Source organism: Wolffia australiana, chromosome 9 (assembly GCF_029677425.1).
Source record: "Wolffia australiana isolate 7733 chromosome 9, ASM2967742v1".
NCBI classification, from domain to species: Eukaryota; Viridiplantae; Streptophyta; class Magnoliopsida; order Alismatales; family Araceae; genus Wolffia; species Wolffia australiana.
Genome location: NC_135843.1, coordinates 9,699,742 through 9,771,830, shown reverse-complemented (window position 1 = coordinate 9,771,830; position 72,089 = coordinate 9,699,742). Strand labels below are relative to the sequence as shown.

General features: G+C 39.5%; 2 protein-coding genes across 6 annotated transcripts; both read left to right on the top strand.

Moving 5' to 3' along the window:
- Positions 1–40,582: 40,582 nt before the first annotated feature.
- LOC144707932 (lysine-specific demethylase JMJ18-like) lies at positions 40,583–51,168 on the top strand. Of its 3 annotated transcripts, none has more exons than XM_078581210.1 (13): positions 40,583–40,712; positions 41,588–41,749; positions 42,039–42,110; positions 42,180–42,257; positions 42,628–43,158; positions 43,230–43,448; positions 44,017–44,178; positions 44,571–44,939; positions 45,075–45,635; positions 45,721–45,814; positions 45,894–45,997; positions 49,960–50,157; positions 50,764–51,168. In XM_078581210.1, the coding sequence occupies exons 2-13, from the start codon at positions 41,591–41,593 to the stop codon at positions 50,911–50,913; spliced, it is 2,697 nt and encodes an 898-aa protein (XP_078437336.1). In that variant the 5' UTR covers positions 40,583–40,712; positions 41,588–41,590; the 3' UTR covers positions 50,914–51,168. The 3 variants fall into 3 exon arrangements, with proteins under 3 accessions (XP_078437336.1, XP_078437337.1, XP_078437338.1); XM_078581211.1 differs by lacking the exon at positions 40,583–40,712 and adding an exon at positions 40,750–40,946; XM_078581212.1 differs by lacking the exon at positions 40,583–40,712 and adding an exon at positions 40,750–40,984.
- A 943-nt stretch (positions 51,169–52,111) lies between these two features.
- Positions 52,112–55,724, top strand: LOC144707933 (uncharacterized). 3 transcript variants are annotated; one of them, XM_078581214.1, is made up of 4 exons: positions 52,112–53,072; positions 53,192–53,269; positions 53,595–53,642; positions 54,430–55,724. In XM_078581214.1, exon 1 carries the CDS (start codon positions 52,190–52,192, stop codon positions 53,069–53,071), a length of 882 nt encoding a protein of 293 aa, XP_078437340.1. In that variant the 5' UTR covers positions 52,112–52,189; the 3' UTR covers position 53,072; positions 53,192–53,269; positions 53,595–53,642; positions 54,430–55,724. The 3 variants fall into 3 exon arrangements, with proteins under 3 accessions (XP_078437340.1, XP_078437342.1, XP_078437339.1); XM_078581216.1 differs by lacking the exon at positions 54,430–55,724 and adding an exon at positions 53,962–54,344; XM_078581213.1 differs by lacking the exon at positions 54,430–55,724 and having other exon boundaries at positions 53,595–53,958.
- The last annotated feature ends 16,365 nt before the right edge of the window (positions 55,725–72,089 follow it).

Below are 72,089 nucleotides of genomic sequence, written 5' to 3'. Positions count from 1 at the left end.
CTCAGTGCACGCGGCCGCTGCAGTAGCGACCGCGGCCACCACAATAGCCGCCCACGGCCGCTGCGGTAGCCTACGACTGCCACAGCAACCGCCCACAGCCACGACGGTAGCCTGCGACTGCCACAGCAGCCGCCCACAGCCGCGAGAGCAGCCGCCCACGACCGCCTCAGCAGCGTGCAGCCACCTCAGCAGCCCACGGCCGCCTCAGCCGCCCGCGACCGCCTCAACAGCTCGTGGCTGCCATAGCAGCCGCCCGCGACTACCATATCAGCTCCCAACCACCACAGAAACTGTCTGCAGCCACTGCAACATCCCGCGGTCGCCGTAGCTCTGGCAAATGCCACAGCCTGTCGCACCCTAGTGGGCGCCGCAGCCACCACCGACACCATTAGAGTTACGCCGCCGTCGCTGCCAGGCCTTCCCATTAGCAACCACCACTTCCTTTTGCCGCTCGTGCTGTCACCGCGGTCACATTCGCAATCAGGGCTGCCAGCCACCGCCATGGCCACACCCGAGGTTGCAACCGCCATCGTCAACCACGGCTACGTGCCTCGCTGCCTTGTTGCTGCCATGTCTCGCCGCCGGTGCGGCATCGTGCCTTGCTGCCGCCATGCCTCGCTGCCATTGCTCCACTGTGCCTTGCTGCCACCGTGCCTCGCCGCTACCACACTGCCATGAGATTGCGCCATCGTGTCGTCGCACCCTTCTGTCATCGCGCCTTGCCATTGCCACGTTGCCGTGCCGCCGCACCTTATTGACACCCAGCCACACCTTGTTGTTGCACCTTGCCGCTACCGTTTCGCTGCATTGCCCCACTCTGTCGGCGCCGCACTACCGCACCCTGTTGTTGCTGCGTCGTCACTGCGCCACCCACGCACTGTGTTGCTATCATTCTGTCATGTCACCTGTGCTCTATCGTCGCCGCGTCCTGTTGTTACTGCACCCTTTGTCGCACCCATCACTGTAGCCGTCGTCACACCCATCGCCGCCCTTTATTGTGCAACCACACCTACCCGCACCGTCATCGAGCGTACGTACTGCTCGCCTTCTACTACTACCAAATCAGGCATTGCCCACACCCACCGCTACTAGTACGCTCCTAAACTCCCACTCATCTTTATATTATTTCTTTCTGTGCCTCCGAAATGTTTTCTCCACTGCGGGGGTTAGATTAGTAATAGATGGGATTCACATTCTGAGGATTAGGATTTCAGCCTGTACGCCCTTGGTTGAGACCGTTGAGGACATGCGCAAAAGCAGTGGTAGCCAAGTTCGCATCCTCGGCCTTCAACCCGACATCTGGATCATCGGGTGCCTAGTGTCATTTCCAGGTCACGCTTACCGTAGCTAAATGGTCGTTGGTGTACGTCGATGCAAGTTTTATACCTCTTAGTGATTTCATCATTACATCATCACTTGCATGACGTCCACATTAGTCATCTTCCCTACATGACATGACTGCCCTCTCCCTCCCTGTGTGTAACACGAGCCGATCGATCCCAGCGTCTGTCGTGTTACATCGCTCGGTCAATGGGTGTGACAGACCCATGACCTGAAGAGAGAATGGTGAGAGAGTGGTAGAAGAGAAGATAAATTATGAAGATCAATGAAAACTTTCCTAGAAGGAGTCTTAGTCGGGATCGGGGTCACAAGCTGCCGGTGACTTGGAAGGACGGTGAGAAACCTTGGTAAGTCAATCTTTATCTATTCTTGATAAAATTCCTAAGCAAATCTAGATAGTATTTAATGTAATACGAAGATCGAGAACAAACGAACATGCCACACCACAGGGGACAGACTCAGATCACGATGTGATGCGATGTAAATGATGTGTTGGTTTTAAAGTAATAATGAGAAATATGAGGGAAGTCAGATGACATGAGACGTAATCAATTGATGACATGACGGTTTTTGACGCGGTCAAGCTCTTAATGATCCACGTGATCGAATCAAAGGGACGACGTTGTGGGGGATGTTCTTTGTCCAAGAGTGTCCACTTTATCAAGTGAAAAACCAGGTCTAATACCGACAAAGAGAATTTCCTACCACACAGGGAGGGCTATTCTGATAGTAGAAATATGCTCACGTAGTCTCTCGGAGCAGTCTTGGAAGGCACTAGAAGACGTAATTAAAAGGAAGGGATAAGAGGAGATGACCTGTAAGTCCAGCCAAATTTGCAAGGAGTTTGCATGTTCCAAAGATAATTGTGAATTCCGTGGCCGAGAAGAGAGTTTCCGGAGAGATGTACGGCAACTATCCAGGATCCGAGATAGCACATAGCTTGGTTGATGACTATTAAGGCATTGTTGATATCAATATTGGACTGAGAGGTCGAGCAGGAAATAGCAGAGTTGCTGGTGAAGTCCTACGCAATGGAACGTTCCTAGAAGTAGAATGATTGAGTGGGACAGTTCGGAGAGATAGTTACGCCCCTCGTGATTCACTTTGAAAGCCTGGGTCGTGTTCACTGTAGATGAACAGTAGAGATTGCCAAATGGAAGGGACCACAATTAGTCCATGAAGTAGTCAAAATGCTGATGGTGAATTAAGCGCCCACAGTTGTAGAGGTCATTCGAGGATAGACTGGAAACTGGAGGGCGGAGTGCATCTCATTATTGTGTCATCTTACGATTCTTCTCCGTGTTGCTCGATTGATTCTCGGGCCACCGTGTATGCAAAATTATGCACCCAAAAAGACCTCATCGAGGGTCTCGACCGGAGGAAGTGGCGCAGTTGGCGATTCTTCACTTGGCGTTCTGGAATGGAATCGCTGATGGATGAAGAAGCATGTAAACGGCGTCCGAAGAAGTGTAGATGACATCCGGTTTCTTCTATGATGTCCACTGGCGACTTTGCTACTAAGACGATCCATTCAATGAGAAGAAAATGTCCGCAATTGGAGAATAAACTCCGACGATTCAGCGGTGAATCAAGAAGATAACAAGGTGTAGGGAACTCTAGAGCAACACTATCAGAAAAAAATGTAACTGCTTTCTACAAGACAGATCTGGATGTTCAAATTCAGCAAGCCTCCTTCCCACGTCCACCCCTCCCCTTCTTTATAGAGGAAGAGTGGCAGTTGTGGGATGCCAATTGGGCCCCATTTTAAGGAGAAAGCCTATTGGGCTTCCCCTTAAAAGGGCTCTTTAGGGGGGAGAAGAAACCCAACATGAATTTCCTCCCCCTAAAGATAGCAACTAACATAATTAAGATAAAAACACACACATGAGGCCAGTACTCACGTAGGAGGGGCCTCCTGACAATCCAAAGATGACAAAAAGGAAAATTACATAAAGACACACGACATGAAGCAAGACGACGATGCCGCTTCTCAAACCTGATAGTGGAAGTGTGTGTTCTTCACGTCGGTTCGGACTCCGTGAGGTGGCTGGTGACGGGTCAGAGCTCGATCCGTCATCATCGACTGGATGGTCCGCCATCATTATCTTCCGATAGTTAGGACGTGAATATATCACTTCATTGAAGTTTTATTTTGTGCATTTCTTCAAAAACGTGATGTGATTGGCTTGAACCCGAATTTTTAACGCCTTTTTAAAATAGTCTTAAACCATTTAAAAATATAGAAAAATAAACAATATAATTTAGGAAGTTATACTTCCTATTCTACATACCTCCTTGATAAAAATACATTAAAATTTGATTTTTTTCTTATAAAAATGCAAAATAAATCCATTTTCTTCTCTTAGGCCTTCTTTCAAACACCTTTCCTTCACGAATAGACTCTCAAAATTCTCCTATCAATTCACTTCTAAAATTCTGCAGAAATTTCCTAAAAAAACACTTATCTATCTCCACTATATATATAATAATAATAGCTTCAAAATAAAATCTATAGGGGGAATTCTCTTTATAAAAACATAAATATTCATCATTCATAAAATTCCCTATTAGTATTATCCTTTTAAAATCCTTCCTGTCTACTCCCCTGGCACATTAGTTAATCTTACTTCTAAGAGCCAATCCCTGTGGATAAGACCTTACTCTACCCTATACATTTCTGAGTAAGATTACTATTTCATAAATTTTATTTGATTAAAGTGAAAATAATGACAATGACAAATTTAAACACCACATTTTTGCTTTATCAAATTGGCATCGTTGCCGGGGAGTGGCATCCCTTGGAGTAGATTTTTACTTTTGATTTGGATTTCTTTTCGTATATTTTTGTTTTCTTTTTATAAAAAAATATCTTTGCTTACTTACCCAAATGAAAAAAGAAAATACATATTAACTGGAATTCAGTTACTTGCTTGAAGTCAACTACTTAATTGATAATTATCTTGAGCAAGTGATTGTGATATTTCACTTGTGCTGGAAAGGAGTTTGCAAACATCAAAGTAAAATTTTTATTTGACTTTGATATATTAGCCTATTTCTTTTAATTATTGATGATCAATATATGTGGCTATAGAATTCATGTTAATTTATATTGAGTTACTTCAGTGGTGATATTGGATGATTATTCGATTAAATTACATTTTTTACATTGAGCATATAGATTTTTTAGGTCTAATACTTGACTAGAGAGGTGGATTAGGCACAACTTGATGGTGATTGGCTCATTGTAGATAATCATCTTTGTCCTACTTCACTCACTACGTTGAGTAAAGTGACATACATCATTGCTATGGAAGTGTCTTCAGAATTGCAATCACCTATGGAGTTTTTATAGAAACTTACACTATGACCTGAAATTATCAAATCCCCGGGAGAGTATGCCCTGAAGAATATCCTAGGTCACTGCCTTATAGGCGTGACACTAGCACTCATGGATCCTGTAATGAAGGCAAACTCTTTAGGGTAGAGCCTTTCATGATTGCTCTCTTACCAGTTTTCCATGGATATCCTATGGAAAGGCCTTATGAGAATCTTTTGGATTTCCTCTATGCATGTGACATCATTTTTTTCCCATCCCACGTGAGATGGTTAGGATGAGACTATTACTCTTCTCCATCAAGGGTCCAGCTCGCGAGTGGTCTAGGGGGAAAGCTAGGGATTTGTATACGTGGGATGATATAGAGTATGAATTTAAAATGAAATATGAAGGTAATGAAAGAACAGGCTTTCATTGCTCATACATGGGGATGATTATGAGAATTTATACCATGATGGACATAGTTCAGCAATCAGAGATCAAAGGCAGCTTGAACACCTCCATCTACTTAATGAAAATCAACAATATACTTGTATGTACCATAATTCACCTTATGGAGACGGTTTTCCTTCCCCCCAGCAGGAAAAGAGCTCAGAACAATATCATACTTATTAGACGTGGCTGTTCTGTTCTGTTCGTTTCAAACAAAATTAAAAATTTGCACAAAGAACTACACATGGCCTTCTTCTTTGTTATGTTCTTTTTTGTGGGAAAATTAGAACAGATTTTTGCACAATTTGAACAAAATTCGCACACACATCGTAAAATTTGCACAAATTGCAACAAATTTGCACAATTCAAACAATTCAAGAAAAATTTGCACAATTTGTAAAATTGGCACAAATTGCAACAAAATTTGCACAAATTTTAAAATTTGCACAAATTGCTACAAATTCGCTCAGAATTTGCACAATTCACACAAATTCTCTAGAAAAATAATGTTTAGATTATTTTTTATTTCTAAGAGTGGATGTATGACTAAAGAAATCATCTTAGTGATTCAAATGGTCCGAATAACAACACTTTAATGGACATGTATAGTCTATGTGGTAATGTTATGGTTGGCATATGTTCATGTTTATGAATCCCTGCTATCAATTGTTGGGTATCCTTATGAGATTGACTTAAAATTTATAATTGACTTTTAGAGGAAGCATAGAATCAAAGCCTTGATCATTGCACTTTGGTTAAAGGCTAGTGGAATAAAAATGAAAATGTTTCACAAGTCCTCTTCCAAATATTTAGTGATATCTATTCTCAAAGACTTCCACGATCAGATCTACTGTTGTTGGATTTGAATAATTTTCATTTATGTGTTATTTAGGCATACTATCTTGTAACATACAAAAATACATGCAGGCACGTTTGAGATGGCATTATTAGACCACATGTAATGCATTGACATATTTTAAATTATCACCAATATATGTCATACAAAAAATTATTCACAACGAAGAAACAAAGGATATTAAGAAACAGAATAATTCGACTACATAGTAAAATTCCTGGAATGTGAGCCCTTATTAAAAAAAGCATAATGCATCAGGTCTTGATTATATTGATGTACAATTTTAATTTAATAAGTGAGGAATCATGAAGAATCAAGGGAAAGAAAAAAGCTGTGGAGATGCCCAAGTTGGAAAAAGGTTATTCTGGTTTTTGCAATAAAACTTTAATCTGTTAATTTAATAGATGCCAAAAATTTGTAAACTTATTTTATACATAAAATTAGAGAATGACCCAATGATTTATTCCATGAATTTCTAAACTATAAACATAATCCTGTTCTACATAATTCTATTCTATTCGGCGATGGTGTTGTAAAATAACCCAAGATTCATTAGGAGATATACGCCATATATTCACAAATGGCATGGCAAAAATTTTCATTTCCGGTTTGTTAAGGCTAGAGCCAGTTCACATTAAGCGCAAGAACCAAATAGATAAAAACAAATATTCAGGTCCTTCCCCGCTAAGTTTTTTCGATTCTGTGAATTTAATTAATTACAAAGCATTTCTAACGATCTTGCTGTTACAGAAAAATGTTGGACCCATCGACACACATTTTTTAGAGTACAAAAGAATAATCAACAGCCTTCAGGTACACAAAATTTCAAGAAAAAATAAATAAAAATTAATGATTTATTTGAGGCGAGAATGAACCTCGCAGGTGGAAGTGTGCTGGTTAAAGAAATAACTAGTGAAGAAGGATTCTTAGCTATGCAATAAACCAGCTGAAAAGTCAGCTGACGACAAGCTGTCCTGGCTGAACTTTCTGAGACGCGAGACCAGCCAAAACATCCAGAAACAGGTCAACCTTCAAAAGGCGTTGCTGGAGCTCGAAGAAACAAACCTCAAAAACTGAACAAAGCTTCAACATCTTGACGAAACGATTGCTAAGCAGCAATCCGTCGAAAGAGACGGAGCAGTCATTCAAGCGCTGAGGCTCAATGATTTATTCCATGATTCTCGCTAATGATAAGGGAAATCTTCCTTGTACCCAATGATTTATTCCATGAATTTCTAAACCATACACATAATCCTATTCTATATAATTCAAAATTCGCACAAACCGAACAATCCAAAGCGCACATGGGTCTGTGCGAATTTGTTATTGCTCTATTCGGAAAACCGAACAGAATGAACAATTCGCACAAATTTGCACAAATTCGCACAAAAAGAACCAAACAACCATGTCTAATTCTTATCTTAGTGATGAAGCCGCACATCCCATGGACGAACACCACTTACCCCCCGTCGAGCAATCCATGAGGGATTTGATGATGAACATGATGGAGCAACAAGAACTAATCAACAATAGAAATAAAAACATGATAAAAATATTAGATATATTATAATCTCATCGTCATAGTGAAACCATCTTATCCTTTGATGAAGGGTTGATAGAGGATATATAACATCTATCAAGTCAAAATTTTACTGAGGATCTTGAGCCCTCCATGTGCATGGAGGAGCATGAGGAGAACTTAAATGATCACTACCTGGTCTCTAAGAACCATGATGATCAGATTAAGGTTTGGGTTGATGAGTCTATGACCCATCTACATTCCTTATTGTTGCAGATCATGAGAGTGAAAATTTAATTGTTGATATAGGTTACTAGAGATGACCTAAGAGGCGGGGTGAATTAGGTCCTAACCATTTTTCGTCTAATCTTTTCTACTCGGTAGTGATACGAGACATGTGTGTGTGTGTGTGTGTCAGATACTACTTAGACTTTAGATGAGGTGGAGGACAACACTTGTTATTTTTTATACAGGTTAGGCTATTCTCTTACTCCTGTCCAGGGATATCCAGCTGGAATATATAATCAATCCCTAACCAAGTTCTTTAACCCCCCCAGCTAAAACAGTTTGGTAATAGGGATACACGGATATCACCAATCTAAGAATTGAAATGGGGCCCCCTTAGCCTTTGCAGATTCACTCGTCCCTTCAACTCCTTCTAGGTCAGACCACCTAGGGCTTTATGACTTGTTGATGTTTCTGCACCTTAAGATCTTCTTATATATGTTTGACTTACACAGAATATAACCTGAAAAAAAAATGATTGCGCAAAGTCTATTGATTTGTTCATCACGAAATTATGATTCAAAAATGTAAAACTTTGTGCAAAGTCTTCACACTTCTTCATTTGGTATTTAGATGTTTCGAATATCTTCTTACCTGCACCGTGAGTCTTTCTCCACTACACAACTAGGAATATCTCACAATTTATTAAGTAGCAACCCTTTATCAAGATGATCTTACGGTAGCCCTTACTGAGTAGCTTTAAACACAGATTAATTTCAGCAATGAAACTCACCTACTATGATTGCAAATGATAAAAAGATGATATTGATCAAATGACTGACACCTCAAACGAAACACCAATCAGTCGATTTTGAGATGCTATAAGTCTTGCCAGCCTCAATTCAATGCAGATAAACTAGTGCGGATATCTTAGATCAAAAAATTAAGTTCAAAGCAAGTTTTTTTATAAGAAAAATAAGTTCAGAGTTATGAAATTTGTTTGTGAATCTAAGCCATAGTTACTAAATCTGAACTTACTTTTCTTATCGAAAAACTTGCTTTGAACTTTAGATTCAATTCTTCCTGCTCAGATGTTAGATGTACTTACTAAATCCTTGAAATGCAATTGATTCTTGACGCCAAAAGATTGTTCTTCCTTCTAGTCCAGTCCCCATAGGTCCTTCCTGCAATCAAAAACTCACAAAAAAAAAGTTAACAAAGATGATTCACAGAGAGCTTACTGGTGAGCTGTATTCATGAGTTGATGACTCAGAACATCTCTTCCTAGATTCAAAAACATGGAATGTTGTTTTTATCTTTCGTTTGCAGGATCAACTGTTATCTTCACAATCTCAAAAATGCAGACTCAAAAAAACGCAGAAGCTTTTTAAGTGCAGAAAAGATGATATTCACTGTTATTCTGAGAGCACAGCACCAGCAATTTCTTCACCAATCCACTTCTTTTTCATGACGTCCGTTCTTTTTCTTCTCTCCCTTCCCCCTTTTTTTTCAAATTTCTGATCTTGTACCGAAACTGTCCCTGCATTCTCAATATAATGGCTATTTTCTTTGAGGGTAATAAGGAGAAGATATTTTATAATAATAATATTAGCATAATTTATGGATAACACTTCTAAAAAAATGCTAATAATTCACATTCATTAATTGTTACATTTATCCTAGTTATAAGTTTCTCCAAAGGATCTAGTAATAAGGTTGGTCACAAAAACATTAGTAACTTATTACTGAAATTCATCAAAACATCAACCCAAAATTGGATGATTGAATTTAATGGCTGATCATCAATCTTCACTAATTTCTACAGTTGATTCCTAAGAAAGTGAGGAACAAGATCATCAAGAGAAGATAAAAGAAGATGGTGATGAAAGGGAAGATAAGGAAGCAATCATTACGCATCTGCATCCACTTAACTATGAGGAGCATAATGCACTTGGATACCCTTTACTAGAGAAAATTGAACCGATACATGTGAATCAAATTTCATATTATTTTAGGAAGTTGACTTGGAGTCTATTAGCTGATATTTCTAGTGGTCAAATACCGCTTGACTCCTTATACTATGTCAAGGTACTTTTCAACTTTAAAATACGAATATATTCACGTGGGGATAGAATTTCTTTTATGAAGTTCTATGAAGTCTGGCTGAAGACTATAAATTCAGAGCTTACTGGGAGACAAATCAGTATTCTCATTGAATTTTATTTTCCTAGTTAGGTTTTATCTCTTTCCTAGATAGAGCTTACTCTATTCTAATAAGTGAATAAGAGTTTCAGGAAGATATGGACACAATTGAGATGCAATGAAGGGCTTCAAATATTGGTTTGCCATGACCCTCTAGATACTTATGTACTCATATATAGGAGCATCCACTAAATAGGGGGAAACACGGAGCCAAACATAACTAAACATGCATTTCATTGTAGCACTTCATGTCTTAGGCAAATTATATAATGCATGATCATGGAGCATATAGGAACATATTTCCGAAGATCGTAAATGTTTTAATAAATTGTGAAGAGAGTAGCCTAAGTGATGAAGGTTCAAGGTGGAATAGTGGTCAAATCCAAGGAGTTTAGGGTTTAGATATTTCCCTAAGGTGAGTTAAGAACACCTAGTGTTCTATTCAGACATCTTATGATCCTGGACTATTGTTTCTCCTTTCTCTACTTCTCACCTAACTCGTTCACGGCATCTTAAGCTATCGTCACTGAAACCTTCCACGAAAATATTTATAACAAGGTGTAGAATTGATGACAATCCTCAAGCGCTACTACTATTGAAAGAGTGAAGCTCCTTGAGTTATTGGGGGATACAAAACCTCATCAGGGGAATAAGCTGCCTGTCTACTAATGCCACACATGGGTTGGATAAAAGGATTCAGTCATTGCAAATAAGGCAGAGCCATAAATCCAAAATAAGGCAACAGCCAATTGAATAAGTCAAAAGCCATTGCGTACATAAAGTGAACAGATTTCCAAAAAAAAAAATCCTGCCACCCATGTGTTATAGCTGCTGTATCTATAGCTATAATGTAGAGGATCGACATCTTTTCTATACCATGAACCATCCGTAGTAGTGGAAGGGGGATAGTGAATTGATTTTGAGTTGAAGTGAACTTACTCTTTTTACCTATACGGTATGTTTACTTACAAGTAAATGGAGTACTGAGATGTCTGTTTAGGACCACGAAGTGAACGGAAGTATATACTTAGGGGAATGTTTAAGCATTTGAGACACCAGACTACATTTCACACAAATTTTAGACTCACTGTTGGTGAATTTATTTCCTAAGTTCTCTCCCACATTTACTTAAACATTTATATCATCTTGTGTCATCCCTATGTATACCATTTCTAAGGGCCTAGAAATGTTTAAGTAGGGGGTATTTTGGGATTATTAGGGCAATCACACAAACTTGGTTAGGGCTCATCGTAAACTAGCCTCAGCTGTATTTATGAATTTAACAGAGTCTTCCCTATCTTCTACCTGATTCTATAGATTGGTAGAACATATTTTATGTAGTTAATTAGATAATAGTGAATAAAATTTTGAGGACCTAATATACTCTCCCCTTCTTAGGTCATCGCTTAGCCACTTAAACTAACACTTATAGAACTAGAAAGGCACCTAATGTGCTTTTATGTTATCTCAGAATTATATGTGGAATACCTTGGTTTTGTATTTATCTGTCAGCAGCTATAACCCACCCATCCACTACCAACAATAAATTTGTGGTATTTGATGTGTATATTTCGAAGAAAAAGTGATGATGTATACAAAGGATTTCCATGCAAGACTTTATTGTATGGGAGATTCATCGAGGAGACCAAGGTGATCACATGGTTTCTGTGGTACATAGATACTTCTTACTCGGCCTTACATGTCATTTTACTTGCATTATACTCCTTTTTTGCACCTGTGCTTTGGAGAAGACATTTAAATAGAACATTTGACTATATCAATCCTAGCCTGTCATGGTAAAGTCTTGGGATGACATCAGCATAGATTCTTTATTGGGCCTTTCTCCAAGAGCCAATAAGTTTAATGTCATTTTTGTGGTCGTCGACTGATTCTAAAAAATGACACTGTTTTATTGCGTGTAAGAAAACCTCATATGATTCTCATAGAGCCAAACTTTTTATCACAGTAATTATTTGTTACCCCATATAATCTTGTCTAAGCATCATATCAAATTTACGAGTTAACTTTTTTATACTTCTGAGAATAGGTTAAGCACTATCTAGATGAATTCTTTCACTTACTGCTATTTTTTCTTTCATTTATTGTGTAAATGGAAACACAAACATTAATTTGGTGCGCATGAGAGGATCATGCCTAGTTATTATGCGGCAAATAAATAACCATGTTCATATCATGAGAATTATTGTGATGATAATATTTTTTATCAAGATGAACAGGGTGCATTTCTTGAAAATTGTAGAAATAAATTTTCTCTTTACCATCATTCATCTTATAACATTGATTCCCCTCATCATGATTTTCGACATACCACTAAACACCATGAGAATTCATTATTTCTTGAATATGTTTGCAATAATAATAGGTTTCTTTCCTTTAAGTAATTTTCAGAATCTTAAGAGGATACAAGTCATCTTTAAAAAAACTTTGAAAATTTCCCAAAATTATGACTTCATGCAATCCAGAAAATCTGCTTTCGTTTGATTAAGAAAACTATGCTAATAAATCTCATCATCCTACAGTACATTCATCTCATGAAAACCATGGGCATTATTCTGAAGATTTTGATCGAGGTCAAGCTTATTCAACTTACCCTTCTAGTGATCCTCAAAGTTCTTTCCCCTTTATCTAGACCTTTTTCCTCTCATTGTGCTCCTTCTAATGATAAATTCAATAACAATCTGCTGGAATCTCTAAGAGAATATCAGGATGATGCAGACTGAAGAACATGGTTGAGCTGAATGAGAAGTACATTGAATTCTATCCTGCCACATCTTCCAAGAAAATAATAATTGGATAAATATTAAACTAATATAATTTTCCTATCTCATTATCTGCTTCCTATACATTTGACCATTACTAACCATGATCCAAGAAACGCTTTATTAACTTATTGCATTATTCAGAGCTCTAAATGATATTTATTCCCTAATCTTTGGTTTATTAGTGATCTTCCCCAACTTTCCCTTTGTTGAGAGATTTATGAATTTTTAAAATATATACATATTTGAAACGAAGAAGACACAAAACATATAATTATGTGTTACTTCTCCCTTGATATCTTTACTGTGATGAATAAAGTCAACTTTTGATAGTATGTGAAAAGTTCACAAGTTCAATTTTGACCTGTAATTTATAAATGATCTCTTAAAAATAGAAATTAGTCATATTTGTGGGTTCTTATTGAATAAATGGTAAAACATATTGAGGTTAAGAGATTAGTAATTATGCCGAGAACGAATATTTAGTTTGAGGAACTCATTTTGGTGAATTAGATATTATTTTCAATGGAAATATCGAATTCAATCGAACTATTTTGTTGTAAAGATAAAATAGATCTGCAGTATAATTTAGATAATGAGTAAAATATGAAATTAAGAGTTTTGAAATATTTAAAATAAATTTGGTTGAAAGTGAACAAGATATATTTACAAGTTGGACATCGATATAGATATCTAGCTTTAGTTGAATTTTCATGAAAATTAAATTAGAGCTTCATAAAGGTTCAGCAATACAAAAGGTTTTGATATAAAAACATGATTTAATTCTTTATATCTTTTTTTATACTAACTCTATAGCATGGATTAAAGTTATGAATCTTTGGTTGACCCTGCGAGAAAGCTTTGGTTGATGTGAACGGAGACAATGGTGTCACCTAGACTATGGAAGCTTTGGTGCTTGAGGTTGGGAGGTTCCTTGCTAATGAGAATAATGGTATTTTCTCAAATAAGGTTATATCATATGTACTCATAGGACTTGAACTTCCTTGTCATAGATTGTCGATATATGTTTTTGACTTTGGGACTTTCCGGGGGTGTGAGTGCTTGGCCTATTCAAATTTAGGCATGCAGTTTATCACATTGAAGGTCAAATGTTGTCTATAAGTTGGAATTAGCATACATATTTCTTGATATGTGATGAATAAAGCACATTCTATGCATCAATTCATGTAGTATGCATGATTATGATACTGAATATGATATGAGAAGTAAAAAATGTTGATTAATTAAACAAAAATAAATGAGAAGATGTTCTCGCTCGGAAAGAGCTGCCAAGGACCATAGCTGCAGTGACAACCTCAGTTGTAGCCACAGCTCGACTGCTAAGGGCCACAACTGCAGCGACAGTCCAAGAGTGTACACTACAACACGAAGGTACACAACATCAATTCCCATATGCACACGCGCGGGAGATTCTTCACTTTACATCTTTTAAATTCAAAGGTGATATGGTTTCAGCATTTATATACTACTGATGGATTATAAATTCTTTCGATATGGAATTCAACAACTAGAGTATTCAAAAAGGTTCAGGCCAGACCAGTGCAGAAGTAATAAGTTCTTACCAGGCCTGGGGGCCACAAGGAGTCTAATCACATAGAAAACCAATATCAGGCATTGCATTGACCAAGCCCGAAGCCCTAGTCAGAATGGGCTTCTCTTAAAGCCAACAATTTATTTCTCATTGTTGATATTCTGATGGAGGACCATGCCGTTGAACACGCCCTGACTAGTCATCAGCCTCGTCGGGGAGCCCACGCTGACATAAAGAATCCGAACTTCCACTACCAGGTTTAAAATCGCTTTCCCGTCGTGTTGTTTTATTTCGTATTCGTGCAGTATTATAGTCTCTGGAGGTCCTTCGTGGGTTTTATGGAGGTTCCTCATCACATCGCCCGTTTTATTATCGTCGCTGCTGAACTGTGGGATGGCCCTCTCTTAGGTGTGTGTGGGTTCTTCCCCCATTCCCCATGCGCTTGTGCGTCTTGTCCTATTTCGTTCGCTCTTTTCAGGGGGGGGAGCCACGCATGGTTTCTTTCCCCCTTGAATCACCCTTTAGGGGAGGGGAAGGAAGCCCACTAGGGCACCCTTTCGAACACCCCCCCCCCTCTTCTCTATCGCTATAAAGGGAAAGGGAGGGCGTCATTTTGAACAGGCTTGTTTTTTTGGACAAAAAGTATGAATTTAAATGTTGTTGTTTAGGGTTTTTTTTCTCTAGTCCGATCCTCCCTCCTCCTGGGAACCTTCAACCGCTACCAGCACTGTCAACTCCACTGGTCCGGTTAGTTCACGAGTTCCCCCACAACCGCACGGTCGGTGCACGTTTCTTCCAGGTTCCCTCGCCGGCTATCAATTCTTATACATCGCATGACATCAAGCAAATGATTGGGTGGTGTTCTCCCGGTATCAAAACCAGACCCTAGACTATTCCACAGGCGGGTCCTCGGGATCGGTCATCCCCTTCGTTCCACATCACCAGGGGTGTTCCTCCTGCCCCGTCAACGGCACCACCAAGTGCTACCCCCCATCACACTTGGTTTCCGTGGTCAGAACATCTGTGGGAGCAGCTCTCGTGGGTTGTCCATATTGAACAAGTACTTCCCCTTCCTAGTTTGTATGGGGTACATCGCGGGGTGAGCGCACCTCTATACCGGGTTCTTCCTGCTCGACGCCACCGACACCTTTGACCTGGACGTGTGGCCACTGACTAGTGCGAACTGCCCATCTCATCTTTCACTCTCGCTGCTGCCTCCCTCAACCCCAATTCCGTCTGAGGAGCCCTTGATCGTTGGTTGAGCTCCAATTCGACCTTCTGCATATCAAGGGAGTCTCTCTCCTACCTGAAGTGGTTTGATCAAGGCCTACGCCCGTTCTCCCCCACCCGGCTCGCAAGTCATCTTGACGATCGGAATCTCCCCCCACAGGTTTCACTCTCGTTTCCCTTTATCTTGCGATATCATTATCTCTTCTAGTGCCGGTCACCGATTGCTCCTCTGCCTCGAGAGATCCATTGATAACGATATAGGATTAGCCACCACATCTTGTTAGAATACTTTATTTGACGGTGTTGGATTAGTTTGCTAGCGACGATGGTACGGACGCTGACGGCCGGTACTCCGTCCCTCACCTCGACGGCCCTCGAGCTGAGATCACGAGTCATTGGGAGCCTAGGCAAGACTCGACACTCCTCGATGTTGTCGCTTGAACCACGTCCCAGATCAGACGGTCGCTACGTTTTCTCGTTAAGATTTTGAACTTAAATTTGCATACATCTTATCTCGTTGTTGACGTCTCCATCTAGTTCAAACCATGTGGTGTGACGTGACGGGCTGACCCGATCGTGTAAGATCACCTTCTTGACCCTCGCTCTCGTCTTCATCGCTGGAGACCACATTCCGACGACGAACCGGTGAATCTCCACCAAATCACCGTCGAAAAGACTTGAGTAATTGTCCACTATCAACCATGACGGTTCTGGGATTGGCCCTCACCTATAAAACCTGAATCAGCCTACGAGGAAAGTAATCTGATTCACCATTGTTAAGTTGAATCTGAGAGCAAAAACGGAGAGTAAAACTCCTTAAAATTGTTTCACTTCCTCTTGGAAACTCTTGGTTCAAATGTTGACAGCTCTGTGACCTGAGGAGAGAAGAAAGGTGGTGAGGAATCGAGAAGAGCAGAGGATTTACCTGAAGGAAGACTTGACCGGAAAAAGGGCCTAAGCCATTTACGACCCCAAAATGGAGAAGAATTCTGGTAAGTCAACACATACCCAGAATTGATACTAAAAATTTTACATTATTTCTAAACAAACTTAGGAGACAATTTCATACCACCAATTTTTCATCTTTTTTTTTTCTCTTATGTGCAATTCATCAAACAATTGGTCAGCGATGTTCTCCCAAAAAAGCATTAATTGATTTTTTTAGAATATTCCTAATCCAATTAAAATCTCTAAAAATACCCAACGACTAAAAAAGTTACATATATTATTCTAGTGATTTTCTGATTATAAGTACACCAAGAAACCATAGGTGTTCTGCATAAAAAAATTATATAAATTCGCTCATTCAGTTGGGCATTTTTATCGAACACTTTATGTTCAGTTTTTTCAAAATATTATTCAGAAGTTTATACTATTAAGACTTCTAAAACACAATAAAAATTACCTTAATTCTCTAATCTACATATGTTCTCATAATAAAGCTTTACAGCTTCAAATAAAATCAGTTGATAAAATTATCTTTATAAAAGCATAATAAGCTCACTCTTTCTATTAGTCATTTCCACAAAAATGTAGTGGTGTTATTGACTTTATTCAATTACGGTTTTAATTTTCTATGTTTCCTGCTAATCTTCATTCCCCTCAATACCTCTTTATATTCCACTTGACCATCTTCAAAGACATCTTCCACGCTTTCCTACCTTGAATTTAGATACCTATAATAATATAATTTCCATTAGAATTTTCAAAGGATCTGTTATCCCTTCCTTATAACTCATTAGCTAATTCTATCTCAAAGATCCAATCCCTTAGCAGATGACCTTACTCTTTGCTATACATCTTAGAGCGAGATTAAACATTCATACGTGTAAACTTGCTTTATTAGTACTCGATATAGGATTTGGAATTTTATAGTTTTCATATAAATACACACATCATCCATATCCTCTACCCTTTTATTTAGCAAAATATAAGTATTTAGATACTAATTATTTATGAATTGAACACAAATCATCCCCATCTGGTATTCCTAGACATGTAAACTAATAATCATCCTCTTAAAATGTATTCACTGGTTTAAATATTTATAGTCTCATAAAGCATGTATTATGTGGCTTTGATTTGAACTAATACAAATATTTTCATTTTGCATACAAATGATACTTCTGGGTTTCGTTTCATTTTTGAAATAGTGCTATAAATTTGAATATAGTTAATATTAGTTAAATTTTATTAATTATGTGTTTTTAAGCTTTATGAATGGTACTCAATCACATATAATTTAGATGATAAATGTGGATTTTGATTTTTGTTATCTCGTATTTATCTCATGCTGCAGATTAAAGACCATTTACTTGAAGTCGAAGCATAGATTTTGATGAATTCGTCATATGGAAGTGACGAGCTTACATGCACCTTGATCAACCCATGACCAGTATGGTCAACTTATCTCCAAGATATGGAATAACCAATTTCTATCATGTCTATATAGTTTAAGACGAGCTAAAATCTCAATACCATCTCATACATGTACATGGGATGCCTTGACATAATTCACTTGTACATGTAAGGTTAACTGTTTAAATAGACATAACTTGACTCCATATTTTTGTGGGTAACCTTAAACTAAGTACGTGAGAAAACTCCAGAGTTACAGATCATTTAAAATTTTTTTGACCATCTGAAAACATTCACCAATATCTGATTTCTGTTTTCAACTCAACTCTAAGTGGTTAAATTCAATATTGTCTACAGGAAACTATGTGTCGAATCAATATTTGATCTTAAAATAATATTTTTATAATAATAATGAGTAATCTTAGAGATTTTTTCAAGAGTTTTATAAAAAAAATTTAATTGGTATAGAAGTCTCAATCATAAATTGATGTGTGAATCTTCATTTTAGGTCAACCATATATAAATTAAATGAATTATTTTTATTTACTAATATGGATCGAATAAAATCATGAAGTATGAATGAAAGTTGTTAAATTCTATCTAAAAGATTTGAAAATAATTATTTCATATTTTTCTGATTAGTATTGAAACATTTAGGTCTTGTACATCAAAAGAAGGTCTATTGGTTCATAGTTAACCTGGTGATTGTGTTTATTATATTATAATATTTTTTGCAGACCCAGAAAATGTGACATCATCTTGTGGACATTAGTGGGTTCCTCAGAAGCACCAAAAAATTCCAACCACAAAGTAGAACATGGTAAGAAGGATAAAAGGGAAATTTTGTCATAAGTTACGTTGATTCAAAAACATTCCCGTGTAAAGCTGCCACCCATCTCACTTGTCCAAAGGATGGTTTTTCCTTTCCTCTATAGTAAGCCATGAGCATGTCCATATCTCTCATACATTTAATAATATTCTAACACAGGTTTGAATGGGGTATTTTCCCATGAAAGTATACTCCAATGCACAGAAGGCTGCTTATCACTTTCATTCTGCAGGTATGTCAAAAGAAGGAATAAATTAGGAGTTTTTCCCTATTTAATAAGCCAATCTCGTCTCTGTTTTGTGTTATTTATCTGCAGGGAGTTAGAGTAGGGGGCTAGATATGTGAAGGAAAGAAGATCAAAATCCCAAGAGAAGAGGAGGAAAGTATTCAAATCATACATTTATGAGGTGCACGGTTCCAAATTTGTCTACTCAATATATTGATAGATCAGACAAAATAAAATTGGGGATTGAAAATAATAAGGAAACAGGAGTAACCTTCATGAATTGATTTTAGAGAGGTCTAAGGGAAAGGAGCGAAACATATAGGAGGAACTGAGGGAACCAGCTGTGGCAAAGAATTTGTGAGAAAGATTGGATGACTAGACTAGAATCGGGGATGAAGAGTGAAAGCTTAAGGGAGAATATTGTGAGAAAGAAGTGAGAAAGAAAAATAAAATTAATAAAGGAAGATATTGACTAGATTATCTTTGATAAAAGATAGTTTGTAAAGTTTGAAAGTGAGAAAGATATAAAGAATTTGGGGACAGATAAGACAAGAAAATCATCTTGAGAGAGCATCTCTAAATTGTTTGTGAGAATTTATATTGGGATCCACCTTAAGGGAAATTCATAAGCTTAGTTGAGATTATCTTAAGAGATCCTATTGAGGAACTTTAATTCCATTTGAAAAAAATTATAATAGTAAAAATTACTGGGTTAGCCTTGATCTATTATTGGGCCAACTGTGAAATATCTTGTGGCAGTTATCAAGTAGCATTTTTTAGAAGTAGATTTAAGTTAGGAACTTGGACGGTTGACGTATTGATTAAATATAGCCAAAGGTAAAAAGGGAGGTCAATCAAATGTTAAATCAAGGAAAAAAAACTATGATATCTCATAGTGCTTCATTTTTATCTCAACTTAGCTATAAACCTAACAATATAAACCAACATATATCAAAAAGTCTTATGTACATTATTCATGGATCATACAAATTTTTATCATGTGAATAATTTGTTCGTATATTTAAATATATCTAATAAATATTTATCATTAAAATATTTCTCTGAAAAACTAGATATGTATATTTATATTTAATTGTTGTTTCTCATTCTTTTATTTTCTGTCCATGTATTTTCTCCAAGGTACGCAAAAATTTCTTATCAGGCACATTAGACTTCCTAGTAAATATCATATTCGAGGTTCAAATACATATGTTTTAAATTCTCATCCTTAAACTTAAAAATCAACCTGTTTGCTTTTAAGATGGCATTCGAAGTCACTTTAAAATGCAAGTTAATTTAATGAATATTGGAATACCTCACGCTCATACTAGAAAGATGGAAGAGTAACATAAGGTGCTCAATAGTTTAGTTACTCTTCTTTCTTCTAAAATTATTAGCTATAATTTATAAATAATGAAATTAAATTTTTTATCATCCCAAAATAGTTACCAACATACTAGTATTGATCAATTTTGCTGTCATAAACATTTGAACTTTTTTATTTGATGAAATTTAAATCTTGATATCACCATACCGTTGATAAGGGTAAAAGACATTTTCTTTCACAACATGTCTTCACTCCCTTGCTCTCCTCCACTAAACTTTTTATGTCTCCTCAGTGATAGATAGGTAGATAAATAAATGGCTAAATCATTTAAGGTATGAACGACCTGAATTGGAACATATCAAGGATGAGATGGAAAAATTGAGCCTTTTCATAAATATAATCTTGGTTACTTCTCTAGATGAAATAAATGTTATGATTAGATTTGGCACTTATGAGGATTTTAGGCAGGCTTCAAGTAAAAATGTCTGGAGATTGACTCAATTTAGGATGATTACCTTTTAGATGGTCTCCTGATTTCTCTTTAGAAAAAGACTCAATGATAATTTCACTATGCTTATTTCGTGTCCCATTTCTCGATACAAACAACCATCCACTCATATGGAGTGATAATAGCATAAGAAATATAGGTAAATGCAACTAAATTGGTATTATTTACTACAATAATATTCTCATAAATATATTTCTAAGCTCAATAGTTTACACTTGGGCATTTTTTTGGTATACTTGAAAGAAAAGATGAACTTCTCTTCATAATGCTTGATTTAGTTGTTTTTGAGAAAGTCTTAAAACAACGAGAACTTGTTTGGAGTACGGAAGAGAAGCAGTCAAAGGAAGTCCATTGAATGAAGTTCAACATCCTTGGAAATGAAGAAGGGAACCCCTAGAAAGAGGGAGCACTAGAGATCTTCCTATAATTCTAAATCTCTGTCTATCCCTAACTCCATTTCTCTCTAATTCTAAATATATCTCAATATTTTGCTCTATCTATTATCTCTTTTATTTGTCTCTTCATAAGTCTCTACTTATAAGTTTTCCTATATAACTCTCTTTATCTTACTATCCTTTTCCTGCTATTTGTCTCCCTCTCTTTGGCTCACACCCTCTTCCTCTCTCTGATGTTATTCTAGGGTTATTCTCTTCTTTCCCCACGCTGGATCTCTCCCCTTCATGTCTCTAATTTTTCTGATTCGGTCTCTTGATATTCCTCATTTTTTCCCTCTCTCTTTCTCTTCCGATCTGTTATTCTTTCTCTCTTCACTTCTCTGTCTTCCTCACAATTTATCTCCCCCCCCCCCTCCGTTCTCCTTTTTCCTCTCATTTTTTTTGACTTCTCTTTTCTCTCTCCAGCTCTCCCTTTCCCATTTCTGTCCAGCTTTCTCTCTCTCTTTCTCTATGAAATCTCGTCCAGCTCTCTGTCTCTCTCTTTCTCTCTGCAATTTTTTCCAGTTCTCTCTCTCTATAATCTCGCCCAGCTCTCTCCCTCCCGAACTATTTTTCTCTCTCTCTGATAAGCCAAAAATAGGGTAAAATTATGCAATTTTTAACCCTTGTCGTTGTCAATTTTAGCTTATACAATAAAATTTATTAAAACTCTACTTAAGATGTGTAGTGATAAGTACGAGTGTCATCCAAGGGAAGCTAGTAAGGAATTCAATATGATGGTTTTCTTGGTAATTCAACGCTAATTAGAGTTACTTTGATCTTGAATGAAGATCACATCACCCTAATTAGATGAGAAATTTAGAAAGGGGGGTAGAAGAGATGGGATGAATAGAAGAAATAGGGAGCTCTAAATTGGCTTCTTTGATCCAAAGAAAACGGTCCAAGGGGTCAATTAGAGAGGTTGAGAGGGAAATTTTGATTTGAGTTGTTTGGTTTTATAGGTCTTATAATTCAGAAATAACTACACCATTAGATAATACAAAGGGAAATTTACTTTCCTAGAAATTGAAGTTTTTTATAGTTTTTAATGTGCACTTGGAATAGCTAGGTAAATCTCTCATTCTCTCCTCACAATCTCAATAAGGGCTTGTACCTTCCACTCAAGCCTAGCGATTTAGAAGTTCAGACCAAGATCAAGAAGAATGAAGAAGAAATTTCACTAAAACATCATCCAAAATACACTAAAAGTTCAAATACAAACAAGAAAAAGGTACCAGATAGGTTGATCCAAGCTAGAGCTCCTCTCTGTCTTGCAGCTGTGATAGAGCACCATCAAGAATGACCCCCTCCTCTCGAAATTTGGCTTTTATACCTAGGTAAAATGGCAAAAATTACCATTTTACCCCTAATAAGTAATTAATTTTTTATCTATCAATATAGGCTTGATCTCAATGATTCAACTATACAGATAGAAAGAGGGGATCAAGACAAGCAAATCCATAAAAAAATCATCTCAATCGGACTTCTGGATCGAAAGTTATGAATAAATGAATTTAAACCAATATTAGCCATTGGATTAAATCATTTATTTAAATTTTTTCTTCTTCTAACCACTCGCTGAGGTGTCGTCTTTTCATTGGCGGTGATATTTCAACTTCTTCAGGCAGGTGCATTCTCGTTGCGCCACGTACCTCCTAGCGAAAATAAAAATAGAAAGAAAAAAGGTGAGAAAATCAGCAATGTAAATTTAACATGCACGTGGCACATGCATTTCTCGCAGCGCGGGTGAATGCGTCACCACCCGTGCATGCGCGTTGTACGTGCCGCGTGGGCGGTGAACTTACCTCCCGGCACTGACCCTCCTCAAGCGCCTTCGGATTCTCATTTGAAGACCCCAATGAGGCCACGTCGAGATGCGAAAAATTCCTCTGGACTTTTTGCAGAAAAACCCATTTTAAACCACGTAATTACAGATGGACGCTGCCCAAAAATATTTGTGTATATGCCCTTTGCGCATTCTCTCTCCTCTGGTTTTTTTCCTAAAATATTAAAACAAATATTAAATCATTTGCAATAAAACCCTAGAAAATTTTAAATAACATATTTACGCGTGCAACCACGACCGAGAGCTGTCTTGAGGGTATAATTGCAACAAAAATTTACAAAAAACCCTTCAAAGTTCAAAAGTTATCTTCATACTCATTTTTTTCCTTATAAATATATCTTTTTTCTTAGAAAAAATGCTTTTGTTCTTCAAATAAATCTCAGAAAAATCCCAGAAAATCCTAAAAAATCCTAAAAATTTCTAGGAAATTCACTGATTCATTCCCGCACTGATAAATCTCAAAATTAAATGTTAAACTTGCCATTTTCATTAAAAAATAATTATTTCACGCTCAAATAAATTCCTTAAAATTCATAGAATTAACAGAAAATTAGGGAAAAATCAGAAATCACTTGAAAACAGTATTTTCATGTAAATAGATGATAACAACCCCATTTTAAGCTCTTTAAATGCATAAAATTGTGCTAATAGCATGAAATAAAGACCAAATTTAGGGTGTTATCACTCTCCCTTGCACTTTATCCTCTGCGATCTCTCCCCTCTGATTTCTCTCTCCCTTTCTCCTCCATGCTATCTCTCTCATCTTCTCTTTCCTGTACGATCTCACTTCTGATCAGTCCTCTTCTCTTTCCTCATTTTTCTTAATTTTCCCTTTCTGCTATATTCTATTTGATGTTATTATTCTCCTTTTTATCTAAAACTACATTCTTCTAATTTCTCTTACTATTGGTTCTCATCGCTAAAATATATCTTTCATATCCATTCTCTACTCTTGTTATTACTCTTCTTTTTCTGTAATATCTCTCCCCTCCCCATAATTTTTATTCTTATTACTATTCTTCTTCTGAAATCTCTCATCTTACCTCCATTCCAATCTCTTCTCCTCCCCAAGGGTGTGGAATCGAGTGGCTGCTACTCTTCCTCAGAATGTTGCTGATTGAGATCTCCATCCCTTGCTCTTGATTTGTGGACTCTAGTCCCTCTTCAAATGTATAAGATTACGGGAACCTTTTTTGTCTATTGAGTGTTTGTTACGGAGGATAACCTTTGAAAGGATATTGATTAATTGACGCATGTTTTTATTTTATTCTGTTGTGAACTCATTTCTCTATCTCTATCCTCAATTTAGACCCTTTTTTCTCTTTTGTATCTTCTGTTTTCTAATTTATCTTTCTCACATTAGTTGATATTATCACACCCTAAAATCCCTGAGGATCGACCTAGAAACCTATACAAACTGAATTATATCACAATATATAGTTTTCTAGTTATAAATAGTAAATTTGTGGCTTCAAATACATGACAACTTTGGGCCTATCAGAGAGCATCACCATTCTCTATATCACCACAATAACAATTCTACATATGTTCCAAAATTTCAATGGACACGCTAAATCAATCCCACACCTCAAAAGAAAAATGAGGAATAGGATCACAAATTCAAAATCATACCCCAGATGTCACAGCACAAAGTACAAACATCATAAAAGTGCAAAATTCATTTTTGACATTAGCTCCCACATCAGATGACATGACCTCTATAAAAGAGACTGCTCTTAATCTTATTCACAAACTCTATCTCATATAATGAAATAACGAGGACCGCACGAACAAAACTAAAAAAACTTAGTAATGAGAGACATTATTTACAAAGCAATCAATACTGCATCAGCCCAGAATTAATTGTCAAAAATACCAAGATTTAAGTCATTAGACATTCAAGGAAAAAAATTTGGACAATTGATGACTTCCTCTTAAATGTAACATCAAATGATGAAGAGACCACAAATACTAATTGCACAACCTTACAAAACTTTGACAGCCATTAGAGGGCAAGTCAATATACTCGCCCTTCCCACAAACCTAATCCACTTGTATCAAAAAGCCCCTTAGCAGATATGAGGCCACCTATTCAAATTACATAATGATAAATACCATCATCAGGAATAGGGGTATGACAAATCATAAACACGCTTTCATCTAAAACAGATGATTCAACTGTATAAAGCCATAATTGCAGAATTCGTTGAACCGATAGCTGACATGATGCACATTGAAAAATATATTAAAAATACTGGCTAGATAACTATTGGGAACAATTAAACGGAAAAAATATGGCTCTTTTGGGATAAAGAGACTACCATACAAATTATCGATGAATGTCCCCAAAGTATTACTGCATCAGTAAAAGCACACGTACCATGGGGCTTACATTCATCTAAGCCCCATGTTGATCCACATTTAGATAAGTGTTACGGAACAATCTATTCAATAAATTTGGTAATCTGAATATACCATGGATAGTAGGCGGTGATTTCAATATTATTAGGCATGCAGGGGAGAAGAAAGGACAAAATGCCCCAAATATTAGAGTTATAAATGATTTTAACAATACCATTATGAAATCATAATTTTCTGAACATATTCATGAAGCCAAACATTTATCCTGGTGTAATGGTCGTATGGGTAGCCATAGGATATATGAAAGACTTTATATAATTCTCATGAATATTCGTATGAACAACATTCCTGCATATGAACTCAACTATCTTCCGACAAGACTTTCTGGCCATGAAATAATGTTTATTAAGTTTCAACAGTCCCCTCCATGGATAAGGAAACTACTATTCTTATTTCAGGCCATGTGGACTCGACATTCTAACTTTTATGAAACAATGGAGGATAACTGGTCTAAGGTACATCATGCTTAGCCCATGGATAATTTAAGTATTAAACTTAGATCCATAAATATAGTTCTAAAGCAATGGAACAAACATCATTTGGAAACATCTATAGAGAAACTGAAAAATCAAATTGACTTGATGGAAATAGATATATTAAACTGCATGGATAGAACAAAACACACTCTTTGGAACCAATTATAAAATAATTGCCACTAAGAGAGGAGCAATATGAAATGTTTCTAAAAAAAAGTAAAATAAAAAATCAATTATAGAAGGGGATGCAATTACAAAGTATTTTCATTCAATTTTTAATGCTAGCTCAATATCTGTACAAATTATAACAACACCCAAAAACAATTACAAGAAGATCTCTTGAAACACTCTTCAGTTGACTTGTACTTTTATTTTAGATTCAATATTCTGGTTATGTTGCTTAGGTAGAAAGAATATACTTAAAGAAATGTATACATTCTTTTATATAAGTCTTCCTCTTGGTTTGTGATTCATTGATTAGCATCACCTACAGAGCTTTTAACACTCTGTATTACTTCAGCTCATCCGCCTGAAAAATCTGTGAAAGTACTACCTCATTCCAGGCGCTGCTCAATCATTATTGAAATTTCTGGGTAGATCTGCAGTTCATGCCAAACCTCGGGGAGAGCTTGTTTTCCTTCTTTAGTATTTGGTGTTTTACAAAGGATTTCATTATCCAGAGTAACATCACTTGGGATCACCCCAAATAGTGTTGGATCAATGCATATATGTTGTTAGGTTAGTAAGTTATTTTTTATTCGAGGATTTTCTAGTCAAACACTGAGGTTCTGAGGCGCGAGATCAGGAGCAATGAAGGCGCGAGATTACGAGTGTTTAGGAGCAAGTCAGAAAAAATACACTTGTAAGGTAAAAATTAGAGCCCCTCAATTGATCAAAATAGAAAAGTGAGTAAATTAAATCCATATACCTCCTCATATCATAGGGCATAAAGAACAGGCTCATGAGAACAAAGTAAGCCATAGGACTAGGATTTTAAACACAGATATATTGTATTCGTAAATACGTAAAAATAGGGCTAAAATTAGATTATAAAAGTTTAAATAATAACAAAGGTTTAAATTATAATTAATAATAATAATAAATTTTAAATTATAATTAAAATAAAATTATAAAGTTAAAATTATAACTAAAATAAATTATAAAAGATAAAATTATAATTAAAATAAAATGAGCTAGCAAGACTTTGCCGATTGAGAACTCCTTGGTTCAGTCCTTGGAGGCGTCGCCGATTGAGAACACCTTGGAGGCTTCGCCGATTGAGAACACCTAGGAGGCTTCGCCGATTGAGAACACCTTAGTCTTTAGAGGCTTCGCTGATTGAGAACCCCTTAGTGAGGCTTCGCCAATTGAGAACACCTGGAGCCCGTTTACTCGAGGTTAAGCAAAACCTGAGCAAAGGCATATGTCATGTCATATGAACCATAGGTCTCAGTCATGACCACGATGATTATGATTGTCACCAGCTATCTCCCCAAAATAACATGGAATATGAACATCACAAGGATAGTAGGATATTTTCAACATTATGATCAAATATAGAGATATGATAATATTCATGAAGAAATGTTCTTCCCATTTAGAGTATATTCAAAATTCTTTGTTGCATGATCAACTTATACATCTTTAAAATTATACAATCATGTTTTGGTGTAAATGACAGATTCCAAGAATTAAGCTACAGCTGGAATGAGGATCACAACATATCTGCAGGTGCAAATGCAACAAGATACCAGCAATTGAAAAGAGGAGAACAAGAAGAAGGTACAACGCTTACGGGCATAAGAGGAAGAATCAAACGCTCGCCATCTTCAATAAACTTCATGCTAAGGAAGATATGAGAAAACAAGGAATGCCAGCGATGCATGCGAGACAATCACCCAGAGAGACAAGAATCACGGCATGATGAATCCTGAGCAAAAGAGCACATGCAGGAACAACTAAAAGCAGGAGTTCAAAGGCCGAAAAGCTTTTCGTAAAAGAGGAAGCCAATAAAAAGGACGAAGCATGGAAAAAGCCATTGAAAATTTCTGTCAACGAAGATGACCAAGCATCTATATGGTTCAAAGTTCAAAATCTACCAGTTACAGAAATCTCATATCAACTATGTTTGCCCACAGGGCATCTTAAACAATGTACTCTCACGTTCATATCAATAAAGAATTTATTTAAAAAAGATAGATAGATATATAGATATATAGATATATAGACATATAGATAGATAGATAGATAGATAGAGATATAGATAGATAGATAGATAGATAGATATATAGATAGATAGATTGATAGATAGATAGATAGAATTACATTAATAGTAATCTATGTGTTCTCAGAATGGAGAATTCTATAAATTGTGTATTTGGTAGATGAACCCGTGTAGTCCATCCCCTTAAATTTTGTATGATACAAAAAGAAGAAATAGAGATGGAGATGATAGAATCAATTAAGTTTGATGAATGGGGAGGTATCTTCTGGATCTTAAAAGTAAAAGGTGATTATGTAGGAAATATATGTGGCCTCCAAGCCAATCATGCATTCTGGATGTCAATTAATATTAATTAATATTATAAATTCATTATAACGCATGTGGGATGTGATGGAAATATATGTAGTTGGCAAGCCAATCACACATTTTATATCTCGTTCCATGTTCATTTATAGAATGTATTCATTATAGAGCATATGTGATGCTTATAATGAAGTCCATGAATACATGATCTAACTTAATGGATTTTAATGAGATCATAATATGGAGATCACTATTATTTAAGAATGTGTTCTAAATATTCATATTCAAAACTCGAGAAGGACATCAAAGTACACTGAAAGAATATCTCTATCTAGCCTCACTCATATGATGAGTATGGCTGGTTGTATAGCCATTACGGTGGCAGCACTAATGATAGGTATGGGTGTTTTGTAGCAAAAAGAGTTCTCTAAATCTGTATGAGTGCGAAAATGACATTATACCAAACTATAGATCAGGCTATTTCACATAATGATTGTGTAATGGGTTCTTAGACTTGAGACACCAAACATATCTTGTTGATGGATCATTGCACTATGACCTATGAGTTCCTTATCTAGGAATTATCAATAGTCTTAGTTTGGGTGCATTGAGAAGTTCACTAAGATTATTTAGCAGTCATGATGGGATCTCATATCTCAGTATAAGAGGAAAAAGCTCAACAAAGATGATGCGATGAAGTCCTTGGCCAAGGTAGTGAAATATTGGAGAAGAGGTCTCCGATGATTTTCAAACATATCAGTACAAACTCAAATGATCAATTAGGGTTTTTCAGTTGACCACACGCTAAGTCATCCTCGGAGCATCAAGTGGATGAGGGATTATAAGTACATAGTAACTGCTTATAGGCCGGTTCCATGAGTGAGTCAACACACTCTCCGTTGTATCTTCTAGAGCACGAGATGTAGCTTGGCACCTCACGGCTAGGAGACTCGACCTATAGATTGAGTTAAATTGATCTGATATTAATTAATCTATCTGATAATATGGTTAATGAATTATGAAGAGATCAGAATATGATGATCACTAGTCTTTAAGAATGCGTTGTAAATATTCCTATTCAAAAGATAATCGAGAAGGGCATCAAAATATCCATACAGAATAGCGTTGTCTAGTCCCACATATAAGATGAGTATGGTCAATCCCATAGACATTAGTGTGGAGACACTAAGGCTAAACTATGGGTGCTATCCTCTCTCCCTTCCTCCCTCTCACTCTATCTCTCTCACTCTAACTCTTACTCTATTGTCTCTTTTTCTACTCCCACTCTTTTTCTCACTCTTTTGTTCTATCTCTTTCACACGCACACTCTTTCCCTTTCTTTATCACCCCTTCTCTAACTCTATCTTTCCCTCCCATTCTCACCTTTGATCCTCCTCTCTCAATCTCTCTCTCTCTTGCTCTTTCCCTATTCACTCTTTCCCTCTATCGAGCTTTCTATCACTCTCCCCCCTCTCCCACTCAATTTCTCTCTCCTTCCATCTCGCTCTCTCCAATTCTATATTTTTCCCTCTAAATCTCTTCCCCTTGATAAATCTATATGTTTCCTTCTTACTCTCTCCCTCTATCAATCTCTCGTTCTTTCCCTCCCATTATCTCCCTCTATCAATCTCTATTTCTTTCTCCCCCATTATCTCCCTCTATCAATCTCTCTTTCTTTCCCTCCCATTATCTCCCTCTATCAATCTCTATTTCTTTCTCCCCCATTATCTCCCTCTATCAATCTATCTTTCTTTCCCTCCCATTATCTCCCTCTATCAATCTATCTTTCTTTCCCTCCCATTATCTCCCTCTATCAATCTATCTTTCTTTCCCTCCCATTATCTCCCTCTATGCATATCTCTCTCTCCTCTCTAACTTGATCTTGTCTCTTATGCTCTTACATTGCACAATAATATATTATTTTTTCTCCAACTAGAGATATGTGATCAGCTTGAAATGGAAACCAAGTTTGGTGAACTCTATAGTAGACGTAAATTTTGTTATCCAGGATTGACTTCAATTTTTTAAAAAATATATTCCTTTACATCGATATATAATCTGGTATTCAATTGGTTACATAAGAAAAATTCTAACTTCACCTTTTAAATAATAATATTTAGTTCTTAAATTCTTTTAAAACTATGACTTTGACTTAGCAACTTCCACTTAGACAAAAACTAGTCAACTTGACCAGATGAATAATGGTCCTTAACTAGACCAAGACTGGTCTGATATGGTTTAGGTTTCTTCTAAAAGTGAGATCGATACATGGGTGTGAAATTTGCAAATCGTAGATACTCTTTTTTTTTCAATGGAGGATGATTCTTTGATTTATTTTGATTCAACATTTCTGAATGCATAGTCAAGTACCATAGAACCAAGATAAAGTGTCACAAGTTACTTTCATTTATTAAAACTTGATTCATTGAGGATTAGAATGGAATTTACATTCATGCAGATGTTTGAAACTAAAACTAAGCCAAAGAAAAGAATAAAACACTCTGATAAGCTAGGATTAAAAATTAGGCATCATTCATATAATTTCATTTGCCATCTCAAGAGACATTTCTACGTCAATTTTATCTTTAGATGATATATTGACTTAAGTGATCCTCTTGGTGAAATCGTACAGGTTAAACAACAAAAAGATGCAATCAATGACTCTTCCTTTGAGCCAATCAAAGTTTTTAATTACAACCTAATAATAATTTTCAAATTCACTAACACTGATTTAACTTTTATTTGGCAAACACGCATTTTTCTTTGGGATAACAATTACTCGCATAAATAATAGTATATAGTCATCTTGGTATTTAGATGATTTCATTAATAGTGGTTGATTTTTAAACGGGTTAATTTAATTATAAAAAGAGTATCAAACCAATACCAAAATTTGATTAACCAGTTTTGCAATACATTCCGCCAAGTACTTATTTTCCTTTGGGTCAACAACTATCTTTATGCATATGATGAACAACAAAATCTTAAAATAGATATTCATTTATATGGATAAGATGAACATGATATTTTACATTCACCAATTTATATTCATAAAAATAGAATTCATCAACCAGAAAATGCAGGCTCAAATTTTACATAGTTGAATTGAGTTATAAAATACAAAATTAAAAAACCTGCCAAGATAAAATTAATTTAATAATTTTCAATTTTCCAAAATAATTAATCGAATCATACTGGGATGCCTAATCCATTATCTTGACTTTTTGGGCCATTTAATGCATATGTAGCCCTTGCGGACTCTTGGCCTCTTGGGTCATATGCTTGTTCATTGCTTAGGGGTTGAGGTTGGATTGGCCAATTTAAGAAAACGTTCAACTCATTAGACCCTCTCCAGAAAAATTGGACCATTACGCGCTGAAGATTAAGCTTTAAGGGAATTTCAGTATAATACTTTAATGAATGTTTCGATGTGTTTTGATGAATTTTCAAAGTAATGCATGCCTCAATAAGAGTTGTGATAAAATCATAATAGGTCCTCAGTCTAGTTGACTAATTGTAAGTGAGATAAAATAGTAGCCTTAGTTATATTAAAATGCAACTTAGTTTGACCATACGGTGAACAAATCAAAATATGTATTTAGGGCTTATATTTGCTATGACATGAAGATAACATATTTTCTAACACTGTTCAAATATTTCTCTGAATTTGACTCCATTTCATTTGTTTAATAACTTATTTAAATTCCTAATTACTACCTTCGAGTATTTAAGGCTCAATTTACTAATGACTTAATGAAAATTAATTACATGTAGATATTACTATCAAATGTTGATATCTTGATTACTAAATATACCTAAAAGTTTCAGATTATTTTAAACCTGAAATCCTTGGCATAACGGCTAATTTTTTCTCTTAACACTCGAAAAATATTTTGAACTTATGGCTAAATAGTAAAAATCAAAATTTGAAATAAAATGATTACTGGTTTATATTGTGTAATCATAATAATACATATGACTGCAGGACTGTTGACAAATTACCATTATGCCTTTTCAAAATTCTTAGTACATAAATATAATTTTGAGCCCTAATTTCAAACTCCCTTCTCCTTGCGCTTTGAAATGACAATCCAAAAGCTAGAAAGATTTTTAAACCCATGGAACAATTTTCAAGAAGTTTTTTTGCATTCTTTGAAGAGATAATTTGTTAATAATCAGGGTATTTTGTGCAGGATGTTTCAAGATTCAAAGGAAAAAAGGCTGGCCTCCAAAATTTGTACATCCTTGATCTTATGATAAGTTTACAATCTTTAGCATAACTTTTATTCTGATTTTGATATTTTGTTCAACATATGAATAGTTCCTAACATCCATAAAAAACCAAAGAACTTTGAATTGCATCATACAGGTGAGTTTTTAAATATTTACAGGGATTTGAAGTTGGACACAGAGGAATCGAGCGGTAAACTAAGAATGTGGAAACATTGATCTCTAGAGATTTATCTAATTTTCCACGTTAAATCATTGTATTTGGTGGAGAAATAAAAAATATATTTAGTTTTTAGCACCAAAGGTCATAAGCACATTAAGGAATTTCATCGAAAGAAAAACGTGGAGGAGAAGAGGACTTGAAGAAAGAACGACCACAAAAGGGAGGTATTACTACAGGAAGTCATAATTACATCTATGAATTTTTATCTCTGGATTAATAAATTTCTGATCTAAAAATATTCCTGTTGAAATACATGAAATTGGTCCATGTCTTGAATACTATTTAAGGAGTTGTCATATTAAATGTGGTTGAGGAGAAGATATTGTTTAGAACAATATTGTTCTTGCTAGATTGATAACCCAAAAAAATAGTATAAGTTGTTGTTAATTCTTGGATTAAATAAAAAATTTGTAATGTTTCCTTAATCAGTATAGATTTGAGAACGGGTCGAACCACAGAGAGCCGGAAATCAATTAGAATATTTTTCCATGTGATTATATATTAATAGTTTTTTTAGATAAAAATAAAAATTACTCTAAGAGAGGGAATAGTTTTTAAGCAAATGCAATGAAGAAAAATAAATAATGTTGAGAATAACTTCAAAGCTAAACTTTATTTCAATCTTTTAATATCAATAAAGCAAATAATAACTACTAAAAATAGCTTGCAGTATGTTTTATAGCAGAGGCTGCCAGGGTTTCCAGAAGACCAATCCGGACTTGACGTGTCGGCGCCAAAAAATGTGTGACGGATCTCTAGTTTTTTCAGTTCAGTAAAAATGCAATTACTTGAGCTGTAGGATGAATTTTTTAGCATCGTTTGTGGCATTGGAAAGCCCAGGGTCTTGGCGGGAACTTCTGAGAATGCACAGACCTTTGGTGTCACTCCCTTTTGGGCCAACGATGCATTCTTCTTGAGTTTCCTCCAAACCTGATGATCTGATTTCCTTCTTCACTCAACCTGACATTCAAATAGAGTGGATCCAAGAAACACTGCTGGAGTCAAGGCTGCCAAAATATCATGTGGGACAGAAATTCATGGATCATTACAATGTGGGAGAAAAGGGGTATAAATAAGGATCCTAGATTCTCAATGAGACAAACCTAGAATGTGTGTCCAGGATTTCTCAATCTGGCCACTAAATTTCGTGCCCCCCTTTATAGGAAATAAACAGAAACCACCCACTTGAATTTCTTCTTAAAAATAGGTCTCTCCTTTGACTAGGCTTAAGCTCCTTCTGGGACATGGATTGGGCTTAAGCGGGTTCATTGTGCTTTAGGTCCTCTCTTCTCCACCATTAATATTCCAGTTACCTAAATCCTGTTATAAATGAAGCTCCAAGGAAATCATGATAAAAATAAAACACTTGATTTAAGGGAATCAAGTGGGGTTAGTTCATAATTAGTTAAACCCCATTAGTTAGGACCAATTACAAAACTGAGTGTTAATTTCGTTTTCAACATGAATAAGTGATCATTTTTTGCATATTATTGATATAAATAGTGAGATAAATCATTAAAACAAATATTTATCACTACATATTTGATGTCATCATAGATCTTTGTGGTCACTCAGGTTAAGGCTCTGGGGGCCATAAGAAGAAGGCTTTAGGGGCAAGTTGAAGTAGATTAAGCAACATTATTCCGTGGAAGCCTTTGGGGGTTGAGGACGACAAAGCTTCATCGACCATTTCTTTTTTTTTGGTATCCTTCTTCAGCCTTATTTCCAAGTGATTTTCTTGAGGGACATTCACACAAACATGGTTAGGGCACATCATCACCTTAGGATGGATACCCCCGAACATCATTAAAGATTAGGCTAAGTTATCTAAAAAAAAATTGTGTCTCCTATTTCCTCTACCTTATTTCTTAGGTAGAAAATTCCTTGGTTAATTAAATATATATATAGATAGAGAACCTAATTCAACACCCCCTACCCACTCTTAGGTTATTACTTAGCCACTTAAATTAATAGGCACTGATATCCCTGGTTGGAGTAGTCATGTTAAGTTACCATTTTTATTTCTTTAATTTAAGATTATGTAACCACATGTGAGAGGATACCATAAATCCTCATTTATAAAAAAGGGATGGATATTTTTCAAAAAGTGTCTCCTGAATCTGGAGCTATCACCTTCTCATGCAATTCAACATGTCTCCACTACATTTACACCCATGAAGTTTCACCTCTATCACTGTCATATGATTGTTTTCATCAAGGGTGGGGAAATCACATCGAGTAGGGTATGGAAAAAAAGTTCAATAAAACAACCTGTATCTCCATTTTGTCATTACCTGAGGGCTATCATGATGAAAAAAAGAAGGCATCATCAACATGAGAAATGTTCACATTGCTACTATGAATGCGGAAATCATCGACGCAGAAAAAAAACTATTGTAGAAGAAACATTCACCATTCTCGTGATCTCTCATTGAATTATATTTTGAAGTAATGACATGCCATTCAAAAATAGTATGTGGCTCTAACATAAAAGAAGACATGCATCCATCATGTTGCTTGGAGAGTGATTAGATATTCTGGACCTTCATAGTAGAGATTTATTTATCTATGCATACTGGAGCTTAAGGCTCTCACAAACTGTCAGGTCTAGGGACCCTTTAATTAGAACCCACTTGGGGTTTCTGATATTAAAAAATATTACACAGCACAATGTTTTCAACTGACTCAGTTTTGACACATGTTCGCACCAATACCCCGACGAACAATCACTTAATCCCACAGTTTATAGAATCATTTTAAATGGGATTTTTAACTCTCTAATAGCAGCTGATTTACCATTATGTGTGTTAGCCCACATACTAGATCCAACCTGAAAACCAAACAAGAGAGAACATGATAGAGATAGAGAGAGTGTGTGAGTGATAGAGGGGGAGAGTGTGTGCTGGGTATGTGCTTGTGCGAATGAGTAACATAGAGGGAAACTACGTGAGTGAGTAATAGACAGAGATCCACATATAGGAGAGATAGTGTGTGTGTGTCATAGAGAGAGAGAGAGCCATAAACATGAGAGAATGTATGTGCTTGTGTGAATAACAGAGAGAGAGAAGGGGCACAATAGTAGAGATAGAGAGAGACAAAATGTATGTGTGTATGAATGACACAGAGGGCCACAAACAGGAGAGAGAGAGTGTGTGTGGGGGGGGGGGTGGGTGATTGATAGAGAGAGAAAGAACAAGACAAAGTGTGTGTTCAGTGAGAGGGGATGGAAGAGAAGAGAGATAGAGTGTGTGCACTTGCCAAGGGAGGAGAGCATGTGTGTGAGAGAGAGAGGGGGACAAGAGAGAGTGTGTGCACGCGAGGGTAGAGGAAGAGAGAGAGAAAGAGAGCACATAGGAAATTATATTTCAGGCAACCATAGGAGTACGTAGAAATAGGACAGGGCTTCTAGGGGCCTGAATCCTACTAAATTGGGGCGATATAATACAAAGAGAGAGCAACCTGTCAAGGACATTAATTCCCAGATTATTTGCAGCATTAAAAAAAATTACAAATTGCACACATAATGGCAACCTTTAGTACTCTTATACCTTGTTATCCACTACCGAGTAGCGTTCTGGAAATCGATCTCATCGATCGATCGACCACCCATCCGACCAGTTGATCGATCTGGCCGACCCGATAGCGGTCATAACAGACTGTCTTTTTCGGTTTCTTTCTCTTCGTATACTGTCTCTCTCTCTAGTTGCTCATCTCTGTCGTCGCTCATCTCTCTCTATCGCTGCTCATAACTCTCTCTCTCTCTCTTACTCTTTCTCTCGTCGCTCATCTCTCTCTCTATCATTGTTCATAACTCTCTCTCTCTTACTCTTTCTCTCTCATCTCATCTCTCTCTATCGTTGCTAGTAACTCTCTCTCTTACTCTTTCTCTCTCGTCGCTCATCTCTCTCTCTATCGTTGCTAGTAACTCTCTCTCTCTTACTCTTTCTCTCTCGTCGTTCATCTCTCTCTCTATCGTTGCTAGTAACTCTCTCTCTCTTACTCTTTCTCTCTCATCGCTCATCTCTCTCTCTATCGTTGCTAGTGACTCTCTCTCTCTCTTACTCTTTCTCTCTCGTCACTCATCTCTCTCTATCGTTGCTCATAACTCCCTCTTACTCTTTCTCTCTCGTCGCTCATATCTCTCGATCATTGCTCATAACTCTCTCTCTCTTACTCTTTCTCTCTCGTCGTTCATATCTCTCGATCGTTGCTCATAACTCTCTCTCTTACTCTTTCTCTCTCGTCGCTCATATCTCTCGATCGCTGCTCATAACATCTCTCTTACTCTTTCTCTCTCGTCGCTCATCTCTCTCTCCCTATCATTGCTCATAACTCTCTCTCTCTCTCTTACTCTTTCTCTCTCGTCGCTCATCTCTCTCTCTCTCTTTGCTCGTAACTCTCTCTCTTTCTTACTGATGCAGGACGATGGCGGACAGCGATGGTGGAGACTGTGATGACAAGGTCAACAGATCACAAACGGTGGAAACGAGGCCAACGATGACAACAGCTCATCGCAAATGAGAGGAGAGCTTAGCGGCATGGGCGTGGCGGCCTCACGACAGCGCGGTGGCGGCGAAGCCCACAGGGTGAAAATGAAGATTTTCTCTATTCATATTTCACCAATGTTTATGTCCAGGGAGGGGGCTTTTATAGCCTTCTCCATGGGGACGTTTGGAATTACAAGAAAAAAAAATCAAAACTATTAAAATAAAAGAAAAGGAAATCTGGGGGGGGTGTTTCCCCTGTTGTTCCACTGTTGTTCTCTCTCGTCGCTCATCTCTCTATCGTTGCTCATAACTCTCTCTCTCTACTCTTTCTCTCTCATCACTCATCTCTCTATATATAACTCTCTCTCTTACTCTCTCTCCCTCTTTCGATCATCTCTCTGTCTCTATCGTTGCTCATAACTCTCTCTACCATTGCTCATAACTCTCTCTCTTACTCTTTCTCTCTCGTCGTTCATCTCTCTCTCTATCGTTGCTAGTAACTCTCTCTCTCTCTTACTCTTTCTCTCTCGTCGTTCATATCTCTCTCTTATCTCTCTCCATCGTTGCTCATAACTCTCTTTCTCTTACTCTTTCTCTCTTGTCGCTCATCCCTCTCTCTATCGTTGCTAGTAACTCTCTTTCTCTTACTCTTTCTCTCTCGTCGCTCATCTCTCTATTGTTGCTCATAACTCTCTCTCTCTCTCTCTTACTCTTTCCCATCGCTCATCTCTCTCTTATCTCTCTCCATCATTGATCATAACTCTCTCGTCACTCATCTCTCTCTCTATCGTTGCTCATAACTCTCTCTTACTCTTTCTCTCTCGCCGCTCATCTCTCTCTATTGTTGCTAGTAACTCTCTCTCTCTCTTACTCTTTCTCTCTCGTCATTCATATCTCTCTCTTATCTCTCTCCATCGTCGCTCATAACTCTCTCTCTTTCTCTCTCTCTCTCGTCGCTCATCTCTCTCTCTATTCTTGCTCATAATCATCTCTCTTACTCTTTCTCACTCGTCGCTCATCTCTCTCTCTTATTTCTCTCCATCGTTGCTCATAACTCTCTCTCTCCACTCATCTGTCTCTAGTGTCTCTCTCCATCATTGCTCATCTCTCTCTCATCCCGCATCTCTCTCTCTTATCTCTCTCTATGGTTCCTCATCTCTCTCTCTCTATCATTGATCATTTCTCTCTCCCTCTCGCTGCTCATCTCTTTCTCTTATCTCACTCTATCGTTGCTCATCTTTATCTTGCTCATCTCTCTCTTTCTATCTCTCTCTCTCTCTTTGCTTGTCTATCTCAATGGATGCCTCTCTCTCATTTCTCTCTTATTTTAACTCTAACACAATTCCGTAACTCTCTCTATCGTTGGACTTTCACACCAGTACTCTAAATAATGAACTTATCTGTAAAGAGAGATATGGTGGGGATCTTGGTGTAAATTATAACGCACTAGGGATCGGAGATCGGATGGGATCGTTCGACTCTTGCTCGAAAGATTCGAACAAACAAATACTGATTTGAACCGATATGTTCGAATCTTTCGATTGAACAGAGCCTTTGTTCGTGTTCGAAGAAAAGTTTTGAACGAATAGTTTGGTTTGTTCGTGTTCGATTGACCATTTGTTTGAACAGTTCGAACAAGTTCAAACAGATGGCCAGTGACTCACCGAGGACGCGCTAGCAGTTGCTGGCGGCGGGCGCTTGCGGCTGCTGGCGCCGCTGGCGGTCGCTGGCATTGTTGGTAGTCACTGGCCGCTGTTGGCGGCTGGTGGTGGTCGCTGGCAGCCAATGGGTCACTGGCCGCCACTGGCCACCACTAGCGATCGTTAGAAGAAGAAGAGGAAGAAGGAGCTAGAAGAGGAAGAAGAAGAGGAAGGAGCTAGAAGAGGAGGAAGAAAGAGCCATCTTGTTCAAATAATCCCATCCGAACCCAATGCCCAGATTGGGTTCAGAACGAATCTGAACTGGACAGATCAGTGTTCGGATTCAATCGTTCGAAAGCCTGATTTGATCAAACATTTGAAGGATCTGTCTGAATCCCCTCTCCATATAACGCACCCATACAAGTTTTGGGAAGGAAAAGGACACCACATTCAGTAATAAGAAAGTTCAATTTATTTCATATAAGCTATTAATTAATACCAAGATTTTAAAGAACCAAATTCTTACAAATGTTATACACAAATATACTATACAAAAAAAAATTAAAAGAAAAATTATTTTTTGTTTTTTTTATTTAAAAAAAACAAAAAAAAATTAAAATTATTCATTAAAAAATTATAGTAATAATAATCAATGCACAAACAAGGGGATCTGGGCATGTACATCTTTGTTGCACTGCGAAACCATCTCTATTATCCATGCACTTTTTTTCTTTGGTAATAAACACGGTGCTAGGTACTGCCAACCCAAGGGTTGTGCCCATAGACCGATTCACCCGTGCCCTAAACGTCACCCAGGGAGGTTTTATTTATTAAGTGGAGTGTTTATAAGCATTAATAGGAGTAGGCGAGTGTAAATGTCCGAATCACACCCGGACCCTACTCGCCCTCGCCCATGATGCACAAAATAAAAAGATAAAAAGGTGATACCAGTGCAACTCTCGGAGAAGGCCACAGACGCACATAGCCTGCTCGTGTCCTGCAGAGGTGGTGACACGTGGAGTTTAAGCGCTCCTCGTGCCATCATTAGATATCATCGTGTATGTGCGTATAGGGTATAGTAGTTAGGCGAGAGGTCGAGCACAATATATTATCAAGGCACTCTGATAGATCAGGCTACTTACTCAGCATTGGCCACAACACACGCATTCTTCTTATTGCTTGACCAAATATAATGCTATCCTAAGTTTCTGATACTGTTATACGTTCATTTTCCTCTTTCTTTTCCATGTTTCTCTTTCTTTTGTCTCTTCCCTCTCAGAATCGGGAATTTCAAATTTTATTTTGACAAACCTCGAAAGTTAACTCAAATTGCTTAAATTGTTTTTTGGAGAATTATATTTCAGTAGGATAATGGCTTGGAGGATTTGAAGGCTACATGGCAGAAATCTTTCTCTTATATCTAACTAATATATATATAAACTTTGTAATTGAGGTAGTATTTCTGGCAATAATGACACGTGGCAGCTTTCCATTGGGCGAATACTAATCGTGATACTCGAATATAAAATCGTGAATATTAAGAAAATGAAGGGTAGTTTAGGGGATAAAGCGAGAAAGGCAGCGATGAGGATCGGACGGTCAGATCAGCGTCCCGGGGATGAAGGATGGGGAAGAGCGGCCACTGGAGAGGTTGACTTTGATGAGAGATCGAAGTTGAGAAGTGGCGATGCGGGGAGGAGGCGGCTGATGTAAGTCGAATCGATTCGATTTTTTCGAAAAATTTTCCGTAGAATTCGGTAGATTAATGGCGCGTACAAAGTGGGGATGGTTGTTGTTCTATTCCGGCCAGAACACGACCCAACCCTTGACCTAATTCGTGGAGAAATAGAGGGATGGGTGGGAGAGAAGTGCAGCAGTCTTCTCGAAGGAGGGAATTTTGCTAGGGTTTCTGTGCTGGGTATACTGGGAAATCTCGTAATAATGTTAGATTCCTTCTTTCTTGGATGGGTTTGATCTGTGGGTGGGTGACAATTTTAGGGTTGCGTTCTTTTTTGTTTTTGGATGTTCTGGTGAATTATGGTTCTTTGCGCCAAGATTTATTTACTCTGCTTTTTTTTATTTTTAGTTGCGTTTATTTGCGAGGTTTTGCTTCCAGTTTGCTTTGAAATTATCAACGGAATTGTTTCTCTTGTGTTTTTTTTTTTAGCATCGGGATTTCTTTCTGGCCTACAACTTGTCTTGTTGTCATTAAATTTGTAAACAAAATTTTGCGATGATTTCGGTTCTGTATTGGGATTTGAGTTTATTCAATGGAGTTTGATTCCTTCTGGGAGATCCAGTTAGTGCAAATTAATGGTTTTGGAAATTGTCTGCCTCTTATCATTTCTTTCGCAAATGCTTTCTGGGATCTTTGGTTGTTCTGCATTCACGAGGAACTGAACTGATTGACTTGATTCGTGTGGCGAGTTATAAAGTTTGTCTGCTTTGGTGTCATGGAATTATCATCTGATTTACCTTTTGTGCGGTCAGAACTTTTTTTTACAAGATTTATATAACTTTGGATTTTCTTGATTAGTAGTCTATTCATTCACGATGACTTTGATCGTCGCTTCTTTGTTGGTAGTCTATGGAGTCAAGCATGATGCTACCGACATCATTGGATATTGATCAAAGAAACTGTAATGATGGCGGAACAAGGCGATCCCTCCGACGGAAGACTGATGTACCTTACCGCATGTACGAGATTAGCTCTGAAGATGACTCCGACAATGAACCATCTACTAAGGTCTTATCATCAGTTTGTTTTCTTAATCATTTTCCTGGCTATTCCATGTGTGGTTTCCTCAGGTTTTTAGTAATAATAGGTAAAATCATTCCGTCTAAATGGTATATTTACGATATTAGTAAGATAATAATAAAGGTTAGAGCCAAAGAATTTCTCAATTCTGTCAGAAGGTACTCAGTAGAATGAATGAAATAGTACTAGTCCAATGGGCGCAAAAAATCTGGCCACTAAAAGAAACGATCAAATTAACTTTTCTTTTCTTTATTCTGGGTTTTTATGCGGTTTGCAGGAACAGGAATTCAGAAGTCCTCCGAAGATCAAAGATGCAAATAAGCTTTCCGGGTCATCTCCACGTCTAAAGGTACAGATGATGCAGAAAAATGTTACTTTGGAACTGATTTTAATTATTTGTGTTGATATTTATGAACAGAGATCTCCGAGGTGGAGTCCGGAAGAAGCTTGTAGACCTGTTATTGATGATGCTCCCGTGTTCTATCCCAGCGAGGAGGTACCCTTCTTCCTGCTTCTTATGCACACTTCTTTGAACAATCAGCTTGGTCCCCCCATTGGACTAAATCGGATGTATGCTCGGCCGAAGTATTGCTTTTATACTTTGCTTTCCTTGGGAGATCTCCAAATTTTCTCACCCATCTTTAAATTTACATTGCTTCAATTTTCTCTTATATTTCCAATACATCAGATGATGGTTTTCAGATTTTATTATCTGGTCTTGTTATTCATTTCTACTTATACTAGATCAATTTCATGTTTCTAATTCTGAATTATGGTTATAATTCTTTATATGACTGTGTCAGATGCCATACACTATTGCCCAAACATTCAAATTATTAATTTGGTGCCCAATTTATGTCTTCCAGGAATTCAAAGACACCCTTGGTTACATCAACCACATACGCGCAATAGGAGAAAAATACGGCATTTGCCGCATTGTCCCCCCTCCTTCTTGGAAACCTCCTTGCCCCTTGAAACAAGACAGTATATGGCAATCTGCCAAATTCACCACTCGAGTCCAGCTTGTTAATAAGCTTCAGAATCGAGATCCAACAAAGAAAAAGGCCAGGAACTGTTGTCTCAGGAAACGGAAGCGAAGACGGGGACTTCGATTTGGTATGAACCGAAGGCGTGCTCTGTCTGATTCCCCAGAGCGCAACGATTGCGACACCTCAGACTCAGAGGAGAAGTTTGGGTTTCAAACTGGCTCTGATTTCACCTTAGAAGAGTTTGAAAAGTATGCAAACAGATTTAAAGAGAGGTATTTTCATGGAACAGTTGCCGCTGAAAAGGCAACCTCCAACTGTGCTTCCGAGTTTCAGATGCAGAAGCCTTTGGTTGAAGACATTGAAGGTGAATACTGGAGAATAGTGGAAAAGTCAGCCAAGGACGTTGAGGTGATATCTTTGTTTCTCATTATTTTCGTTTTGATCCCTTTTGTTGATATCTTATATTTCATTTTCTACAGGTTCATTATGGTGCAGACTTGGAGACTGGAGTGTTTGGTAGTGGGTTTGTAAAAAGTGCATCTTCTAGAATTGACTCAGATATCTATCTACAATCAGGCTGGAATTTAAATAACTTTCCACGCCTTCCTGGCTCCATCCTTTCCTTTGAAAGTGAAGATATCTCCGGCGTTTTAGTACCCTGGCTGTACATTGGGATGTGTTTCTCATCCTTCTGTTGGGTAATTTCTTACTGCGATCATTATCTTTGGTTATTTTTATTAGGGTTCATTAAATTCTGTTGGGTACACTCCATTGACATTGATAGTGGACGTTCATGACACAATGTTGATGGTGTCAACTGTCAGAAACGTTGCCATTATCTTAAGTTTCAGCCATCCATGGGAGTAAAATATTTTCCGTTTCCATCATCATCAACGTCAGATATGGTGGTTGACGGTTTTTGAGGATCTTGTCTCATCAACGTCAACTGCCTGTATTACCCCATCAAACTCAATGCCATTATCAACCATCAATGTTGTAAATGCCAATCTTGGCATCACATCAACTGTGTCTGACATGGATGGATGATCCAACGTTAACAAGATCTGCTTCCTATTCACCATGTTTTGCTTCTGTGGAGTTGTTTATCGGCAATTATCATCTTAGTGAATAGAATCAAGAGCATGTTAATGAAATACTCTGCAGAGAAGAAACTTTCTGTTCCTTGGGCAATATCGCTGTTTATGTATTTTTTCAAAAAAATGGTTTTATCATTTGACTATCGCTTTTTCTTGCTTGTGCCAATAGCATGTCGAAGACCACCACCTATACTCTCTTAACTACATGCATTTCGGTGATCCAAAATTGTGGTATGGCGTCCCAGCAAGCGATGCATTGAGATTGGAAGAGGCCATGAAAAAGCATCTGCCTGAACTGTTTGAGCAGCAGCCTTTCCTATTGAATGAGCTGGCAAGAACTTTTCCCTCTCTTTCCCTACTAAGGCTCATGGACAGACGACAGACAATGTTTGAGACGGATAGAACAAGATGGAATGGCCTCCGTTCAGTCATCCATTACAGGGCTTGTTGTTTCGTTACGTTCCCATCCAAGTGGTTGGACGGAACAAATGACGAACTGGATGGCAGGGCGATTATAAAGTAGATTAATTGAGTGGCATTTGATAATGGAAGGGCCAGAATGGGAGCCGGTAAAGGTTTTTGTTCTGTTTCCATGCCAAGGTCCGAATGGATGATGGATGATGGTTTGGATTCCGTCCTGTTCAGTTTGTCATCTGTCCCATGAGCCTTATTCCTCACTCACTTTTCCTTGATGTTTGGCTCATCTAGGTGTTATATTATCAGGTTACTCAGCTATCCCCTTCTGTTCTTAAGTCAGAAGGTGTGCCAGTATACCGGGTCGTTCAGAAATCAGGGGAGTTTGTTCTAACCTTTCCCAGGGCGTACCACGCGGGTTTCAACTGCGGGTTCAACTGCGCTGAGGCAGTAAATGTGGCACCATTGGATTGGCTGCCGCATGGCCAGTGTGCTGTAGAGCTTTACAGTAGGCAGTGCCGCAAAACTTCTGTCTCTCATGATAAACTCTTGATGTCTGCTGCCCATGAGGCTGCTCGATCTCTTTGGGAGTTTTCTTTTCTTGGCAAGAACACCTCTGAGATTGCAAGATGGAGAAGCGTCTGTGGAAAGAATGGTGTGCTAACTGGTGCGATTAAGGTAACAGCTATTGTCTCGGTATCTAAGTTATGCTTTGTTGGATAATATGGCCTGTAATGAAATTTTCTCCTCGATTTTTGAAACATGCACTAATCTTCATGTTTTATCAACTGACTGAAGAAACTGTGATTTCAGGAGCGGGTAAGGTTGGAGAAGGAAAGAAGAGATAGTCTTTCTGGGTCTTTTAGTTCTAGAAGGATGGATACACAATTTGACATAATGAAAGAGAGAGAATGCTTCTCTTGCTTCTATGACTTGCATCTTTCAGCGGCCTGCTGTGAGTGCTGCCCTAACCGATTTTCTTGCCTTAATCATGCCAAATCCCTTTGCGAGTGTGAAGAGGGGAAGAGATTCTACCTTTTTCGATATGACTTGGGTGAGTTAACGCTGCTCGTGGAAGCTTTGCAAGGGGATGTTGCCGCGATCTGCCAGTGGGGTTGGCGGGATTCCAGATTGTTACTGCCTCAATCAAGTAACAGATTCTTAGCTGATTCAGAGATGAAGCCGTCAGTTCTAGATACTTATGGAACTTGCCATTTTGGGAATCAGTGTGGGGACTCTTCTTCAGGGGGCAGTTTTATGAACTTGTTGCTGTCTGCTAGGTCATCTTCCGGGCTGGAAAAAAGGATGAGTCACAGCTTTCATGGAAGATTTCTGCCTTCAGATTCGACTCGGCATGAGTTGCGGAGCAGTCATGTATATGTTTTTTATTTCATTTATTAAATCTAGAATTTATTTATCATCTTAAAAATTATTGTTAATGTAATATTATTTTCTTCAGCTCCTCTGGGGGGTCAACTCTATCGAGCTGCTTGCCCTTGGAACTGTAGTCCCTGCGGAGGGATGGTTCGACTCTCAAGCTATATTTCCCAGTGGTATTGCTCTTGCCCAATTTAGTTTATCTATTTATTTTTGAAATATATCCTATTCATAAGGTGATTCTTTGTCTTATAGGATTTAGAAGTCGTATTAAATTCATAGATACTCATGATCCGACAAGATTATGTAACTATATATCTGAAGTCCTAGATGGCGGCCCCCTAGGCCCTCTCTTCAAGGTATATTCCATTACTTTTCATCTCTTCTTTCTGGTTAAATCAGCTCAGTCTAATTTTACTTGGGCTTTTCATATATTTACCGCTGTAAATAGAGAGATGAATGGTTTCAGAGAAAACATAGTATTTTCTGTTTCCACGATGCATAATATTATGATGATCCCACACCAGTGGTGCTTTTGAGCTAACTTGAAAAAATTATGCAGAGTCTTAATGTTCTAGGAGAGAACCCGTCACCAATATTTTTTTGGTGGCACTCTTTAGGGTTTGAAACTAGAACACGGTCTATCAGTTCAATTTTGTTTAAGAGTTCAGGATTTAGGTGTTATCGATTGTGCTAAATAATTCTCCTTTGGAAGTATTGGTAGAAATGTCAGGCTGAATCATCGCTGAACTAAATGCTACATGCTTTAAAAGCTCTACAAAAACACCTCAGGATTGGAGATCGGGCTACAAACCCTGGAACTATCAAGTTACACTCCTAAGTCCCAAACCTAAACCAAAATGGAACATAATTTCTAAATAGTTTTATTTTGGGACATATGTCGATTAAGGATACCGATTTGTTCTGGAAAACAATGGGTGATGATGATGATGACAGACTCGTCATCATCGATGAATCACTCAATGGTTGGTGGACGGTGATGATTGGCAGCAAACTGTGTTGGATGGCAGTGGTGGCAGGTGGCTGTTGGGGGTGGAGGGTTTGGAGGTCCCGAGGCAGATGCAAGGGAATTCGCAGCTGCTGTGAGCCGGTGGCTGTGGCTCGGTGGTGCCCCCGACCGTGAGGTCACGTCAGCAATTAGGGACATGCAGTGGTGGACAGCAATGGTGGGTGGCAGTTGTGATGGAGGGTTTGGAGATCACGGTGTTGAGCCCGCAGCCGCAGCTAGGTCACAATACCAATTGAAAGGTCATGGCAGTGGCAAACCCTAGGTCAAGAGAGAACTTTTTCCTATAGAGGTGAGTGGTGGCGAGTGGTGGCGAGTGGCGGTGAATGGCAATGAACAGTGGCAGGGGGGTTGTTGCAGCAGAGTTCTTCTACATCACGGGGTGAGTTTCTGAGGGAGGTTGTGACAGAGGTGAGCCCTCAGCAGTGGTTAGGTTGCTCCCATGATTGCGAGGTCGCAGCAACTGTAGGAACTCAGGGGGCCAATGGGAATGTACAGCTGTGAACGGCAGCGGTTGGTCCAAGGGAGTTCACGGCAGTAGTGAGCCCATGGCCGCGGGCCGGTGGCGACTACACTTGTGAGGTTGTGGGTACATCAAGATCATGATCGAGAGGTCATGGTGGTGGCAGTGAGGTTGTGGCGACAGCGGAGTGGTCGCAGAGGAGACTATGTTCGGATCACAACTGGGAGGTCACAATGGTGGTGGTAAAGTTGCGGCAGTCATTAACGATCAGTGGAGGTGTTGTGCTCGCGGCAGTGACTAGCTCGGGGTGGAGAACAGGAGGTCGCGACAGCAGCAACAATGTCACGGGAGTCATCGACGATCCTCATTGGCGGCAGTAAGAGGTCAAGGAGGCAGGAATCAGAGGTTGCTGTGGGGGCAAGGTCACAGTGACGACGTGATGGTTTGGATGCCGTGACAATTGTTGAGCTTGCAGAGGCAAAAGGGGAGGTCACAGAGGGCGGATGTTGGACCTCACTATGGCGATGCTTTCGTAGAGACAAAGGATAAGGCCATGGGACTGATGACGTCAAGGCAGCGGTGGAGAAGAGATTGTGGGAGTTCAAGGTGGTGTTGAGGGTGGGGCGGCAATGAGATTGCAGATGGGTGAGGCCACAGAGGCAGGAGATAGGCCTTGGTGGTCGCAGCAGCTGACGGCGATCAGTGGAGGGTGCAATATCTGCAATCCAAGAAGCATAGGTGAGTCGTGTGGCAGTAGGCAATCACAGGGTCCGCGGTTTGCAGTTGGACATGGACGCAGAAGGGCCTGGACAGGGTGGACGGCGGCAGTTGGAGGGCGTGGAAGGCGGTTGCTGCGGCTGACCACAGACAATGGTAGCGCAAAGAGGGGGACTGGGAGTGATGCACAGCAGTGGTTGAGGCAGTGGCCGGCAGAGGGCTGGCAGGGACAGTTGAGACAAGACCTGAAAGACCAAACGGTTAGGCTGGACAGCAGATAGTGTAGGTGATATGATACGGGGCTGTTGTTTTGCCAAACGGGGTCCTGGTATGTCAGCCAAGACATTATATCGGCCCAACTAGGCCCAAACTGTTGGGCTTCCTCCCGTATATTTATATATATACACATACGGGGAAGAAAGAATGTGATACGAACCTTAATCTAGGTTCGTATCTAGATTCTATCATATCGAACAATCCTGGAGACAGTTACACATTCAAGATTTGTCAAAGGAACGTTTCGAGATCATCTTCCATCGTCAAATTACATAGATACGTTCAAGGACGTATCAGTAGGTCGAATGATGAAGCTTGGAAGGCAGACAGAAACAGGGCAGGACTGACGGTTGGCCACCTGGGAAATGCATGGAAGGTTGACCAACTGGAGCAAGCGCCTGCCTCTGGGAGGTGACCATGGTGCAAACCTGGGCCCTGCTCGGGGCATGATACTCGGGCCTAGAGGGAGTCAGAAGAGAGTAGCCAAGGAGATGAGACTTCCTGATGGCCAGGTACCACAGGAGCCATGAGGGACATCTACACGACAGAATGCACGGTCACATTCATAGCAAATGGACTGATGGTAACAAGTATGGGGGAGATAAAGACAGGGACGGTGGCCGGAGGAGGTTTATTTTAGCACAGCAGGTGGGAGACAATGAACACACATAGGGGACATTTCCAATCCGGGATTATACCTGGTCGGAAATTAGTTGATGGTGCAAGGATTTCAGATGAAATTCTAGTGGCTTGGAAGCAAAATGGGACTAAAGGCTTCATGTGGAAGGTTGATTTTCCAAAATGGGACTAAAGGCTCTTGATTGGGATTTTCTGTGGGCCTCCATGAGGAATAGAGGATATCCAGCGGAGTGGGCGCAATGGGTTAGGAAATGTGTTACGTCCCATTCCTTCTTAATGGTGGTGAATAGAAGATTGGAGGGAGGCTGGATATACCCCCAACAGGGTGTTAAGCAGGGGTGCACCTTTGCACCGCTGCCATTCGCTTCCAGACGGCGGGCTTCCCCACGGGTATTCTACTATTATGTGTAGACAGTGCCATCTTTTTCATGGAAGGCTCTATGGAGGAATCTCCAAACCTCTCCACGCCATTAGACCTTTTTGCAGACCATGCATTTCACGTTCATATAAATATAAATAAATTCGGGTTGATCACTGTTCACTAATGATATTCTCTCTTTTCTTCAAAAAAAAATCAATGCATCACTGGATGACAAACTCGTCATTGTCTTGTCAGTTGCTCATTATTGCCTCATCATCCTGACAACAGAAAGACCTCAGGATTGAAGGCGGGGCTACAAACCCTGGAAACTACTGGGTGTACCCTAAATCCTTAACTTCCACCAAAATGGAACAGAATCCTAAATTGATGTCTTTCGCGGAGCAGATGTCTGTGTAGGATTCAGATTTGTTCTGGAAAATGATGATGGGTCATGATGATAGCGACAGACTTTTCATGGTCAATGAATCACTGGATTAGAAACCTATCATTGCCTCGTCAATTCCTCATCATTTCCTTGTCGTTATCCGCAACTTTAATGGGTTTCTGACTGGATCCCCATATGGAATCCTACAAAAGAGAAGATCGGTTGGGAAGTAAAAGATAAGGCGACCTTCACCCTGTCAGATGCAGCTCAGGAGATCTAAACAACCACCAAAATACTTCAGGAACCCTAATAGTCCTTACATGGTACTTATAGCAAAACAGGGAGAGAGAGAGAGAGAGAGTCCACAAGCCTGGGCATGCTCCCTTGCCATCTTTACAATTAGTCATCCAAAGGATCTTATCTGTTTCTTGGTTTTCCTTTTTTATATCGCAGGTTATGGTGGAAGAGAGGCCGGCAGAATGTTTCATTTACACGTCAGCGAGCGAATGCTGGCAAGCTGTTCTTCATCGGCTGAATCAGAAAATTCAACTCCTTGCGCAATTTGGAGGGCCGGATCCCTATTTGATCCAAGTTCCAGAGTTTCTTGATGGCCTCCAAATGTTTGGCCTTCGTTCCCCCTCCATCATTCAGGTACTATCTCATCTTCCCCTGTTTTGCAGCTCTATTTGAGAGATACTGAGGTAGAGAGAGAGAGAGATAAAGATACAGTGATAGCGAGGCATGGATGAAGGGATAAACAAAAAAGAAAATGTTGAGAGGGAGAAAGAGAGATGGATGGAGAGGTAGAAAGATGTAGATATAGAAAGGAGTGGATGAAGGAATAAACAAAATGAAAATATAGAGAGGTAGAGATGGATTGAGATATAGAGAGATAAATGGAGAGGTAGATAGAAAAAGATGAAGATATAGAAATGTATAGATAGCTAGAGAGAGAGAGATCGAGTTTGAGATATATAAATAAGGGAAGATAGTTGAGAGATGGATGGGTAGAAAAACGAAGAGAGAGAGAGTAGAAGGGTAGTTTTGACGGACGGTGTCATTCACAAAGTGGAGGGTCTTGTTGCATACTGGTTTAGAAAGACAAGAGGGGGATGAGTTCAGTCATGCTCGTAACACGTGTTTAGATTGGGTTGATCACCGAATCCGGGGGATCAATCCCTTTCTTTTACAAAAAAATGTGGAAATATAGAGAGAGAAAGAGAATGATCTTACGATGCTCGTGTTCTGCATGGACAGGCCATCGAAGCGCAGGATCCTCGCCATCTGTGTGCAAAATATTGGGCGGCGATCATCGACCGAGAGCTGAAATCGGCTGTGAAGGTTGACCCGTTCGGAACAAAACTTTGTGGGGATAATCCGACAAGGCTGTTCGGAGCATGGATCTGATCATGGATGATTGATGAATAACTGGGGGGTCGTGGCAGAATCTGGACCCTCCGATGCGCCACTTCAAAGCCAGTGTACATACCAAAAAAAAAATTCAAAACCAGATCCATCTTCACTGCCAGCCTCTTCAAATCTCATTCTTTCCTCTTCTGACCATTTTTTTTCCTTCTGTTTCTTGGTTCGAGAATTTAGTTAGCTCACTGATTTATGACAAACAAATTGAATCCTTTTATTTATTTTACAATTTTTTTTGCATTCCGGATCTGTCTCATTTTTCTCAATTTTTATTTTTAGATTTAATTCCCATGTACAGACTGTCCCCTTGAATTAATGATTTTAACAATGTCCCATTTAACTTATTTCTTTTTTCCAAAAAAGAAGAATTTAAGGAGTTCAATGCAATTGAATTGAACGTGGGCCCCACAAGCCTTGAATTTTATTTTTACTAAAAAAGAGTTGAATTAAGCGTGGGCCCGACAACATATTGAATTTATTTTTTGTATTAAAAAAGAATTGAATTAACGGGGGCCCCACAAGCCATTAAATCATTTAATTTTACAATAAAAACTTGTGGGTCCCACCAGCCATAGATGTATTTTGTTTTTTACCAAAGTAAGAGAAGTAAAAGTAGGCCCTCCATAACTCCATGAGATATTGAATTAATTTATTTTTATTCAAAAAAGAGTTGAATTAAACGTGGGCCCCACAAGTCATTAAATTATAATTTTACTAAAAAAGAGTTGGATTTGCGTGGGCCCCAGAAGCCATTGAATTTATTTGTTTTTTACCAAAAAAGAGAATAAAAGTGGGCCCCACAAGACACTGAATTTATTTATTTTTATTAAAAAAGAGTTGAATTAAGCACGGGTCCCACAAGCCATCTGTCGGGGGCTCGATCAACGGTCGGGATTTTCCCGTTCGGTGACCGAAACAGACCTCCAAAATAGCTTCTGTAATTATTAACGAAAATGCCACTGCTCCCTGATTCAGCAACAACAACCACGAAGCGTAACTGAAGGATAATTTCGACTTTTTTTTTCGGGCATTGTTTTTCCCGCCTTTGGGGGAATGGCGTCTGTAGAACACGCCACGTGGCGCGCTACGATTCGTCGAGATTCAACCGAAGTTCCTCCAGCTCTCTCTATATATACAGCCGTAAGAGCGATTTTCAGCTCGATTTTCATCTCCTCCGCGGCGAAAACCAAGAAGAAAGCGACAGAGATCGGCCGGCGGCGAGCAATCTGGGGTAGAATTCGCTCGCGATTGATGCTCGGCGATGGCGTCTGCAATGGCGGAAGGTTTCTTCGATCTCACGCCTTCCCCGGCCTGCGGCTGGCTCAATCCTCGCATCTCCTTCTCCCCCGAATCCCACTCCGATGAATCGATCGCAGCGGAAGAGAAATCCGCGTCTTCTTCAGCAATCTCTGTCGCCGGAGAATCTCCAGCCAGAGAAACCACGGCGGAGTTCGAGTTCCGCACCGCGGATGAATCCCCGGCGATGCTCTCCGCGGATGAACTCTTCTCCGAGGGGAAGATCGCTCCAATGCAGCTCGCAAATCCCCCCAATCTCCGATCCCTGAAGCTCGATCGGATCCGGAAATTGCTGGAAAAAGAGGATCCGCCTAAGATCTCCGCGTGCTCCAGTCGGACCTCTTCGATCTCCTCTATCCGGCATTTTCTCCGCAGGCACGGCAGGCACTCCGATGAACACCTTCCGCTTCTCCGTGATTCTTGCTCTTTCTCTCGGCGATCCTTGTCCTCGTCGTCGTCATCGGCGGCGTCCTTCGATGAACATCTCCCTCGGCTGTCTCTTGATTCCCGAGGTAGAAATCTTCCCAGAGTTCGCCATGAACCCAATCAAGCTCCTGTCGGGGGTCGAAGATCCGCCGCGCTTGTTGATTCTCCGCGGATGAACGCTTCTGGGAAGGTGGTGTTCAGTGGGCTGGAGAGGAGTTCTAGCAGCCCGGGTTCCTTCAATGGCGGATCCGGGGTGAAGCACAGAGTGGAGCGTTGCTACTCTGCTAACGTTGTGAGAGTGGCGCCGGTGTTGAACGTTCCCTTGTGCTCTCTCCGTCGATTTGGGCTCTTCTTCGGTTCAAGAAATGGCAATGCCGTGGGAAATGGGAAGAAGGGTTCGAAGAACGTTCGGGATTGTTAAGGTAAAAAAAAAAAAGAGAGAAAATTTGCTGTTGCATGGGGACTGTTCCTCTTTGAATTCAATTTGGTTTCAAATTGTTTTTGGATTTTTCTTTCATTTACTGTGATGGGTGCGTAACAGGAACGTGGTGTAGCGTGTCAATGCCTGGACCTCGAAGTTATCTCCTCGCCGTTTGACTCTTCCGGCGTTGGGCAAAGTGTACGTTATTCCTCTCTCTCTCTATCTCTTGCTCTCTCTCTCTCTCTCTCTTTCTCTCTCATTGGACCCAGAAAGTGAATCACTTTCTTGCTTCCCGAGAAGATAAATCTGCAAGGCATTCATTGGTAAGTAGGGTTCCTGATCGATTCTGACACAGGAGAGACTCTCTCTCTTTCTCTCTCTACCGATCTTTCTGTCATTAGTTTTCTCTCTTCCTCTCGCTCATTCTACCTGCCTTATCTCACTCTCCCATTCTCTCTTTGTCTCTTTATCTCACTAAATCTCTCACTATTTCTAACGTTGCTTGTCGTTTATCGCTGGGCAGAGAGGGGAGCAGAGAAGCCTGCGGCCAGACGTCTTCTCTCTCTTCCTGGTACGTCTCTTTCTCTCTCTCTCTATCTCTATTTCTCTCTCTTTCTTCCGGACCCCCACCTAAACTTCCTGTCGAGTAAAGCTCAAACACCCCACGCTGCACTCCTGGGTCTGACACCTCCATTCACCACCATTAAAGTCTCTCTCTCTCTTTCTCTCTCTCTTTCTCTCTCTCTCTCTCTCTCTACAAACATAGGAAATGGCGGGGTATTCTGCTTTTGAAATCTCTCTCTGTGTGTATGTCTGTCTCTGGCTGTCTATAAACACTGTAAATGGTGGGCTCTTTTGCTTCTGAAGTATCTGTCTTTCTCTCTCTACAGTCCTCGGAAAGGACGGGCTCTGTTTGTCTGTCTCTCTCTCTACAAAAATCAGAATTTTGGGGTCTTCTCTCTCTCTCAGGGAAGATTGGAAATGACGTACTCTTCTATTTCTGAAATTTCTCTCCTTCTCCCTCTACAAATATTGGAAATGACGTACTCTTCTATTTCTGAAATTTCGCTCCTTCTCTCTCTTTAAATATTGGAAATGACCGTTTCTCTGTCTCTCTCTCTCTAAAAACTCTGAAATGGGGGGTTCGGCATCTGTAATCTCTTTCTTTCTCTGTCTACAAACATTTGAAATGGTGGGTTCTTCTGCTCTGATATCTGACTCTCTCTCTCTAGAAACATTGAAAATGGTGGGGTCTTTTCTGAGTCTAAAATGTCTGCTTCTTTGTCTTTATTCTCATTCTCTCTCTACAAATTACGGGGACTTCTGGTTCTCAAATCTCTTTGTTTCTCTCTCTACAGACATTGGAAATGATCGGCTCTTCTGCCCCTATTATCAGACTGTAGGACTGTTTTTTCCTTTGACCGTTGAAGAACATCCGTTTGCTGGGAATCTCTTCATCTCCCAATAGATCTAATAAATCAAGCTGAGCTGAATAATCTGATAGGTTTTAGGTCTCTGAGAAAGCCTTGATTCGAAAATTCTCTCTCTACCCTCTCTCATCTCTCTCTCTCTCTGTTCCTCCCCCTCTATTTCTGCATTTATTCTCTCTCTCTCTCTCCTTTACTCTATCTCTCCTCTATTCGATCTCTCTCTTCTCCACTCTAACTCTCTCTTCTCTACGCTCTCTCTCCTCTATTCGATCTCTTCTGTCTGCTCTCTCTTCTCTACTCTCTCTCTCCTCTATTCGATTTCTTCTCTATGCTCTCTCTCTTCTCTACTCTCTCTCTCTTCTCTATCTCTCTTTCTTCTCTCCTCTATTCTCTCTCCTCTCCTCTCTACCTTCTCTCCTCTCCCTCTTCTCGATTCTCTCTCCTCTCCCTCTTCCCCACTCTCTTCTCTCCCCCCTCTCTCCATATTATCTCTCTCTCCTCTCCTCTCTGTCCTCTCTCCTCTCCCTCTTCCCCACTCTCTTCTCTCCCCCCTCTCTCCATATTATCTCTCTCTCGTCTCCATTCTCTCTCTTCTCTATTCTCTCCTCACACTTTCTCTCTCTCGCTACTCTCTCTCCTCTCTCTATCTGTCCCTCTCTCTCATCTCTCTCCCTGTGAGTCTGTGTTCCTCCCCCTCTATTTCTCCATTTGCTCTCTCTCTCTCTCTCTTCTTTACTCTCTTCTCTATTCGATCTCTCTCTCTCCTCTATTCGATCTCTCTCTCTTCTTTACTTTCTCTCCTCTATTCGATCTCTTCTCTATGCTCTCTCTTCTCTACTCTCTCTCTCTCCTCTATTCGATCTCTTCTCTATGCTCTCTCTCTTCTCTATCTCTCTTTCTTCTCTCCTCTCTATTCTCTCTCCTCTCCTCTCTATCCTCTCCCCTCTACCTCTTCCCCATTCTCTCTCCCCTCCTCTCTATCCTCTCTCCTCTCCCTCTTCCCCACTCTCTTCTCTCCCCCTCTCTCCATATTATCTCTCTCGTCTCCATTCTCTCTCTTCCCTCCTCTCCCTCTCTCTTCTCTCCTCTCTCTCTTCTCTATTCTCTCCTCACACTTTCTCTCTCTCGCCATTCTCTCTCCTCTCTCTGTGCAAATATTGGAAATGGGGGGGGATTTGTTCTGCTTCTGAAATATGATCTGCCTTCTGTTCCTTACCATAAAAGCTTTCCTGCTCCACTGTCTTGGCTCTCTCCAATATCTTTTCCCTCACTAGAACATTATTTACTTGACAGCTTGAAAAATATTTACTAACACTTTTTATTTATATTACACCATTAAACTACTTATGTTTGCTTAAACCAGTAGAATTAGTGCCAGCCTGATTTTCATCTGGAGCACTTTGTAAGACTGAAAACTAGTAACTATCATAATTCATAATTAATTAATAAAAACCTTACTATTATAAATGTATATATTCATATTCTTAATATACTAAATAGAATTCTACACTTTGTGTCAAAAAAATGAAAATATTGATTAGGACTTTTTCTCAATTTAAACTTCGTTCAATGCACGTGTAGATGAGGACATCAAAATTGCCTATAATTGTGCATTTTTTTATATAAATGTTGTACCCGATGTGTGTGTCCAAAATTGTTAGTACATTTGAAATTGCAACTAACATAGGGTATTTAACATGTGAGAGGGGAGTAGGGAATTTGGGAACCCATTGTGAAAATTAGTTCTAATTTATTGCACAAATAAAGGTCAACCTGATAATTTTGTTCAAATATATTAAATACATTCGTTCAAAAATAAAATTAGATCTAATTTTGTGAAATATGTCCGAAACCCATATTTCTGTGAAAGTTATGTAAGCAAATTAAAGATCAGATGAAAAAAATGAGCAAGTCAACTCATGTATATGCGTTGACAAAGTCAATTCATTGTATTTTTTAAGCTGCTTTTTTAATTTTTGAAATTATCAGAAACAATATAATTTATGGATTATAAGACATTTTTAAAATTACATGATTACTTTCATCATATGGGTAGGTCAAAGGGAATGCATTGAAGTATATAATATTTTCTTCCCATTTCAAATCATATAGTTACAAAATAAACTATACAAAGAAAGAATTATGAACAGAAAGAGGCGGATTTTTAGATAATTTATGAAATTACTATCAATTTTCAATCAGCTTGGATATGACCCCAGTTGTTTAAGTCCACCCAAAGTCAATGAATTGAGCAAAAAATTGATATCAGAATTGGACTAATTAGATACGAATGGAAATTTTATGAAGATAATTACAAAGATGAAATTATCATGAACAATGGAGGTTTGATTATCGAGATATAGCACTCAAAATTTATGCCCAAAAACTCATGGCTCGCATGAGAATGTGATGGTCAAATAAAGCTTTGAGGTTAAAAAACTTGACAAAACTGAAAAAAGTTTATATAAATGGAAAGGGGACTTCACAGTGCATCTTTTTTTTTTTATTGGCAAAAACACGGTGCCGGGTACGGCCAACCCTAGGGTTGTGCCCGTAGACCGATCCATCCGTGCCCTGGACGCCACCCAGGAGGTTTTTATTTATCAAGTGAAGTGTTTTTCAATATTTTTTAGGCGTGGAGCGAGTATATATATCCCAATTACACTCAGATCCCACTTGTCCACGCCCATTGTTTAAGAAAAGAAAAGATACATAACTGATACCTTCTAGGCGCTCGGGGAAGTGTGGTCGTCATCGTCCCTCCAGAGCTGCCCGGCGGTATCGGTGTAGGTCGGGAGATATCCTTGCCTTCATGTCATCAAGCGGGGGCTGAAGTGCGTGGGGGCGCTAGTCAGGGCGGGTGCAATCCGCTCCTCAAACTCCACCATTCCACGCGATTCTCCAATCCTGCGGGCCTGCCGTCGCATGGGTTCGCCGTGTGCGGAGGGTCGGTAGGCCGAGACTATCGATTCGGTAACATCCCCGAGCCGTAGAAGGAAGCGCCTGCCAAGAGAGAAAGACGGAGGAGGGGGTCCTTGTGTGTACCGCGTGATTGGGGAGGGCGTCAGCGGTCTGGTTGCCCACTCGTAGCTGATGGCGAAAGCACTTGATTCGATGACGACACCGCATGATATCTTGCCATATGCGGTGGAGGCGCCACTAGGAACATGGACATGTACGAAGCATATCAACTAATACCCATGAGTCCGACTCTACAACGATATTGTGAAGGTTCCGCTCCTCACAAAGGAGTAGACCATCACGTATCGCCATAGCCTTGGCTATTGTATTAGTCCGTACTCCATAAAAAGAAGAGAAAGCGAAGAGTATACTCCCTGTATGATTCCGAAGGATACCGCCTCCCCCAGCTGGTCCCGGGTTCCCCTTGGCCGCGCCATCCACATTTAATTTGAGGATGTCAACTGGCGGTGAGAGCCAATAAACAATCCTATACTGAGTGCGGATAGGGGCATGGGTCACGGGCATCCCTAAGGATCCAAGGAGCTCGCAAGCGAATGCTAAGCTGCCGTCTCAAGGGGAAATGAGGCGGTGAATACAGCGTAGCCATAACTTGACCCGACATAGGATGTCCACAGCGCGCATGGGTGTACCTGCAAAACGACAAGAGTTTCGCCCTTTCCATATCTCCCATAGTAGATAAGCTATGGTGATGTATAGGATGGGGCGTCGTTTAGAGTGTATTGGCGAGAGAAAGAGCTTGCCAAAACACTCAAACGGGGTCAGTAGACGCCAATAGTCTGTGATTGGGCGCCAGCATGCCAATGCTACCTCACTATAAAAGAAAAGGTGATCCATGGTCTCTGTGTGGGGAAGTGAAGGACAACAATGGCAGCGGGAAGGTAGCGAGTGCCCTATACGGATCACTCGATCGTCAGTCGGGAGCCCTCGATGTAATAATCGCCAAAGGAAAAAGGAGACTTGCGTAAGGATGGCCGGATGCCAGATACCGCGACCCCAATGCTGTATAGGGGATTTTGGGCGAAAGTGTTCCCAAGAAGAGCGGCACGTGTAGGCTCCATCAGATGTGAGTGTCCAGATAGCAGAGTCAGAACTCGAGTCCAGCGGTGTAGTCTGGACCTCAGGAAGTGTGTCCAGGGGGAGACCGTGTTGCTCCTAGAGGTGCATCAGCATGCCAGGTATCATACCATGCGCTGATGTCACCTCGGCCTATATGCCAGCGTGTGACTTGAGCCATCTCAAGCCAATGGCGCTGCCACGCCCGCCACCTCCTAGATCCCCGAATATCTATCTCGCGACATGCCCATTCGCCATATTTGACGAGGATAAAATTCCCCAATGGGGAGGATGTGGTACGCATACGCCATACAAGCTTCTTTTGAAGCGTGTCCTGGACGTCCGAAAGTCTTCTGATCCCTAGACCTCCTTCTTCTGTCGGTCGACATGCTTTCTCCCAAGAAACCCAATGATGGCGCATCTCTCCCTCGAGGTGACCAGACCATAGAAAACGCGCACATATGCGTTCTACAGAGCGGAGAACGGTAAGAGATAGGGAATGGACCGCAAGGGTATGTAACGGGATACTCATGAGGACATGCCGAAGAAGTTGGATACGACCTCCTAGGGAGAGGAAACGAAGTTTCCATCCCTCTAGCTTCTTTCTATGCTTACCCAGCACGGCATCGAAATAGTGATGACGAGCGGGGCCAAGAAAGATAGGGCATCCAAGATAATCGAACGGAAGGCGTCCTCGTGAGAATCGTGTATGGTGCTGGAGTATCTCAGAGCGCCTTATAGTGGTGGAAGGTCTCACTATAAAGCTACTCTTCGAGGCGTTAACGAGCTGGCCCGGCGCGTCAGACGTAAGGACGCTCATAAATTCCTTAATGGATTTTTTAGATCCATTGAGCAACAAGATGGCATCATCAGCAAATAGTGAGTGCGAGAGAATCGGGCAACCCCTCTTCGTAAAGTACGGCTGGATGAGGCCTTGGTTGATCGCCCGCGTGAGCGTTCGGCTGAAGACCTCCTCCATCAATATAAAGAGGGTAGGTGAAATAGGATCACCCTGCCTGAGCCCCCGCGTAGCCGTGAAAAAGCCAGTGGAATTTCCATCCATCAAGAGGGAGAAGTGATTCTCCCTAATGCAAGCATCGACAAGTGCAATGAACACATATGTGAATCCGAAGCGCCGTAACACTTCGAGGAGGAAATTCCACTCAACTCGATCAAAGGCCTTCTCCATATCAAGCTTGATGATGACATTGGAGCCCCGGATACGAGTGTCTATGGACTGGGCTTTCTCGTGCACTAGTGTGATACTGTCATGGATCTGTCGACCCTTGACAAAATTACACTGCTCTAGCGAGATAAGTCTATCAAGGAAGCATCCTAGTCATTTTGTAATGATCTTAGATGCGACTTTATAGCATACATTACAAAGACTAATGGGACAAAAATCTCGAAAGGAAGTTGGAGTGTCCACTTTTGGAATGAGCGCTAAAAAAGTGGATTTTCAACTTCATGCGACGACTTTACTCCTGAACACCTCCTTGATAGCTAGCACCAGGTCGGTCCTTACAATGTCCCAGCACGCTATATAAAATTCTGCGGTGAATCCATCCGGTCCTGGGGCTTTGTTACGGCCCAAGGAAAAAATTACCTCTTTGATCTCAGCTTGGGTCGGAAGGGCTACCAAAAGTGCATTGTCTTGGTTGGTCACCAAGGAAGGGATGGAAGAAAGAAGGTCCTCGCTCATAACAGTAGGCTGTGAAGAGAGGAGTGAGTGATAGTACTCCACTCCTGCGACTGCCAGCTGGTCAGGATCCTGACTATACGTCTCCAATATGGTCATATAGTTCGGGCGCGCTCTGTGACGGATCGAGGCGTGAAAGAAACGTGTGTTTCTATCACCCTCTCGCAGCCATTGGATACGCGATTTTTGGAGATAAAATATCTCCTGTCGTCGCATGGCATCCTCAAGCTGCTCTCTGAGACGTAGCTGGCGCTCTCCCATGTCATCTGTCTAGCAATCCTGTAGGTGGCGGTCGACATCAGCTAATTTCTTTTTAAGTTCTTCGACCGGTGAATGGACGTCGCCAAAGACGTGACGACCATTTGAGGTGGAGCTTGAGGTTCCTCAGGCGATAACTGAAGTTCTCCATAGGGGATGTAGAAATCGATCCATGCCAATGTTTTACATACATAGCTATGGAAATCACCATGTTCTAACCACATGGTTTGGAAGCGAAAGGGGGGACGCAGGACCCGATGACTTGACTCTGGGAGAAGGAGGATCGGTGTATGGTCCGAGTAAAGTCTCGGAAGGATCTCTACTGTGAGGGTGCAATGCATCAATGCGGTACTATTAGTAAAACAGCGATCAAGTCGTTTGTATAAATGCGCGTCCGCGTGACGTTCATTGCACCAAGTCCACTTCTCCCCTATGGTCGGCGGTTCCACTAATGAAGTCGCGTGGATAAAGTCATTGAAGGCGTGCATAGAGCGTAGCCGAGGTGGGCGGCCCCCTTGGCGCTCGCTGATGTCCCGTATGCAGTTGAAATCTCCGGCTGTAAGCCAAGGTAAATCAACTAGCTGCGAGTGGGAGTGAATGTGTTGGGCGAGTTCCGCCCAAAGGGCCTCCTGCTCGGTGGGTCTGTGCAAGGCATACACAATAGTAAGTAGGTAGGGCTTTGGGGAGTATGGTACGTCAAAGGTGACGTACCGTGTCCCTTCGGCCAATAGTGCGATCGAATAGTCTCGCTTCCAAAGAAGCCATAGCTTATTCGAGGGATGGCAGTAAACATGGTCCATCCCGAGTTTCCTCGCGATAGAGTGGGACTGGTCCGATGTAATCATCGGTTCGAGGAGCCCCACTATGCCTAATCTGTGCCTAGTGATAAGGGATAGGAGATGTGTTTGGGTGAGAGGGTTTCCGATCCCTCTACAATTCCAAACGAGAGTTGGAATCATAGATCTATCGGCTCGCGTGACACACCCGAGATCGGGTGTTGTATGTACGGCGTGAAGGTGGAGGTGATGCATCCGAACGGTGTCTCGAATAAGGAGAGGTATCCATATCAGAGTCCTCCGAGAGGGAGACATCGTCCTCCTCTTCTGTGGAATCCCGACCACTAGTACCGCTACCCATGTCCTCCGAACTAGTGAAAGTGGCTTGACAGTTTGTCAAGCTTTCCATTTGGTCAGAAGGTATATGTGATGGGTGGAGGGAGAAAAAGATTTGGTTAACAAAAGAGGGAGAAATCAGAGGATGAACTTACTGTAAAATTCAATCCAAATCTCATCAAGTTTATAATCGAATTGCAAAACAAACTTGTTAAAAATTGAAATCAACAAATAGTACATTTTCCCAACCCACAGATCCCAAAAATTAGGCCTTAAATCAAGTTCAAACTCATTCATTACCTCATTCTTCACTTTTGGACTTCTAGTGCACTGGACATGATTGTCCCTCCTGTTCAGATGGGTTGACATGATTTTTGCACCAAGATGAGCATTATCAAGTAAAAATACAAATCACTATATTTCTGAACAAATAAATACAACTAAACGCTCAATCAATTGACTGTTTTGTAAGTTTGTTTCCCTTGAATGGAGAGAGAAACCTAAATACAAGAATATGAACAGGAGATATCTCAGTCATCTGTTTCTCTAAATGGAATCAAACAGTTGAGATGATTTAATGTTATGTCATGGGAGTGTCCATGTCATGCACGTCATGGGGTGCATAGTAATTGCCTCTTTGAACTACCCTTGGGCATTAGATCTTCATTCGATGAATCACATTCTTCCTCTTTGCATAGAGCTTCAAAATATTAATCACATTAGGAAATATTTTTATTTTTAGAGGAGTATATAATGGTTGCAGTGAATACTGGGTTTACATAAGCAATATCCATCAGAGCATTGCAGGCCACCTATGGACAAACCCTTGAACCATGTAGTTGATGACAATGGGCCAGTGCTATAATGCTGGCTTCTTGACATGTCATCGCTTGTCAGCACAGTCACATTACATCGCAGGCCTATACATATGGTTTTACTTTTATGAGTTTTTGATTCCCCAAAATTCATTTAATAAATTAACTCATAAAGTTCAAATTTTTAATTTTCAAGTCCTTTTAAAACTAAGATTTCTCTATCAGTTTCTAAATTTTCATCTTCTATAAATCCATGCCATCAGAAATAAATAATTAGAGAGATAAGGGTTAATTTTCAGTAATCAAGTTTGACTTGAAAAGAACAAGTTGGTTAACCTTGAAAGGAACAATTCTAGTATTCTTCTTCTATTTGCTTCCTTGTTCATCCAATTAATATTCGAAAGAACTAAACACAAGAAAGGTGGTTTATTTATAATTCTTTGACATTGAGAAAAGCCAAACATGCATAAATGATATAGTTAACAATAAAATAATATAAAAAATATGACTTATTGGAATGACATGGTAATGGTCAAAATAATATAAAACTGTGATGGCATGTCTCATAATCATAGTAGCTAGCCATTAAAATTAGTGAATGATGATGTACATGCATGCACAAGATGCATGTCATCGGTACTTTGAGATACTGTCTTGATTGTCTCGAGAGCTCCATTGTCATACTTGGTCATATTTTTCTCTCCACAAGGTTCATTTCAATAAGTGCCTATTTTCATCTCCTAATCCTTGTAATTATATTTGAACCAACTTACGTACTAACTTATACTGGCATAGTACTTCATCCTCAGAAATGCATCATGGAATGTCCCACTTTGTCCCTATGTGAAATCACAAACCACTTTTACTAAAAAAAATTTCTCTCCCATGTAGTAGTATTACTTTAACAAAGTATACTTCCTCTTTATTCTAAATTGTTGAAGTCCAAAGCAAGTTTCACAAGCTGGTCTTTCAATCTATCCTTGAGGGCGTGTATAGACACTCTATTCTCTAAATTTTCCAATGTGATGTTTCCAAATTGATCCCTATCAAATACTGTGGTTAATATTTCTGAATATCTGTTTGGCAGTTATTCATTTGAATAAAGCTCTATGAAATTGATGTTTTGTCTAATGTCACATCAGTGTTTTTCACTAGCTTAAAGATCATGGATGTGGAATGATCCATCAAACTCTTCCAAGTGATGAAAAGATAACGGAATTTTCCCTTGAACTTTTTAATAACTGTGTTGATGAGTGGACATAAAGGTATAATTTGTATGTTCACCATGTAAGCTAGTGGATGATTCAAGATTTTTGATGGTGCATCACTAAATCAGTGTTTCCAATCATTTATGGGTATCCTCACCGAGTCTGTGTGAGTTCTCAAGCTGTGATTGAGGTGATCCAAGCACAATTTTCACAACAGACGATAAAATGGAATAATTTCATGCTTTGAAAATAATGGAAAACCTGATTATTTGACCGCCTTTGTATCTTGAATTTTGTGATTTCTATATTTCTCAAGTGAATTGTGTTGATAAATTCAAATTTTTGGCATCTAGACATATCCTTGTGATACATGTGAATATCCATATTTTCATTTCGATTAGCCTCATTATTGATCCACCATCTATCATTTTTGGTGTTCCAAACACATTGGTAGGGGAGGTTGCCCAAGTAGAAAAGGGGAAAAGAATGATGGGGATCTGGAGAAATATTTCATGGGGAAACTTTTTAGATGCCAGGGATTAGAATTTCAACAATGATAACCTAGAGTTTTCTCAAGAAGTAATAAATATATTGATGAGCATCCATCTTTTGGTAGGATTTAACATTTTGGACTGGAAACTGATCAGACCTGACCAAATTAGGACAGTCTAACGATGAGATTGGTCACTCGGGCTGGATATAGTCAGATGGTCAACCTGGATCAGGGTCAAACTTTAGTGACTATATTTTAATAAAAAATTATTATTATTATTATTATTATTATTATTATTATTATTATTATTATTATTATTCTTGTAAACCACACTCCTCCCATTGTTACTTGTTCACACTTACCCCAATCGGATGCACCTCCTTCCCGCTAGTTGCATGCTCCCCCATCCTCGTTAGCCACATGGTCCCCCCTCCTAGTTGATTGTGTGCTTGATAAACTCACAATAGGGGTAAATTACATCTTTGAAAAATTGAGTTTAATCAATAAAATTTATTAACCAATACTCATGAATAATTTAGTAAGCTATTGGCAAGTAAGGGTTATCTCCACATGGAACGGATGTTACCGAAATAACGCTCTAAATTGGATGAAACCATGAAGATGAGAATAGTTACATGTAGTGCATGAGCTAGTGAATGGGTGGCGTGAAACGAGATTAGGGTTGAATATATGATAGAGGTGGTTAATTAGGGCTTTTAGGAGTTAGGTTTTATAGTATATAAGGATGAAGAGATGGATGAGATCTTGACGGCGGTGGTGGTAGTGACGTGGAAGGTAGAACATGTTGGTTTCTACAGGCCTTGAGATGGATAATCAAAACATTCCGCAGCAAAAGACTTAAACAAAATTGAACGACATTGATTAAACCATTGAAATGAAGTACCCTTGCACGGATCGCATCCGTGATTTCTTGGATCCCAGATCAAGACGAGTCGAGCTGCTCAAATGTGCAGCCTCTAGATGTATCCACACGGTCCTCAGCATATTGGATCTCCTCCTTCTCTTGATGAGTCCCGTTCTACCTCCATCATTGCTGTTGCGCAGTCTCGATCACATCAGGCATGGAGAAGAGTCATACGGAGAAGGGAGAAGAAGGGGAAGGCCCTAAACAATTCTGGTATGGGTGAATTTCATTCAAGGTATTCCCCTATTTTTACTAAGTGGGTATTTTTCATAAAAACCACCAAAACATATGATATCAGACGTCGTCAATGGCGTCATTCGACGGGTAATTCCCTAACGGGAATGTAACTACGTGGATGTGAATGTCCTAAGTGGAGTGTACGTGCATGGCCGACGAGTGGGAATTCACCGAGTTTCGAGCTCCGGAGCAGGCGGCCGATGACAATGGCAGTGACCTTCTCACCCTCGTCATAGCGACGACAGCGATGACGGCACTGAATGAAATAATTCTATAGGGGCTCGCACGTAACAGACAGGCTCGCCCTGTACCTAGGAAGATGCTCAACTCATAGTTTTTTTTCAATATTCTCCCACTTAATCTAGCCCGAGAGCGGTGGAGTGCAGTCAAAAATATATTGAAATACATAATTAAACTGACAAGCAAGGGGAACAGCGTACCTCGATGGGTTGGTGTTCATCGTCGATGCACAGACTAGCGCGGGCGGGAAGGCGGAGGTGTGCCGAAGACGGGCACGGAGTATTCCAACCAGCAGCGATATCACGGGGCAAGAGCGGGAGAATGGAGGGCATAGACGAGGATAAGGTCGGGTGGAGATGGCGCCTTCGCAGCGGTTCAAGCGTTCGGCCAATTCCGGGGGGCGCGTCCTTGGATAGTGTGACACGGATGAATCCGGTGGCAGTGGCGGGTGGTGAGCAGACGCAGACGAGCAGGTGGACGGTTCATTATTCTGATAGTACAGAGAGCCCAGAGTGATAGCAGCTCTTTGACCTGTCTTCGCCTCGTGGGGGCATCCTAGCCGTCAAGATCGAGCAGAGTCTGGCCGCAATGGAATCGACACCACGGAGTCAGCGCGGACCAGCCAGGGGCAGGTCACGACTCCACGGCGCGAATGCACCACAGTGGTGAGGGCAGACAACCTGCTGAGTGATGGGGAGTCGCGCTGCGGGTTGAAAAGTCTCACAACTCGTGGAAGCCAACACTAACGCAAAATCGTGCGTAGCAAGGGTTTCCCATTCAAGCGACGGAGGAAGTCAACTCCAAGCGATCCCGACGGTGGACGGTGGAATGTTCCGTTGAGTCACGGAGGGTTTTCTAGTTAAAGGACGTGGATCCCAACCATACATGCAAGTTGTGGGGTGGATAGGACCAGTCAAAGATGCAGGGGAAGGACGGGCTTCGGCAAGGACGGCAAACCGATAACCACAAGGGTTACATCAGTGGTCATGGTCGATCGTGCGAGGACCGCGATGGTGGAAGATCAGCAGTCATCGGCGGACCAGGAGGTCACAGGAAGGCTGCCCAACCTCTTCCTTAGCTCCTAACTATCTTCTTCCTTGGGTCTTCTGTCCGATCTCTTCTCTTCCACGTTCTTTTCTTCTTCTTCCTCTCTTTCTCCCTTTCTTCTTCTTCCTCTTCTTCTCTTTCACTCTATACTTCTCGTGAGACCGGAAAAATGTAACTGCCAAAAAACAACCAGATATGAAATGAACCTGGGGCTCATCATGGCCTTATATAGGGCCATGATGGGCCCTTTACAAGGAGTCCATTAGGGAGGCCCATTAGGTGACCCCCCTTTTACAACAAAGGTAAAACTAGAGACATTAAAACGATGCAAAAACGATATAGATGGATACGAAAACAAAATGATACAAATGTGTCACGACGAGTAGGGTGCACTCATCGTGACGAAATTAAAACATAATTTAAAACGATTGAAACATACAATTAAAATGTGAATACGTGCACGGACGTGCTCTACACTGGGTATTTAAACCCGGCGTCTTCATGGATGCTTTGGCATGCCAGCCAGGCTGGACACGGACTGACGGTGATGCTGATGACGGTGAAGACGCCTCTGATGATGATTTGTCGATGTCGTTTGGGCGCGCTCCATCAACATAAGTATATCTTCTGACATCCAAAAGATCATTTGTGTGTGACCCCTCTAGCCCCATGTATCAGTCTAGTTAATAACTCTAGAGGCCCAATAACCTTTATTGGCCTTCCAAATTAATTAAGGATATCATCATATAGATTAATTTACATCAGATTGATTTAACCCAATCAATAAGTTGAGTCTCCAACACATGGGGTACTAAGCTATACCTTGTGCTCTAGAAGATACAAAGGATTGTGTATCGACTCACTCATGGAACCTGTTCGTCATCGGTTACAGTGTACGTATAATCCCTTATCCGCTTGACGCTCCTTGGACGACTTAGGGTATGGTCAACTGTCAAACCCTAACCCATCACCCGATTTAGTACTGATGCATTTGGAAATTATCGGAGAACTCCGCTCTGATATTTTATTGTCGTGGCCAAGGACTTCATCACGTCGTCTTCCTTGAGATGTCACCTCTTATATCGAGGTTGGACAATCCCATCTTGACCGCTCACCATTTTCGTAAACTTCTTGATGCACCCGAACTAAGACTATTAAGAATCCCACGTTTAGGAACACGTAGTTCATAGTCAAAGTACATTTGTCTGTCCACAAGACTTCTTTAGTGTCTCAAGTATAAGTGTTGGGTTCTGTGCTTTGGCTTATCCATGGAAAACATGATTCCATTGATGCGGAAGCATGTTGATCAATTCATAATCGATCTTTAAAATTAAACATTGAATGTACTTTTTGGGGAACTCGTTTCACTCTTGACTTTGCCGCTCTGAGATCGTTGTGACATCATTCATGCGTCTGGCCTCCAGAAGTATCCACACGATCACTCAACGCTTAGATCTCCACGTCTTCTTCTTAAATTTTTCTTGAAAAACTAGAAGATCTTCTCACCATGAAGACACTCTCTTTGGATGAGTGGAAAAGAGAGTGGAGAAAGGGAGGGGCTCTCAAATCTGGCTTGCATAAGTGCTTGAAATGAGAGTCCTTTCCCTCTTTATATTTTACTAAGTTTTTTTCTAAAAAATCCTAAAAGTAAAATATATCCACCAATGCCCTTATGACCTTATGCATGTAACCATCTAGGGTTGTGTATCATTCTAGATAATAACTTTAGTGGCCCAATAACAATTATTGACCAAACTTATTAATTAACTATATCAACATATAGATTAATTAAATAACGATCGATTTAACCCAATCGATAGGTTAAGTTTCTAGCACGTGGGGTACCAAGTTACACCTCATGCTCTAAAAGATACCAAATAGCCTCAAACTCTCTCATGGAATCTTTATCCTCATTGGTTACCATATATGTATAATCCATCCTCCGCGTGAGACACTCGAACGACTTAGTATATGGATTATCGTCAACCCTAATACGTCATTCGATTAGTACTGATGCGTAACGGGGATCATTGGAAAATGCCTTCTCCAATATTCTCACAGCCCTGGCCAAGGATTTTTCTGCATCGTCTTCTTTGAGTCGATCTCCTCTTATACCGAGGGCAGATGAACCCGTCTTAAGCACTCAATCCTCTCCATGAGCTTCTTACTACATCTGAGCTATGATTTGTTTGAATCCCATGATTAGAGGCTCGTAAGTCGTACTCAAGATGTAGTCATCGATTCACGAGATGTCCTTGGTGTCTCAAGTTAGTGGATCACTTATACAACCGTGACATGAATAACCTTGATTGACTTTTGGGTACCATACCATTTAGGGATTCGTACGGATCAATTCAGTAAAATCTTTCTCCAAAGAACACCCACTATCTTTCCTTAGTGTCTTCACACTAATAGCCACAGGATCAGCTATACTTATCGTATAAGTAGGATCAGCTAGTGCCATTCTATCTGGATAATTTGATGTTTGTCTCGACTATCTATCAAATAAGAATATTTAGAATACATGTTTAAATACTAGTGATCACTATGTCATTGCATGTATTATGATCATAATTCACTATGTCATCATAATTATGATCTCATCACAATTCACTATGTTATTGCATGTATTCATGGACTTCATTATAAACATCACATTAGAACGATAATGAACATAATATTATTCAATGAACTTAAATAAATATGGTGGTGTGATTGTCTTGGTGGTCACATAATATCCATCAATAAGGACCACTTACACAACCGTGCCATGAATCAACCTGATTGACAGTTTGGTATAATACCATTCAGGGATTCATAGGGATCAATTCAGTGAACTCTTTCCACTAAACATCACCCGCTATCTATCCTTAGTGTCTCCACACCAATGGCCACGGGAACGACCATAATCATTATATGAGTGAGGCTATATAGTGTTATTCTATATGGCTACTTTGATGTCCTTCTCATGTATTCTTTGAATAGGAACATTTAGAACACATGCATAAAGACTAGTGATCTCCGTATTATGCATTCATGGTTTTCATTATAGTGAATATGTTGTATTAACATGGAACGAGACATGGAATGTGTGATTGGCTTGCTGGCCACATATATTTCCATCAGAATATGTGGTGATGGAGGTAGTGAGAATAAGATAGAATGATGGTAGGAATGGAGAGATATAGATAGATGTTTTATAAAAGAGAAAGAGAAAGATAGATGCTGATATCATGATGGGGTGGGTGATAGTAGATGTTAGATAGGAGTGATAAATGGACGATGATGAAGGTGGATAAGTGATGGAAACAAATCTAGGTGATAGATGATGATAATGAGTGATCTACTTAAGTGTGTTGGAGAAGACAATGTAAACTGAGAGGCTAACTTTAGATCCCTATATTCTGTCAGGATCAAGGCATCTTCCTGATCCAGATGAACCTCTCCACTTCTCAATTGAACCTCTCCAAGTACTAGAGACACCAAGGAACACTTGATGGACCTTCAAAACTTCACTTCTAGGAGGAAATGAGCTTAAAAATATTTTTTTTCAAGGTTTAGAGGCTCAATTTTTAGATCCAACTATATGGATGGATATAAGACAGAAAGACAAAGCTTCCCTTAAAATTTCAGCTCAATTTGAGTTCTGGATCATTGGGTATCAAGCCTGGAAGTTGGATGATTCTTAGTCATTGTTTTAATCCAACATTTTCTTTCTCCTCATCCTCGTTAGCATCATCACATCATTTGGTTTGGGTTTTCTCTCATCCAAGTATTTAATGTAATCATTGGCTGAGATTATTGTCACCGCAATCGACTGCTCTCGTCACGCCAAATGTCACCTTAGAGAAAAAGACAAAATAAAAGAATAATAACCTAATATATAATTATATTCTTAAATAGCCAGGTCACAACTGATGTGGGGGCATCAGCGCGGCCCTCTTGGAAATCCAATCACAGATCGAGATATGTGCGCCACGTGTACATGTGGCGCCATGTGTCGTGTGACACATAGGTGACCCCACAATATTTGATTGGTCAGCCATAATAAAAAACTCAAAAAGCGAGCCTCATTCTCAATGTACATTTATATCGAAAAAAAGAGTGTCTTTGTTCAATTTGTCCATGTCACCTTGCGCTAGAGAAATGAAAAAAATATTTGTTAACCATTAAGTACCATTATGGCAAAGCGATTAGTGATACCATAAAGGAATTAAATTAGGTGGATAATTGGCTGACGCCAATCATTAGGCTTAATCATGGTTGATCATCATTTGACGAGTCAAAAGGGGACACGTGGTATTTCAAAAATAAAGACAGTAAAATGCATTCTATAATTCATATTTAATACAATTAAGGCCCAGATAGATAAATATGTATATTTGGACTTAGAAAAATCATATCTTTATGAATTTAATATTGAACAATTGCAGAAATATTATATTATTTCAAATTTTGATGTCAGAAAATTACTGAAAAGTATATAAAAATGCAGAAAATTCAGAATATGATTCTAAAAATAAATTTAATCATTTTATGCTTGATAACATGCATATGTAATTAATATAATGCAAATAATCATGTAAAATATGGTCAAAGTAAGCTACTAAAAATGCATGTGATCATTGCTCACCCCTCTCGGTTAGTCGTTTCTCCCCCCTCCAAACTTCTGATCCCCCTCCTAGCTTGCGCTGCCCCTCGCACACTGGCTTGCACTACCCCTCCCCCTATTTGCTCCCCCATTTCTTTTCTTTTATTATTCTTTTTTATCCATTTATTTTCTTCTTCTATTTGTTTATTTTTCTATTGTTGTTTTTTCTTCTTCAGTGTCTTTATTCCTCCTTTTCTTTTTATTCTTCCTTTTTTTTCATGGTTTATTATTTTATATTATGTTTATTTTTCTTCTTCCCTTCTTTTTCTGCTTGATTTCTTCTTTTCCTCTTGTTTTGTTGATATATTTGTTTCCCCACACTTCAAGAAAAATAATATAAAAACTTCAGGATAGTCTCTATTTTACATATAAAGAGTAATACAAATAACATGCAAGATATAACATATTAGATTGAAATAAATAATTTTCTATTGTTGTTTTTTCATCTTCGGTGTCTTTATTCCTCCTTTTCTTTTTATTCTTCCTTTTTTCATGGTTTCTTATTTTATATTATGTTTATGTTGCTTATTCCTTTCTTTTTCTTCTCGATTTCTTCTTTTCCTCTTCTTTTGTTGATGTATTTTGTTTCCCCACACTTCAAGAAATTTAATAAAAAAACTTCAGGATAGTGTCTATTTTACATATAAAGAATGATACAAATAACATGGAAGATATAACATATTAGATTGAAGTAAATATTTTTTTCTAAATTTATATTTATAAATAACTATTTTTTATAATCTAATAATTATTCATATTTAATTTTTCCTCAATTTTCAAATCCTTCTGATATATCAGGATAATTACAAAATTAAGTTAGATATTTAACGCAAGATATGTGCCCATACAAGTCACCATATTTTTTCCC

Bases quoted from the DNA above. Each gene is read 5' to 3' on its own strand.
- LOC144707932 (XM_078581210.1), top strand. From the start codon at position 41,591: ATGGAGTCAAGCATGATGCTACCGACATCATTGGATATTGATCAAAGA. The intron at 42,111-42,179 runs GTACAGATGATG...ATTTATGAACAG, and splicing joins GGTCATCTCCACGTCTAAAG to AGATCTCCGAGGTGGAGTCC. The intron at 43,449-44,016 runs GTAATTTCTTAC...TTGTGCCAATAG, and splicing joins GTTTCTCATCCTTCTGTTGG to CATGTCGAAGACCACCACCT.
- LOC144707933 (XM_078581214.1), top strand. From the start codon at position 52,190: ATGGCGTCTGCAATGGCGGAAGGTTTCTTCGATCTCACGCCTTCCCCG.